At 34.4% G+C, this 70,828-nt stretch overlaps 6 protein-coding genes and 1 long non-coding RNA gene across 14 annotated transcripts; 5 read left to right on the top strand and 2 right to left on the bottom strand.

Annotated features, from left to right (window-relative positions):
* Positions 1–332: 332 nt before the first annotated feature.
* On the top strand, positions 333–1,997 carry LOC118040997 (uncharacterized). The gene is made up of 3 exons (XR_004686233.2): positions 333–870; positions 1,023–1,224; positions 1,860–1,997. It is a non-coding gene; the product is annotated as an uncharacterized lncRNA (long non-coding RNA).
* Positions 1,998–4,731: 2,734 nt separating this feature from the next.
* Positions 4,732–14,411, top strand: LOC118040994 (probable disease resistance protein At4g27220). Of its 2 annotated transcripts, XM_073406922.1 has the most exons (12): positions 4,732–4,887; positions 5,601–5,695; positions 5,813–5,939; positions 9,403–9,467; positions 9,550–9,664; positions 9,744–9,829; positions 9,952–10,002; positions 10,095–10,181; positions 10,330–10,446; positions 10,563–10,673; positions 10,844–10,964; positions 11,114–14,411. In XM_073406922.1, exons 2-12 carry the CDS (start codon positions 5,601–5,603, stop codon positions 14,312–14,314), a joined length of 4,176 nt encoding a protein of 1,391 aa, XP_073263023.1. In that variant the 5' UTR covers positions 4,732–4,887; the 3' UTR covers positions 14,315–14,411. The 2 variants fall into 2 exon arrangements, with proteins under 2 accessions (XP_073263023.1, XP_073263024.1); XM_073406923.1 differs by lacking the exon at positions 5,601–5,695 and having other exon boundaries at positions 4,762–4,887.
* A 4,992-nt stretch (positions 14,412–19,403) lies between these two features.
* LOC118040995 (probable disease resistance protein At4g27220) lies at positions 19,404–22,875 on the top strand. Its single transcript, XM_035048090.2, has one exon. The coding sequence runs from the start codon at positions 19,446–19,448 to the stop codon at positions 22,713–22,715; it is 3,270 nt and encodes a 1,089-aa protein (XP_034903981.1). The 5' UTR covers positions 19,404–19,445; the 3' UTR covers positions 22,716–22,875.
* A 2,175-nt stretch (positions 22,876–25,050) lies between these two features.
* On the bottom strand, positions 25,051–48,383 carry LOC118040996 (squalene monooxygenase SE1). Of its 3 annotated transcripts, none has more exons than XM_073406978.1 (8): positions 47,709–48,383; positions 47,451–47,562; positions 47,190–47,352; positions 46,870–47,038; positions 42,149–42,364; positions 41,654–41,929; positions 41,216–41,497; positions 25,051–25,182 (listed from the first exon to the last, which is right to left on the bottom strand). In XM_073406978.1, the coding sequence occupies exons 1-8, from the start codon at positions 47,940–47,942 to the stop codon at positions 25,066–25,068; spliced, it is 1,569 nt and encodes a 522-aa protein (XP_073263079.1). In that variant the 5' UTR covers positions 47,943–48,383; the 3' UTR covers positions 25,051–25,065. The 3 variants fall into 3 exon arrangements, with proteins under 3 accessions (XP_073263079.1, XP_034903983.1, XP_034903982.1); XM_035048092.2 differs by lacking the exon at positions 25,051–25,182 and adding an exon at positions 40,762–41,095 and having other exon boundaries at positions 46,921–47,038; positions 47,709–48,381; XM_035048091.2 differs by lacking the exon at positions 25,051–25,182 and adding an exon at positions 40,762–41,095 and having other exon boundaries at positions 47,709–48,373.
* Positions 29,465–41,094, top strand: LOC118040993 (uncharacterized). 5 transcript variants are annotated; one of them, XR_012168911.1, is made up of 9 exons: positions 29,465–29,687; positions 29,884–30,138; positions 30,251–30,371; positions 30,557–31,099; positions 31,279–31,818; positions 32,001–35,439; positions 36,392–37,537; positions 37,806–39,705; positions 40,003–41,094. XR_012168911.1 is itself a non-coding variant. In XM_073406977.1 (7 exons), the coding sequence occupies exons 3-6, from the start codon at positions 30,258–30,260 to the stop codon at positions 35,424–35,426; spliced, it is 4,623 nt and encodes a 1,540-aa protein (XP_073263078.1). In that variant the 5' UTR covers positions 29,465–29,687; positions 30,087–30,138; positions 30,251–30,257; the 3' UTR covers positions 35,427–35,439; positions 36,392–37,777. The 5 variants fall into 5 exon arrangements, 1 of the variants encoding a protein (XP_073263078.1); XR_012168909.1 differs by having other exon boundaries at positions 30,087–30,138; XR_012168912.1 differs by lacking the exon at positions 29,884–30,138.
* A 10,692-nt stretch (positions 48,384–59,075) lies between the features above and the next one.
* Positions 59,076–62,590, top strand: LOC118040992 (squalene monooxygenase SE1). Its single transcript, XM_035048085.2, has 8 exons — positions 59,076–59,803; positions 59,949–60,060; positions 60,160–60,322; positions 60,473–60,641; positions 60,978–61,193; positions 61,413–61,688; positions 61,854–62,135; positions 62,256–62,590. Exons 1-8 carry the CDS (start codon positions 59,570–59,572, stop codon positions 62,385–62,387), a joined length of 1,584 nt encoding a protein of 527 aa, XP_034903976.1. The 5' UTR covers positions 59,076–59,569; the 3' UTR covers positions 62,388–62,590.
* Positions 62,591–62,601: 11 nt separating this feature from the next.
* Positions 62,602–67,172, bottom strand: LOC118040981 (disease resistance protein RFL1-like). The gene is made up of 3 exons (XM_073406991.1): positions 66,767–67,172; positions 64,116–66,427; positions 62,602–63,944 (listed from the first exon to the last, which is right to left on the bottom strand). Exons 2-3 carry the CDS (start codon positions 66,419–66,421, stop codon positions 63,332–63,334), a joined length of 2,919 nt encoding a protein of 972 aa, XP_073263092.1. The 5' UTR covers positions 66,422–66,427; positions 66,767–67,172; the 3' UTR covers positions 62,602–63,331.
* Positions 67,173–70,828: the final 3,656 nt, after the last annotated feature.

The raw sequence follows: 70,828 nt of genomic DNA on the forward strand, positions 1-70,828 counted from the left end.
TATCTTTGTATCAATGGAAAACTTGTGTGTGGATTGGATAGCAAATCAAGCTTCATAGTAGATGTTGAAGTTCTCCACTGCACTAAATCTCCCGATCTGGTTGTTTGAAGCTAAAGCTTGATTACGTTCCTGGGGTTTTGATGAGTCTATGAAAGTGCATTCTATTCTATCATTGGAATAAAATGCTAAAATGTGAATAAAAATAATAGAAATTAAACAGACAAGTCAAGGCCCAGGAGTCGTGAAATTTCAGTAAGGATTTGGAGAATTTACTAGGGGTGAGCAAAAAAACCGATAAACCGATTTAACCGAGAAAACCGACAAAAAATTAACCGAAAAAACCGAACCGAGAAAAAAAACCGATTAAACCGATTAGAATTTTTAGAAAAACTTCCGGTTCGGTTCGGGTTTCGGTTTTGTATTGTTGAAACCGGTAAACCCAAACCGAACCGAACCGGTTCTAATAAAAACAATACTATAAATAGAAAAAAATCTTTGCCTAATGCTCAGTAACCTAACCCTAGCAGTGCGGCCGCCCCTTCTCTTTCTCTCAAACACCAGAGACACGCTCAGCTGAAATCCTAACCCTAGCACCCGCAATCGCCGCCTCTCCCTAGACTCTCAAACCCCAGAGACACGCTAAGCATCAGCTGAAATCCTAACACTAGCACCCGCGGCCGCTCCCCCCTCTCCTTAGAGTCTTAGACTCTCAAACACAGACAACCAGAGAAATGTCAAGCATCAGCTGAAATTTGAAAGTTGAAACCAATCAAGCCTCTCAAGTCTCAACAATAGATCAACGTGTTCCAGAACAGCAGAACCTATCTAGTTGACCTTTCCTTTTCATCTATACAAGATCACAGACACACGGTACTTCTCTGAATCTTTATAACATTTCACATATGCATCCTGTCAACATTCTCTCATTGTCATCTTTTTCAGCCCCTTCTACAACAAGATCATAATTTATTAATGACCTTGCTGAATTTCTTCTGGCAATTTTTTTATTTTTATGGTTGCAGATAAGATGTTGGGTCTAAAACGGACTATACTATTGTAGATTCAAGAAGAAAGTTTGATTTTATAGCAATAAGTTTTAATGATGTTTTTTCCTTTTTAATTAATTAATTAGTCTATCCTCCATTATATTTATTGTATTTGCTTTTCAATGCAGAGGTCAGAGACACAGTTGTTGTTTTGAATGCTCAAAAATCCATATCTAAGGTAACCATTTGTAGTTTTTTATTGGGTTTTTATTTTACTGTATTGCTTGCGTAAATGTTTGTGATTGCTTTAATTGGGTTTTTATTCTTGAGCAATGAAAGGAATGTTTGTAGAATTGAAAACCCATGTTTGTGCTTATTTTCGTTGATAATTGAAAACCCATGTTTAAGCACTAAAAGGAATGTATATATCTTGATCTAGTGCTTGCGGCATTGCAAATTAATAAGTCAGAATTGTAAATTAATTATTTTCTGTTTCTTCAAATTAGTCAAATTTGACAACAACAATATAAGGAAGTGCAGAATATGTAAAACTGTTTTCCAAACCAAGTAGGCAGAATTGAAAACCCATGTTTGTGCTTTATTTTCGTTGATAATTAAGGAAATGAGAGATTCCTTATATGTATTTTGATCTTCAATGTACTTGTTGGTGGAAAATCATATTGATTTTATTCTTTATATGAAAAATTATTTCTGTTTCTATTTAGATTTTTGTTTCCCTGTTCAACTTTCTATTTTCATTCTATTGCTTGGAATTTCTCTTGAAAATTGCCCAAATCTGATGTGGAATACTTTTTATTTTTATATCTTTTTAATTTAATTTATCAAGTTATAATTTTATATTTTTAATTTCAGGTTTCGATGGTGACAATTGGACTATTAGAGTGTTTTATGATAATATTATTTGTTATTTTTGTTAAGCTCTTTGAAGGCAATGCTTTGTAATTTGTATTTTAACTTGTTGGTATGTGTTATTTAAACTTATTTGCAGCAGGAGTCCTGCCCACTCAAACAAAACAAATGAAAAATTATTAGGAAGGCAACAAATGAATATTCAGTTGCAAAAAACAACCCAAAAAAAGAATTGATTTGGTTAAGAATCTTATAAGAAAAGTAGACAATATTATTATTAATTACAAGCCCATCAAAAATTTAATTGAAAGCCCATTAAAAAGCCCATTACAAACAGCCCAAAATATATTATAGGTTTTTTCGGTTTTTTAACATTAAAAACCGAACCAAACCGAACCGAAACCTGTCGGTTTGACTCGGTTTCGGTTCGGTTTCGGTTGATTTTTTTGAAAAAAATATAATTCGGTTTGGTTGGTTTTTTTTGACAAAAACCGAACCGAACCGAAAATGATCACCCCTAGAATTTACCAAAGGTGTGCAAGGATTCCCGACGCTCTACTGTTTGTAGAATTCCAGTTGTGCTTTCTCCATGAGTCACTCTGCTTTATTTATTTTAATTTGCATTTAAAATTAAATTTTATTCTCTATTAAATCATTTACTGAAGTTCAAAGCTTTAAAGTGTATGCCATGTACAATTATATAACAATTAATTTTCATTGTCTCGACATTTTTCCTTGTTTCTAATTCTTCACCTGCATTTCCCACGCAATATTTTATAATGATTAGGGGAATCACTAGGGATATATTATTAGTTATTATCTAAACTCACTTAAAAAGCTATTAGCCTGATATTTGCCTCATCAACTAGGCAGAGAGTAAACACATACACCCTTTTAATATCAAAAGTTAAATTAGTAGTCTTTGAGGTTACTTAAATTAAATATTGGTACGTAGCTTTTATTTATTTATTCATTTATTTCTAAATATTGACCTTAAAAAAATTGAATTTGTAATTGTATCAAATAAAATATTGATTTGATGAAATTTGATAAATTCAATAAAACCAATCTAGTTCATATTTGACTAGATTAATAAAAAATAACAAATAATATTATTTTAATAAAGATAATTAATTTAAATTAACTTAATAAATAACTTATAAGTTAAATATTTGATACTATATTAAAAAATTATCTTAAACCAAATAAATTAAGCAGACCTAAAAATATTATAATGTTACTTTCTAATAATTTAGTAAGGATTTGGAGAATATATATTCAGTAACAAACTTTATTAGAATATTAAGTTATTTCAACAACACGAGTCCATTAGACTTATGTTGTCAAACAGACATAAGTCTTGAATTTTACTTTTCTTTGTTTTTAAAAAAAATTGGAAAGGCAAATTTCTAATGGACTAAGATAAAATTCACTAATTTATACAAAAGTAACAAAAAAAAAATGAAAAGCAAAGAGGAAAGCATATCAAGCTAACAAAATCAACCCCACCCATTCTCAAGTATTCAGATTTTAAAAAAACACAATATTTTTTTTGGTTACTTTTGTACGCTTTACTCTGTTGCTAATATCCACCTCAGCATGTAGCATCACTCTGTTATAAACACCATGGGTATATTGGTAAAATAGAAAAATATTCACTATAATTTGTCTCCCAAAAATTTCGTGGTTAAGTAAAATCACTCTGCTCTAATATACCTAAAGTTGGGCTAAAATCACCACAAAAATCTTTATATTTTTTAACTGACAAAAAGTCACTGAAAAACTCGGAAAATGATGGAAAATTATTGGTTGATAATTTTTGGCAGAAAAAAAAAAAACACTATCATCTTTGTGTTAATGAAAAAAAAAGGAAGATTAATTTAAGTTGGCATTTGATGTGATAAAATTGTATTCAATTTAATTCATTATAAATAATTGAAACTGTGAACACCAAATATGATACTGAAATCAAAAAAGTAGCCTGGCGTGTTTTTCAAAATTCTGTTCCCTAAGTTTTTGCATTTTGCATTTTAATTTTGATTTTTAATTTTGATTCAAAATTTTATTTTATTAATTTTTTAATTTATAAATTTGAGATAAAAAAAATCATTAAAAACTCGGATAAAAATGGAAAATTATTGGCCGACAATTTTGGCAACAAAAAAACACGATCATCTTTGTATTAATTGGAAACTAGTGTGCAGATTGGCTAGCAAATCATACTTTATAGGTCGAGGGCTAAGAATATAAATCTGTAGAAGGGTGTTGGAAAAAATAATAATTTCCATTGGTGTGGAAAAGTTCAGGTATGCTATCATGGAATAAGATAATGTTTGATGGTGATAATAATTATTTTTTAAATTATTTTTTTATTTAAAAATATAATAATAATAATTTTTTTATTTTTTAAAATTTATTTTGAATATAAAATGTCAAAAAAAATCTAAAAATATTAAAATTTTTAATATAAAATAAAAAAATATCAAGTTTTTTAAAAAACATGGTTCAACTGTGAAATTATTATTATTTTTGTCTGGGTGTTGGTTGTTCTGATAACCATTACCATGACATGGCTCAAATGAGTGAGACTAATTAAAAGTCTGTAAAACTATATCAAGTGACTGTATGCAATTAATATTTTTGAATTGTTTTTACGTGGCAATATAAAAAAAAATTTAAATTATTTTAATATATTTTTAAATAAAAAATAATTTTTTTTAAAAAAAACTTCACTCAATGCAGAAATATGCTATTCTTTCTCATTTTCATGTGTTTACATTTTCTTGGCAGCTTCTTCGAAGTGTGAATATGGGGCGGGTCCACACGTTAACTTTCTATATCTTATAATGTAATATGTTTGGGTTGCTTCCTGGCAACTTCCTTCCTATCAAACAATACGTTAATTAATTATTATTATTGAGGCGACCTTACTAATAAATAGTATTATTGATCTGTGATTTCTCTTCCTTTTCTTTTGGCTGATCACTGCTCAAGCAAACCAGCTAGCACTTGAAGAACATCTTGAATCCAGGTAAATTATTTGTCATTCATCTTGTCTGAATCTTTAAAGTAATCCATGATAAATAGATAGATCTTTTTCTCAGATTTTATAATCCATGCCCTGTGGTGTTCATACTGATTAAATTAACCCTAAACGTTGAATTCATTGTTTTCGTCTTTTCAAGATTCTTTGCTGTTTTTGACTCCTTATTTTAGATTCACCCTTTTCTTTTCCAATTAATGGGACTGCCATTTATTTTTATTCAATATTTTTTCAACTTTTTTTTTCTTACAATGATTCAATGAATTAACTTGATCGGTGATTACCTTTCGTTAAACAAAATAAGAATAATTAAAAAAGAACAAATAGGAGTTGAAAGAGGTTTGTTTAACAGTAAACAATGAATCTTGCATTTGTTTTGCTCCCCAAATTATGAATAAATAGGAGTTGAAAGAGGTTTTTGTTCACCCCGTCAAAACAATCAGCTCTTCTACCTTCAACAGTTATCCTGCATCTTTCTATCTATCATAAAAAGAATTTGAGTATGATAATTTATCTTAAAAGACAAAGGATTAAATCATTAACAACAACATTTATATTTCATATTTTTCATCCGAATTTCTTTAACAAACAAGTAGTCATATATATATATATATATATATATATATTCTTTTCTGATCTGTGCTTTCTGTTCTTTTTAGACCTCAGTTTTTTTTTGTCTTTTTCTGATCTTTTCTGGTCAGATGGAAGGGTTCCAACCATCTTTTATGGAGGTTGACAACATGACATGGGATCAGCTGGGTATTCAATCACTAGAAGATATTTCTGAGCTTCTCTCGTACGTCATTCTTAAGCATATTTTATCAGAAGATGATTGCTTGCAATTTAGTTATTCTTCGGTTTATCCTATTATTGACAAAAAAAAATATAATGTCGTCACTGTCCATGGAAGCAGGCCGCCACCGGAGGTTCCAGTCAACCAAAGCTCCATATCATGCAATGATCAAGGTGGACAGAACAATGTGATCAACGATAGTATTCAACAAACAACTCCGTTTCCAACTTCATTTCCTGAAACCATGGTGAGTACTCCAATTTGCTACAATGTCCATTGAATTAGCAAGTGTTTGTATTATACAAAAAGTTTTATGTTTAGTGTATCGATCTCGAGCATCTTCAAATTGTGTACTGTTAAACAAACAGACAACAATTGGGAGATTTAGACATTTTTTATGATATTTTTTTATCATTAAGTTTTATATAAAATTGGCCTCAAACTCCATCAAGGCATCATAATTCCTTTATTCATCAACCTCAGCCGGGACATGGCTATATGACACCGAACGCACCACTTCACAACATGGTGGCTTCAATCAACCGAAATTATCTAATTATGGACTTTAGAATAGTTCTTGATTTCTTGACGGTAGAAATAACAGGACTATTATTAAAATAAAAATAATAAATAAATATGCTCAGACTCTTACCATGTACCAATAGAGAAAACAAGGTAGATGTCTCTCTGGTTTTTTTTTTATAAAGCATTTTTGTTTTTAATTTTATTTGATAATTTATTTCAATAAACTTGTTATGGAGCTCTTGTGGTCTAAGAAGAAAAAACAATTCAATGTAGAGTTGATGTTTGACTTAACAAGATTTTGTTCAATTTAATTGATTAAAAATAAGTGAAATTTTGACCGTCAAATTTTATATTAAAATTTTGAAGATAAATATTAAAGACTGAATTTGATATTAAAACTAAAAATAAGTAGAAAGTTTTTACAAACGTAAATGTTATGAAAAGAAATTGCTATCCAACTGGTGTGCAGATTGGATAGCAAATCAAGCTATGTTGAAGTTTTCTACTGCAGTGAAGCTCCCTCTGGTTGCTTGAAGCTAATGCCTGATTGTTGCGTTCGTGGGGTTTTGATAAGTATATACAAGTTTATTTTATTATTAGTTTATTTTTGTGTTTTAAAAATATTTTTTTTAAAATTAATTTTTTATTTTAAATTTATTCCAACTCTTTTGTTTTATGACTTTTATCATTCTCAAAAGTCCAAACAACAACGGTACTGTCAAGATTGTTATGCTTATGCCCGCAATCTAAACATAATTTGTTTTTGTACTCAGAGTTATGTTTATTAATAAATCTGATTATTTAAAAAAAATATTAAATTAATATTTTTTAATATATTAATATTAAAAATAAAAAAATATTTTGATTACTAAGAATAAATAGGAAGCTTACGAATAATTAAGAAACGTATTCTAAAGTTTAGTTTACTGGTTGACTCACATATTAACTGAATAACCTGAGTAAAAAACAAAACCACATCATATTATGATGGTATTTATTAAAATAAAAAACTAAAATAACAATTTTTTTTAATATTATCTTTTTAAATATTTTTATTTTAAAAAGGTTTCACATAGTTGTAGATAAAAAAAAAAAAGATGTTTTAATTTAGCAACGATAGAGCATCCGCAAGAAAGATATTATACGGTTATTAATTTTCATTAAAAGAAAAGCTAGGAGATGTGGGAGAATCACTATATATCCACACCTATTTCATTGTAAATTACAATAGTACGTAATTCAAGGTGTTTTGCCTTTTTTGTTTTGTTTTTTAAATTTGTTTTTGTTTATTTTATAATAGGCTGGTTATAATTCAGCTTTAATTTATTTATTTTTATTCTATTTTTTTTTATAAGATTAACGTGATTTACAAGTTTGTTAAAATAATTCAAATTATACTAATTTTCAGGTTTAGTGGGATATTCTTTTGTTTATTAATTAAAAAGAAAACTAAAAGGTGTAAGAGAATCATTATTCACCCACTCATTTCATTATGGATTACAATAGTAAACCATAGTGTTTTGTCTTTTCTATTTTTTTTCCTTTTCTTCCCTTTTTTTTATCATTTAAATTATTTTTTTGTCTATTTCATATTTGGGCCGAATTAGCATATATATATATATATATATATATATTTGTTATGATATTATTAAATAAAGATAATTTTAAAAAAAATTATAATCCTAGTTAAGTCCATAACCTGGTTCATAGGTTTGATGTGCTAGCCCAAATTACCCGATTTACAAGTTTGATAGGTCCATTGATCTAATATGTTTATTTGTTTTTCAATTTTGTCTTTTAATATTGGATTGATATGAAAATAGACTAAATGATTTATTTTTGTTTGCTTTCTATAGGGTTATTAAAATCTTAAATAAATATTTATTTTAGGGATGATACTCAATTTTATAAGTATCTATTTTTATCATATATTTAAATAAAAAAACTTATAGAATCCATGACCCAGGTCGCGAGGGACCAGGATCGATCAAATCTGTCATTGTTTTAATATTTTTTTTAAAAAAAAAAAGTTGTTGTCTAGAAGTTTTTTTAAAAAGCTAAGCCATGTTTTTTCTAGTTTTCTAAGTTGTATTTGGATATTGACTGATTTAAACTAAGTTAATTCCCATATAATTTAATTAAAATTTAAATTACATAAAAAGTTAAATTAGAAGATTTTAATATTAACTCCCCTGACCAGGTTAATAATATCGCCAACAAACTTTCTTCACTCTTACCATTTATTTTTATATTTAAAAAAAATTAATCCCACCACGGAAAAAACACTGGCCAAAAAAACTAGGACATATTATTGAGTGTAGGTTTTGTTTATTAAAAGTAAGGATGGAGTCTTTGACTGCACGTAATGGCATCGACTGAAAACCTTTAATCACATGCTATTAATCACATATTTAATCTGTTATTGTTAGAGCACATGCTTTTCAAAACTTTGATTTTTTTTATTTTTAAATTATTATTGTTTTATTAAAAATAAATTTTAAAAAATAATAAAAATTATTATATTAATTTTTTTAAATAAAAATATTTTAAAAAGAAAAGTATATTATTGTTTCTCATATTCATGTGTTTACATTTTCTAGGCATCTTCTTCTAAGCTTCATAATTGGGTAGGTAAAGTAGTGTTTTTAACTCCTTATTTTTTATTAACCCTTTTCTTTTCCAATTAATGGGACTGCCATTCATTTTTATTCAGTATTTTTCAGTTTTTTTTTTCCTTACAATGATTCAATGAATTAACTTGATCGGTAATTACCTTTCAATAAACAAAATAAGAATAATTAAAATATCAAATGTGTTCAAGGGATTCCGACTATCTATCAGCTGTTTGTAGAATTTAAGCACTTTTTTCATTAGTCACTTTTATTAAATCATTTAATATTTGCTTTTATTCTTTTAATTTGCTTCAATGTGGAATCGACACTCCAGAGAATGTGTAAACTAAAAAACGGCAACGGTACTGCCAGGATTGTTATGCCCGCAATCAAAATATAATTTGTTTTTTTAAATCTGTTTATTTTGAAAAAAAAATATTAAATTAATATTTTTTGATATATTAGTATTAAAAATAATACCAAGGTAACGTGTGTACCCAGTAATCCACTCAGATGTGCTTTCTGTTCTTTTTTCACCTCAGTATGTACTAATCATCTTGTACTTTTGGTCAGATGGAAGGGTTCCAACCATCTATGGATGACTTGACAGAGTTCGATCTTGAATCACTATTTCTCTTGTACGTCATTCTTAAACATATTTTATCAGAAGATGATTGCTTGCAATTTAGTTACTTCCTATATATTATTCCATGGAAGCAGGCCGGCAGACAACCAAGGCTCCATATTATGCAATGATCAAGGTGGACAGAACAATGTGATCAACGATAGTATTCAACAAACAACTCAGTTTCCAACTTCATTTCCTGAAACCATGGTCAGTACTCATGCTTACTCCAATTTGCTACAATGTCCATTGAATTAGGCATCATTATTCCTTTATTCATCAACCTCAGACGGGACATCGCTATATGACACCGAACGCAACCACATCACAACATGGTGAATTCAATCAATCTGGACCTTCTTCTCCTGCTCTCTGGTATCCAATTTTTCATGTTTAGTATTTTCTGAAAAAAAAAAAAGTTTTTCAATCATTATTTAACTTCTTCTTCTTCCTCTTGTTGTTGTACTTATCAGTGAATTCATTATGTTTGAATATAGGGATCAGCCTAATCCTAATTTATGTGATCCTCAACGTGCCAATCCTTTGAGGTAAGCTAAAATGATATCAAATACTTAGTGGATTAATAGCAAAGAATTATGCATATGTATAAAGAAATTACTAACAAGTGTTGCTAATTCAGGGACCACCAATTGACTAATTATCAGTTACCAATGAGGAATCAAGTGCCTGCGATGCTACCTGGACCTCAACCTCCAATGAATCAAAGGTATTAACCTCGAATATACACTTTTTTAATCATGAAAACAATGAACTTGACCAAAATTGACGAGGATCTTTCAAGTCTTTTTGAGCTCTCTATCTCTCTTTTTTGTGAGAATAACAGTTCTAAGTTTAACTATTTGAATATTATTCAGGCTTCAGTACTCCAATACTCATCAACCTCGGCCGGGACATGGCTATATGACACCGAACGCAACCACTTCTCAACATGGTGGCTTCAATCAACCTGGACCTTCTTTTCCTGCTCCCCGGTATCCAATTTTTCATTTTTAGTATTTTCCGTAACATCATAGCTTGAACATAAACCAAACAAGATAATCATAAGTATGTAATGCTTCATATTGCTCACGAATGGTTTTTGATTCAGGATTCAATTTCCTTCTAATCAAGGACAAGTCGATCAAGCTGCTGTAATTCCTGACATAGACAATATGCAACAAGAGAACTTCCTGCTTCGAAACTCTGGCAACTCTACGAGGTACTGATTGACTTCTAGCTGTTGTGTTCTAACACAGTATTAAAACCTTTTTGATAATTAGATACACCATTGATTTTGACTGTTTAAGAGAGACTACCAAATTTTGAATGGTTTTATAAGAACACCATTGATTTTTGGTTTTATAATATGATCACTTCATTTTTATACAGGTCACAGATGGATAACGTCCAAGTCCAAGAATTGCAAAATCAAACTGCTAGGTCAAATGCCTCAAATCCTGGCCTTGACACTTCCTTGCAAAGTCAAATTAGGGGTTTAAATACTCAACAAGTAAGAATTCTAACTGAATTATCGTCGTTTTTTTCCAATAAACTGACTGTCAATTTTAATAGCAAAATAAGGGTAATAGCACTGAAGTAGTTTCTCATCCATCCAGATGTGATTTTTATTCTATATTTTGACCCTTTTTTTTTCTATAGGTTGAATCAAATGATCGGTTTTGGAATTATGTTGAAAAGAGGGATGAAATGGTTGGATCATTAATCAAAAAAGTACTGAAGTGTAAGTTTTGTCCACATACATTTGCCATTAAAACTGCCATTACAAGGATCAAATGGCATTTATCAGGAGAGAGAGGGCATAATGTTGCCATTTGTCATGGGGTGACTAAAGAAGTTCAAGAAGCAGCCTTTCTAGCTCTGTGTGGTGCCAACAAAAGACAAAAAATCACAGCAAGTGCAGTCAATGTTAATGACTGTGGAATTTCAACTTGTCCACAAGAACAAAACAATGAGATTGAAAATTTGGGAGGAGGAATTGGAAGGGTACAAGGAGAAGTTCAGGTTGTAGAACCGGGAGTAGGGGAAGAGAGGATTTCTTCACAAGCAATAGCTGGAAACGACGAAGTAAGCATGACGGGAATGAGAGCACAAGAAGATAGAGTTTCCGAAGGGGCACTCGTGAGCAGATTGAGGACAGAACCAGTGGATCGATCGTTGGAACAAAGCAATGCAGTACTTGGCAATTTGGCAGGGGGTGCTGGAAGGATACAAGTGGGAGTTCAGGGGGTGCTGGAACAAGGTGCCGGGGAAGAGAGAATTAATCGGGTTAGAGTGAGGACAGAACCAGTGGAGGAGGATGTGGAGAATAGTCGAAGATCAGTGCAGGTTGGTGCTGGAGCTAGATCTTCTGAAAGTTTGAAATACAACAAGACTAGAGGACTTCTATTACCTCTTAGCTCTACAAAGCCAGTGGGTCAAGCATTCGAAGAGAATACGAAGGTGATATGGTCTTTGTTAATGGATGGGGATGTCTCAACCATTGGCATTTATGGGATGGGGGGAGTTGGTAAATCCACAATACTGCAACATATCCATAATGAGCTTTTACAAAAACCAGATATTTGTTATCATGTTTGGTGGGTGACTGTGTCTCAAGATTTCAGCATTAATAGGTTGCAGAATATTATTGCCAAACGTCTTGATCTAGACCTTTCAAGCGAAGATGATGATCTGCTTGGAGCTGCCAAATTATCAGAAGAACTAAGGAAGAAACAAAAATGGATTCTCATTTTAGATGATTTGTGGAACAATTTTAAGCTACACGAAGTGGGAATTCCTGAGAAATTGGAAGGATGCAAGGTGATTTTGACAACTCGATCAGAAATGGTTTGTCATGGAATTGCTTGCGATCACAAAATCAAAGTGAAGCCACTTTCTGAGGGAGAAGCTTGGACTTTGTTCAAGGAGAATCTTGGATGTGGCATAGCACTTTCATCACAAGTGGAAGGAATTGCGAAAGATATTGCAAGGGAATGTGCTGGTTTGCCATTGGGAATTATTACAGTGGCAGGAAGCTTGAGGGGAGTGAATGACCTACATGAGTGGAGACATACATTGAAGAAATTGAGAGAATCGGAATTTAGGGACAAGGAAGTATTCAAGTTATTGAGGTTTAGTTATGATCGGTTAGGTGATTTAGCACTACAACAATGTCTCTTGTACTGTGCATTATTTCCTGAAGATCGTGTGATTGAAAGGGAGGAGTTGATAGGCTATTTGATTGATGAGGGGATAATTAAAGTAAAGAGGAGCAGGGGAGATGCATTTGACGAGGGCCACACGATGCTTAATAGACTTGAAAATGTCTGCCTATTGGAAGGTGATAAATTCATGTATGGTGGTGGTAGATTTGTCAAGATGCATGACTTGATTAGGGACATGGCCATCCATATACTGCTAGAGAGCCCTCAATACATGGTTAAAGCAGGTGCGCAATTAAAAGAGTTGCCAGATGTAGAGGAGTGGACGGAGAATCTCACAAGAGTCTCACTAATGCAAAACAAGATCAAAGAAATTCCTTCCAGCTATTCACCAAGGTGTCCCTATCTATCAACTCTATTTCTATGTGATAATGACAGGTTGAGATTTGTTGCGGATTCATTTTTCAAGCAATTGCATGGGCTCAAGGTCCTCGATCTGTCTTGCACAGTTATTGAAAATTTGCCAGACTCTGTCTCTGATTTGGTGAGCCTCACAGCATTATTGCTCAATCATTGTGAGAAATTAAGACGTGTTCCATCATTAGAGAAGCTCCAGGCATTGAAGAGGTTGAGTTTCTCTCATACTGCACTTGAAAAGATACCGCAAGGAATGGAATGCCTAACCAACCTGAGGTATCTTATAATGAATGGATGTGGTGAAAAGAAGTTTCCTAGTGGGATATTACCAAAACTCTCTCACCTGCAAGTCTTTGTACTAGAAGAGTTTACGACGCATGATGATGCTCCAATAACAGTTAAAGGAAAGGAAGTAGGATCCTTGAGAAATTTGGAAACTTTGGAATGCCATTTCGAAGGTTTTTCTGACTTCGTGGAGTATCTCAGATCTCGGGATGGGATCCTATCATTAAGCACATACAAAATTTTAGTAGGAGAGGTGCGTAGATATTTAACGCAATTGATGGAACATTTTCCAAGTAAAACAGTTGGGTTGGGTAATTTGAGTATCAACAGAGATTTTCAAGTCAAGTTCTTAAATGGCATTCAAGGATTGATTTGTGAATGCATCGATGCAAGAAGTTTATGTGATGTTTTGTCATTAGAGAATGCAACTGAACTGGAGCGCATCAGCATTCGGCGATGCCATAACATGGAGAGCTTGGTTTCATCTTCTTGGTTCTGCTCTGCTCCACCACGAATGCCATCGTGTAACGGTACGTTTTCTGGTCTTAAAGTGTTTTTTTGTGTTAACTGTAAAAGTATGAAGAAGCTGTTCCCGCTTGTGTTGCTGCCAAACCTCGTAAACCTAGAAAGGATTGAAGTGAGTTTCTGTTACAAAATGGAGGAGATAATAGGAACAACAGATGAAGAAAGCAGCACCTCCAATTCCATCACGGAAGTCATTCTCCCAAAGTTAATAACTCTGGAATTGTTTGAATTACCAGAACTGAAAAGCATTTGCAGTGCAAAACTGATTTGTAATTCTCTTAAAGATATTAAAGTAATATCTTGTGAGCAGCTGAAGAGGATGCCAATTTGTCTTCCGTTGCTTGAAAATGGCCAGCCATCTCCTCCCCCATCTCTTAAAAATATCTATTTAAGTCCAAAAAGATGGTGGGAGTCAGTGGTGGAGTGGGAGCAACCTAATTTAAAGGATGTCCTTCGTCCCTTTGTAAAGTAATATAATATAGTGTGCTTACAATGACATAAATAACATTTTTCATTTTTTTTTTATTTCATTAAAGACTACTGAATTGTCATATTTTTTTTTTAATTCGATAGATAAACAATTATAATTTTTAAATTTGATTAATATTTTATTTTCATCGTATTGAGTTTCCCCAACATGAAAATCCAAAAAAATAAAAAAATACTATATTGATTTATCATTAAAGTAACCTAATAAAATAATAAATATATTCACTATTATAAATCATCACTGAAAGTATTCTTCTACACACATTTTTAAAATGTCTAAGAGAGAGTATGAATATGGCAGTTTTGGTTTCTAAACCTGAAACTGCCATATTCATAAACACATTTTTTAAATACTAAATTTAATACTAAAACTAGAAAGTAGCATATACGTGATTTTTAAAAATTCTGATCCCTATAATTATTATTTTTTTTATTTTTAATTATAATCTAAAATTTTATTGTATTTACCTTTTGGTCACGAATTTAAGATGAAAGCACACAAAAAAGGAACTGCTAAAGCAGTCGTGAAATTTCACTAATGAGGATTTAAAAAACGGAACTGCTAAAGCCTAAATTTTAGGCAATTTGTTTTTGACACAACGGGAATCATGGAGACGTGATAAAATATAATTTTAAAATTTAAAATATTTTTAAATAATTAAGATTAAATAATTTTTTAATTTAAACAATTCAACTTCAATAAAATATCAAAATATCATGAAATTAAAATATTTTAACACTAATATTTTAAATATAAAGATAGATCAATGTTATCAAGACTAATGAGATCTAAAACATCTATTTTTTTGCTTAAATTCCTACAAAGTATAAACTTGAAAAAAAATAACATGAATATAAACCATATATATTAATGATAAATCTAATTTTAAAAAATTAATATCATAGTCAATGAAAATAGTAATGAAAAAGAGTTTTTTATACTTTAATGGTTTAATTAATTAATTGAACTAGATTCAATTTGATTCAATGGCTTTTTAAGACCGGAATAGAACATGTGGAATGAAACCGGAACATTTCGAACGAAATTTAGCTAAAAAATCTGGAAGAGACCGAGATTTGAAATAAGATAAAAGTTATTTTGTTTTATTTTATTTTTTGAATTGATATGAAACCATTACAAATAAAACGAAACGAAATTAACAATTTTTATTTTAATATACTTATAAATAAAAAAATATTTTAAAAATAACAATAATTACATTTCCTGCTTCGCTGTCAAAATCACTCTAAAAGTAGTAATGTTTTTTTTTTCCTTGGAAATAGCCTGGATGTACTTTAAGTATTTTAATCACAACTTTCCACCCACATGTCAGATTGTTGTGATTCTTGATGTGTTATCTTGTTTGTGACTGCTTGTGTTTTTTAAAAATTTTGATTTTTTTAAAATAAATTTTTTTATATTTTTAAATTTTTTTAATGTAGTGATGGTAAAAATAATTTTTTAAAAATATAAATATTATTTTTATATATTTTTAGATGGCTGCCAAAGAAGTCCTAAAATTTAGGTTTTTGATGAAAACATGTGGGACACGGGACCATGGGACGTGATGAAAAAGCGGGTTTAAAAGTGGAGCTGCCCATAAAGAAGACGTGTGGGAATTCCACCAGAAAAAAAACAAACAAGAAAAACTAAGAACGAATAAGAAGCTCACGAATAGTTAAGAGACGTATTCACATCCATTTCATTGTAAATTATAATAATAATCCAATGTGTTTTGTTTTTTTTCTTTTATTTTTTTAAAATTTGTTTTTGTTTATTTCACATTGGATGATTTAAAATTTAACTTTATAATTTATTTATTTTTATTTTTATTTTTTTTATAAAGTTAACATGTTTTATACTAGTTTACTAGTTTAATGAAGTATTTTTTTGCTTATTAAATTTTTTAAAAAAGCTAAACGGTGTGGGAGAACAGCTATTCATCCACACCCATTTTATTATAGATTACAATAATAATTTATAGTGTTTTGCTTCTTCTTCTCTTTTTTTTCTTTTCCTTTCCTTGTTTTGGTTATCAATTTTTTTTAATTTTTTTTCTATTTCATATTTGGGTTGGTTTAGAATTTAGTTTCATAATTGGTTTTATTTTTCTTTGTATGATGTTATCGCGGTCTAAAAATATATATATTATTATTGGACTGGTGTTTAATTTTATAATTATCTATTTTTATTATCATATTGTTAAATAATAAATTTTTTTAAAAAAAAATATAATCCTATTGGAGTGTATAACCTTGTTTATGAGTTTGATGTGTTAGCTCAAGTTATCTAATTCACAGATTTAACAAGTTTACCCACTGATCGAATATGTTTTTTTAATTTTTTTAATTGATTTTTTTTCGATTTTGACCTTGATTGATTTAAAAATAGACTACATGATTTATTTATTTATTTTATTTTTAATACTAATACATTAAAATTAAAAAAAAACATTAAAAAAATCTATTTATCTTTTTTGAAAAAACAACTAAAAACAAAAGCAATCACCAGCTCTTAATTAATCACATATTTATTATTATTTTTTTATTAAAAAAAATTTAAAAAAATAAAAAACATTTTAAAAAGAAAAGGATGTAATTGTTTCCAATATTCACGTGTTTACATTTTCTAGGCATCTTCTTCCAAGCTTCATAATTGGGGTGGTCCACATGTTTAACTTAATATTTACACCTTTTTGATAATTAGATACACCATTGAATTTTGGTTTTATAATATGATTACGTCATGTTTATCATGATAAGTCAAAACAATTATATTGATTTAATACATATAAAAGTCATAAATATTCCATCTTAAATTAAGCAAACTTGATAGATATAACTTAAGATATGAGGCAAAGAGTTAGCAGGGAATTAATAGCGGTGATAGAAGACCTGATATTTGCCTCATCAACTAGGCAGAGAGTAACGACATACGTTCTTTTAATATCAAAAGCTAAATTAATAGTATTTGAGGTTACTTAAATTAAATATTGGTACGTAGCTTTTATTTATTTATTTCTAAATATTGACCTTAAGAATGATAAATGGGTGCACTGGTTATGTTAATCTGTAATATAAAAGATTTATAAGTATTGTTTGTTATGTCATTTCGATTTTCTTTTTAAAACCAAATTTTAAAATAGACACATAAAATTTATTGGTTTAGATAAAAAGTTTAATTATTTGATAATCTTAAATTTTTAATACTAGGAAGCTCGCAACATATATGTCACAAGCAATTATTTGGTTGAATAATATATATATATATATATATATATATATATATATATATATATATATATATATATATTAGCTGTTAAACCTGTCTAGTTTGATGATTTATTTTAAAAAACTCAAAATTTTAACCTTAATTTAGATTGGATTTGTAATTGAATCATCTAATCAAACCAAACTACTTCATATCTAGCAATGTTAATAGAAATAAATGAAATAATATTATTTTAATAAAAATAATTAATCTGAATTATTTTAATAAGTAATTAACTCGTAAGTTATTAAATATCTAATACTATATTAAAATAGTATCTTAAACCAAATAAATTAAGCAGACTTAAAAATGTTATAATGTTATTTCCTAATAATTTAGTAAGGATAGAATATATATTCAAAAACAAACTTTATTAGAAGATTAAGTTATTTCAACAATCGGAGTCAATTGAGGATGAGGTCTGATGCACACACTGACTTTAATATTTTCATTTAAGGAAGTGCAGCGTTGTGTCCCGAGGAAGCCCAGTACCAGGCAAATAAATATTTTTTTTTAAATTAAATTTTAATTTTTTTTAAAATTATTTTTTAGATATTTTTATATTGTTTTAATATGTTAATATAGAAATAAATTTTAAAATATAAAAAATTATTATTTTAATATATTTTGAAATAAAAAATACTTAAAAAAATAATTGTTATTACAATACCAAATTATTTATAACGGGTCCCTGTATAAAACTATATTATAAACAAGAGTTTCCTCGTATTAATTAAAGCATTCTGCATTTGACACAACTTTAAAACTATATTTGGATATGTTTTTTTTTAAAATCTGAATATTTGAGAATGTGATTGTTGCATTGGTATGCTTTCGTCTTTGCTATCAATCTCACACTTACTAGCATAGTCACAGCTGGTTTGTCCTTACAGTTGCAGTGATTTTTTTTTAAATTTTTATTTTTTTTTATTTTTTTTGAATTATTTGAATATGTTGATATTAAAAAAAAATTAAAATATTATTTTAATATATTTTTAAATAAAAAATATTATCAGAAACAACTTCACACATGCAGAAATATGCTGTTCTTTCTCATATTCGTGTGTTTACATGTTCACGGCAGCTCCTTCAAAGTTTGAGCATTGGGGTGGGTCCACACGTTAACTCTCTATATCTTATAATATAATGTTTGGTAGGTAAGCGGGGGGTTGCTTCCTGGCAATTTCCTTCCTGTCAAACAATACGTCAATTAATTATTATTTAGCTGACCTAATATTCTCTTCCACGTCACATCTCATCTCACAATAGAATTCCCTATTTTCCTTTCCACAGCCCATGATCAGTACGAACTAGTTTATGTTAACTGCAACTTTATTATTTTTCTAAGCCATTTATTCTTCTCTGATCTGTGATTTCTCTTCCTTTTCTTTTGGCTGATCACTGCTCAAGCAAACCAGCTAGCACTTGAAGAACTTCTTGAATCCAGGTAAATTAGTTGTACTTCATCTTGTTGGTGTTTTTGTAAAATAAATAATTTTATCAACAGTTTCCAAAAATAAATAATTTGATCTTTCTCAGTTGTAAAATCCATGCCTTATGCAGTTCATACTAAATTGACCCCAAGTTAACCTTGAATTTATTGTTTTTTCTTATTAGTTTCTTCGCTGTTTGTAACTTATTATTTTAGTTTCAACCTTCCTTTTCCAATTAATGTACTTCCATTAATTTTTATTCAATATTTTGACCCTTTTCATCTGTAGGACAAAATGGGTAGATCAGATGATCTGTTTTGGAAGGAAGTTGAAGATATGAATGATGGAAGCATGAAGTGTAAGTTTTGTGGGCATTTATTTGCCAATGGTACTTCCATTTCGAGGATCAAATGGCATTTATCAGGAGAGAGAGAGGGCATGGTGTTGGCATTTGTGGTCTAGCTATGAATGGTGGCAACAAAAGACATAAAAGCATAGCAAGTTCAAGCAATGTTAATGATTATGCCATTTCCACCTGTCCACAAGAACAAGACAGTGCAGTACTTGTTAATTTAGCAGGGGATGCTGGAAGGATGCAAGCGGGAGTTCAAGGCATGGAACAAGGTGTTGGGCCTGAGAGAATTCATTCGCGTTTAGAAGAGGCAAATGGCATGGGAAACACTGGTGAAGGATCGTTTCAGCATGTTGACAAAAGTTTCTCTCCTTGGGGACTCAGAGTTGATGCTCATGAGAATAGAGGAGAAGCAACACAAAGAACAGATTTAGTGGATCAATTTGCTGATGGTACTTGGGTTCAGATACACTCTGCCCTTTCAAAGGCGCAGAAGCTGAATGAAATCTCTACGTATTTAATGCAGGAAGATGAGGATGTGGAGCGTCTGCATGATGCATTTGAAACTGTACCGAGAACAGAGCAAGTGCAGCATCTGGAGAGAGGTAGCTCTTGTGAGAGGCCTCTAGGAGATTCATCCCAACCAACAGATCCATTGTGTCTTGATCATGGAAGATATTATGATCAACTATTTCCTCCGTCAATAAACAATGATGTCATTATGAATGATGTGCAGAACATGGTTAGAGTGAGGACAGAACCATTGGAGGAGGAGGATGTGGAGAATAGTGGAAGTTCAGTACTGCAGGCTGGCGCGGGAGCTAGATCTTCTGAAAGTCTGAAATACAACAAGACTAGAGGAGTTCCATTACCTACTAGCTCTACAAAGCCAGTGGGTCAAGCATTTGAAGAGAATATGAAGGTGATATGGTCTTTGTTAATGGATGATAAAGTCCCAATCATTGGCATTTATGGGATGGGGGGAGTTGGTAAAACGACAATACTGCAACATATTCATAATGAGCTTCAACAAAAACCAGATATTTGTAATCATGTTTTGTGGGTGACTGTGTCTCAAGATTTCAGCATTAATAGATTGCAGAATCTTATTGCTAAACGTCTTTATTTAGATCTTTCAAGTGAAGATGATGATCTGCATGGAGCTGCCAAATTGTCAGAAGAACTAAGGAAGAAACAAAAATGGATTCTCATTTTAGATGATTTGTGGAACAATTTTGAGCTACACAAAGTGGGAATTCCTGTCGCGTTGAAAGGATGCAAGCTGATTTTGACAACTCGATCAGAAACAATTTGTCATCGGATTGCTTGCCAACACAAAATCAAAGTGAAGCCACTTTCTGAGGGTGAAGCTTGGAATTTGTTCATGGAGAAACTTGGACGTGACATAGCACTTTCACCAGAAGTAGAAGGAATTGCGAGAGATATTGCAAGGGAATGTGCTGGTTTGCCATTGGGAATTATTACAGTGGCAGGAAGCTTGATGGGAGTGGATGATCTACATGAGTGGAGAAATACATTGAAGAAATTGAGAGAATCAGAATTTAGGGACACGGAAGTATTCAAGTTATTGAGGTTTAGTTACGATCAATTAGGTGATTTAGCACTACAGCAATGTCTCTTGTACTGTGCATTATTTCCCGAAGATAGTGAGATTGAAAGGGAGGAGTTGATAGGTTATTTGATCGATGAGGGAATTATTAAAGGAATGAGGAGCAGGAAAGATGCATTTGACGAGGGCCAGACGATGCTTAATAGACTTGAAAATGTTTGCCTAATGGAAAGTGCTAAAATGGAGTATGATGGTAGTAGAAGTGTCAAGATGCATGACTTGATTAGGGACATGGCCATCCATATACTGCAAGAGAACCTTCAATACATGGTTAAAGCAGGTGCACAATTAAAAGAGTTGCCAGATGCAGAGGAGTGGACGGAGAATCTGACGATAGTTTCACTAATGCAAAACGAGATCGAAGAAATTCCTTCCAGCCATTCACCAATGTGTCCAAATTTGTTATCTCTATTTCTACGTGATAATGAAGGGTTGCGATCTATTGCGGATTCATTTTTCAAGCAATTGCATGGGCTCAAGGTCCTCGATCTGTCTTGCACAGGTATTAAAAATTTGCCAGAGTCTGTTTCTGATTTGATGAGTCTCACTGCATTATTGCTCAATGGTTGTTGGAAGTTAAGATACGTTCCATCATTAAAGAAGCTGAAGGCATTGAAGAGGTTGGATCTCTCTTGGACCATGCTTGAAAAGATGCCGCAAGGAATGGAATGTCTATCCAACCTGAGGTATCTTAGAATGAATGGATGTGGTGAAAAGGAGTTTCCTAGTGGGATATTACCAAAACTCTCTCACCTGCAAGTCTTTGTACTAGAAGAGGTTTTCGAGGAATGTTATGCTCCGATAACAATTAAAGGAAAGGAAGTAGTATCCTTGAGAAATTTGGAAACTTTGGAATGCCATTTCGAAGATCTCTCAGACTTCATGGAGTTTCTCAGATGTCGGGATGGGATCCAATCATTAAGCACATACAGAATTTCAGTGGGAATTCTGAAATTCTTATATGGTGTTGAAAAGTTTCCAAGTAAAACAGTTGCGTTGGGTAATTTGAATATCAACAAAGATAGAGATTTTCAGGTCAAGTTCTTAAATGGCATTCGAGGACTGGTTTGTCAATTCATCGATGCAAGATGTTTATGTGATGTTTTGTCATTAGAGAATGCAACTGAACTGGAGGACATCAGCATTTCAAATTGCAATAGCATGGGGAGCTTGGTTTCATCTTCTTGGTTTTGCTCTGCTCCACCACCATTGCCACCATATAATGGTATGTTTTCTGGTCTTAAAAAGTTTTATTGTGGTGGATGTAACAATATGAAGATGCTGTTCCCACTTGTGTTGCTGCCAAACCTCGTAAACCTGGAAAGGATTGAAGTGATGCTTTGTGAGAAAATGGAGGAGATAATAGGAACGACAGATGAAGAAAGTAGCAATTCCAATCCCATCACGAAATTAATACTCCCAAAGTTAAGAACTCTAGAATTGTATCATTTACCAGAGCTTAAAAATATTTGCAAAGCAAAACTGATTTGCAATTCTCTTGAAGAAATTATAGTAATAAAATGTGACAAGCTGAAGAGGATGCCAATTTGTCTGCCGTTGCTTGAAAATGGCCAGCCATCCCCTCTCCCTTCTCTTAAATACATCCGAGCATATCCAGAAGAATGGTGGGAGTCAGTAATGGAGTGGGAGCATCCTGATGCAAAGGATGTCCTTGACCCCTTTGTAAAGTTTTGGTAGGAGGAGACTACTCTTCCCTTAATATAATATAATATAGAATAAAGCATCATCTTTCTCAATCTCTGTTTCTACAATTGATTCTCTTAACTTCTTTATGTTAATTAACATCTGATTTATTGGACTCGTTAAGCGTTTATTAATAGGAAATATTTCTTTTTTATATAGTGTGCTTACAATTACATAAATAACATTTTTTTATTTTTTGATTTATTTCATTATCTTTTAAGATTATTGAATTGTCATATATTTTTTTAAAACTTGATAGATAAATAATTATAATTTGAAGTTTGATTAATATTATATTTTCATCCTATTGAGTTTCTCCAAGATGAAAATCCAAAAAAGAAAAAAATAACTATATTGATTTATCATTGAAGTAACGTAATAAAATAATATATCTATTCACTAGTATAAGCCATCTAAAATCATTAACTAGCAATAAATTATTTTTTCAATATATAATACAGATTAAAAAGAATGAAAAAAGAGAGAGAGAAGACACTTTAAAAAAAGAATGACGATCAAATTACGTGTCTTGAAATTTTAAATTTTTTTTAAGGATATATTTAGAATAAAGTTTCATACCTCTATCAATTTTTCTCATATAAAAAAATATATTGAAATAATATTTTTTATTTATTAAATTTATTTTTAATATTATTAAATTCAAATAATTCAAAAACATACCGAAATGGTAATGAGCATTTTTCCAATCTGTTGGGGTGATGTTGGTGTGCTTGGTGTTCCCTCAATTAGCTTTCCAAAGTTTTGACATTACAGTTTTGCTCCAATTCTTTTGCACATTACCTATCATCTTTTAGATGAAAGCTAACACTCTTTCCTTGCAATAGGAGACCTGCTGGGCATCAGACCGTGCACCCACACTTTCATTGTTTTTTTTGCTGTTCTTCATAGAGTTCCATTGTCGGTCCTGATTCGCCAGCATCAGTCTCCTTCACTAGCCACATGCACATCTTTGCTTTTTATTTCATATGGCTCAACCATGATTTGCACTTAGGATGTTTAATCTTAGGCCCTTTACGAATTGTTCTGGCAGCGTGCTAATAGCCTACTCCATATGGTTGCTCAGTTCGATCTCAATGATGGAGGTGTATAAAAAGAAGAAAAAAGTGAAAAACAACTTAAAGGGAATTCGAACAACAACGGCACTGCTGTATTGTAAAAAAAAGAAAAAAAGTGAGAAATAACTTGCTATTATCTTAAAATACTGCAGGTTTTATTATTTGTTTCTTGTTCGGTTAGAAGAATAACCAGGGTGGAATTCAGCTGATAAGAATTGGTTACTTCACCAATAAACTAAACAACTATTTTCCTGTTACTCTATATCATCAGTGGATTGGACAGGAGGAGTTCTGTAGTAAGCAGGCATTGTTGCCGGGAAGAATGTTGCTCTAATTCCTTCTACCTTTAGTATAGGGAAGATGATGCCTGATCCAACCTGAAAATTGACAAAAATAAAAATTTAAGTTTGTCTAGGAAACTCATGGTGAGAATAACAGTTCAAACAAAAAAGCTTCTGATAGTAAGAGTAAAGAAAGCTGGAGATACAGACCAAAATTAGTTTTGCCGCAATAAACATGCGTTTTGGTGTAGGAAATGGAAGCAATAAGCGGCCAACAGCATAGGCAAGCATGGCAAAGCAGTGGAAAACCAAGCTCAACGGGGCAGGGTTTAGACCAGACAGAAGAGCCATCAGTCCATCTGAGAACACGCCTCCAAGGCTCAAATAATTGAAGAATGCTTCTTTCATTTCCTTCCTTGATGGATCCTGATCCGATGAAGAGAATTCTGTGTGTAGGCAAATGTGTTTCTTGCAAATGCCGTTGGCTGCAACCAATAATAAGTTAATAGTATCTATCAACCGCATAGAAATATGGTTATGTTGTGTTACATATAAGGAAGGAAGATGAAGACAAATCAAACGTTTAGAGAGGAACACCTCATCCATTTCTGATACAAGGTTTTCTCGATGCCTTCACACTCCATATTTTTATTTGTATCTTCTAAACCTTATAGCTTCTTCTTTTAGTTTATTGATTGCTCTGTTTATTTATTATTTGTATTAATATATATTATCTAAATGGATTCATGACCATTAAAAACAACATTTTTATATTATATATATATATATATATATATATATATATATATTATTTTAGAAAACTCAAAATACAACGGAGATACAATTTTGAGATTCATCTTATTCATTTCATGTGGTACATCATGAGGATTGTTTCATGTTTGTTCATGTTGTTCCTCATGATTCATAAATTCAGCTGATAAGAATCGATTCCTTTATCAATAAAATAAACAACTATTTCCCTGTTTCTCAATCATCAGTGGATTGGACAGGAGGAGTTCTGTAGTAAGCAGGCGTGGTTGACGGGAAGAATGTTGCTCTAATTCCTTCTGCCTTTAGTATAGGGAAGATGATGCCTGATCCAACCTCATGCTTTAGGATAGGCCTAAGAAGATCTCGCAGTAGAACAACATCAGAAAGTCCCACAGTCATTCCTCCTCCAGTTACAGCGTGGCGCATATTCAATGAATCCCCTATCATAAACGCACCAGGGGTTGGATAGGGAGATGCAGTGTAGTTTTTAGCATAATAGAGACACAAAAAACAGAGAAAACCAGCAGTATAAAGGGTTGTTTTGAGACATCAAAATCATTACTATTTTTATTGACTGAATCACTCTTTTAGACAAGAGTTTTGATAACTAATTGCAGAAAAATAATGACATGATTTAATAGAATAGAGTTGTTCTACAGCAGCTTTATTTGCTACTAACTTCCTAACTTGTGGGAGCTGATCTTGACTCAATCGATTCAGCTCCAAAAAACGCTTCTTCAGCAGCAAATGAGGTATGATTCTGTTTGGCATTGTTCTTATGTTGCCCTTATCAATTGCACATATGAAAGCATTGTATAGCTCAGATATTATTAAAACAAATCCGTGATCAAGCGTGCTCTATAAATTAATCAGAATATGCTTCAGTTCATTAACATTATAGCTTCTTCTACTTTTACTTTATTGATTGCTCTATTTACTTATTATTTGTATTAAAAATATTAATTTGTCTATCAAAGTGCTAATGAGTAATGCAACTCAAAGTCGTTTGATTTACTGTTTTCTTGAATATTGATAGCTCTTCTTTAAGGACTTGGAAAGAAAGCATATCTCCTCTTGCTGATTCGTTGCCATCAAATATTGATCCAAAACCCTCTTTAACCATGTTGGTGATTGATTAGCTAGTAGTTTTGGTATAATTCACGAGCATTTTTGTGCTATAATGGGCCCAAACCCTCGTTAATTAACCATGTTGATGATGTTTCTAATTTGCAAGTGCTGATACACGCACACCACAAAACGTAATGTTAACAGCTCACATATATTGACACATGAGCATAAACTACACATGAATTGAAGGAAATTTATCATAACAAATATAAGGAGCTCAATGTTTCTCAAAGATTGATTTGTGATTCAAGTATCACAGGTATCAATAGTTAAGAATTAGAAAATTCAGGTATCACTAGTTAAGTATTAGAAAGGATGATATTCCTAAAATTACATTTAGAACTTGTTATGGACACTACAAGTTTCTAGTGTTGTCTTTTGGGTTAACAAATATACTAGTAGCCTTTATAAAGATGATGAACAGGGTTTTTAGACCATTTATTGATAGATTTGTTATTGTATTCATTAATGACTTTTTGGTGTATTTGAGAAGTGAAGAGGAATATGAAGAGCATTTGTTACTGGTTCTTTAAACTCTAAGATATCATCAATTGTATGAAAAGTTTTTGAAAAGTGAGTTTTGGTTAGAGAATGTTGGATTTTTGGGACATGTGATGTTGAAAAATGGGATAGAGGTTGATCTGCTGAAGGCAATTAAGAAGTGGCCTAGACCAACTATAGTATCTAAGATTATGAGTTTCATAGGTTTAGTATGATACTATAAGTGGTTCAAAAAGAGCTTTTCACGAATTGTAACTTCATAGACTAAGTTTACACAGAAAAAAATCAAGTTTTAGTGGCCAAAATAATGTAAAAAGAGTTTTCTATAGTTGAAAGAAAGGTTAATTGAGACTTTGATTTTGATAGTATCTTTAGAGTCTAGTGGCTTTACTGTATATTGTGATGCATTAAGAATTGGATTAAGTTGTATTTAAATGCAAAATGATAATGTGATTGTTTATGTCTCGAGAAAGTTGAAGAAAGATAAACAAAATTACCCTATACACAATTTGGAGATGGTTATAGTAGTGTTTGCTCTTAACATTTGAAAACACTACTTGTTTGGGAAGACATGTGAGATGTTTTAAGATTATAAAAGTCTTCAATATATCTTCCAATAAAAGGATATGAATATGAAACAGAGAAGGTGGATAAAACTATTAAATGATTATGAATACATAATTCAATATTACCCGAGAAAGGTGAATGTTGTTGCCGATGCTTAAGCATAAAGTCTATGGTGGTTTGACTTATATTCAAGAGGTGAGGAGGCCATTGATTAGGGAGTTACACAAGTTGTTGTATGAGAAGGTTAGTTTTGAGATTGGGGAATTGGGAGCATTGTTGGCTCACTTTCAAACTAAGTTGAACTTGGCAGACCAAATTAAAGCAACTGATGAGAGATGAGCAATTATGTAAGATTCAAGATGAGTTAGAGTTAGGAAAGGCTATGAGTTTTGTTGTTGATGAGGATGGTTTGTTGAGATTTGCTTTTAGACTTTTGTCTTGAGGTGGATGATTTGAAAAGAGATGTCATGACTGAAGCATATCAAACCACCTATAATATATATCTTAGTTCTAACAAGATGTATAGAGACTTGAAATAGTGTTGCTAATGAAATGGCATAAAAGACATTATTGAGTTTGTATCTCAATGCTTGACCTATCAGGGGATTAAAAGCAAGCATCATAAGCAACTAGGGCTTTTAGAACCATTGTTGAATCCTTAATGGAAATGAGATAAAATCATTATGGATTTTATATGAAGTTTGTCTGGGAAAGGTTATGATTCAATTTGGGTGACAATTGATTCTACCTTTCCCATGAACTATCTGAATGAAATTATTAATTACCTAACGGAATATTGTTGGTGGTATCGGACTTGATTAAAGTTACGTAAGATGATCCATCATCACTAGTCTCTCCTCATTGCTAGTATCCGACATGATCAAGGTGTCAAAGAACCATTTCAACCCAAAAGCATAAGCTGTTAGGTGAGGTCCCAGGATATGATTTATATTATTCTCTAATACACCCTCTCAAGTGAAAGCTCTTTGGGCTTAAAACTTGTACAGACCCACATTACCTTATGCTTAATTTTTATCAATTAAATAAGGATGGTGAGATTCGAACTCGTGACCGCTTGGTCATTAAGGTTCTGATACCATATCAAAGAACCATCTCAACCCAAAAGTTTAAGCTGTTAGATAAGGTTCTAGAATATTATTTATATTATTCTATAATACAAGGTTTCCAAAGGAAGAACCTTTAATTTGCTTTTGTCAAGTTGGAAACTTTTATCTTCATCTGAAACCATTTGAGCCCATGATCTGGATTTTTGTTCTACTTTTTAAGCCTTTGTCTTTGTCTCTATGTTTAGATAGGAAATTTGAATTTTCTTTATACATTCAATATAGAATCGAAAATATTTAAAATAGCTTGTTATCTTGCAAAAGATGTCCATTTATTCTAACTATTCTCCAAATAATCATAGGATTTATGCAGTTTATGCATTCAGTCACGCTTTTTCTATTGAATGGATTAATTATTTTATTACGCTTGAATCATTTATTTTTCTGTATTGATTTAATTTTTTTGCTGTAATATTGCTCCTTGTATATATTGTTGTTGTCATTGAATTTTATTGATAAGGATAATCATTAATTTTATGAAATTTAAAATTAATGATTATATAAGTATCCAACGATCTTATTATTTATAAAACTTGAATTGATAATTTTTAAAGAATAAATTTAGGAGCTGACTCGTTGAACTACTTCCTTTATTTTTTTTTTTTTTGGCTGTAATATTATTCCTTGTATATTGTTGTTGTCATTGAATTTTATTAATAGGGATAATCATTTGCGTATTTAAAAGAAAGTGGTGAATGATTTTTCAAAAAGGGTTACATTTATGTTGATTTAATTATCTATACCTTTTAAACCTTTCAAGTGGAAATTTTGGTAATTAAACTTCAAATTGAGTTGTTCAACAAAATAAAACTAATAAAAATATTAAATGTGTGCCAGGGATTCCGACTATCTGTTCTTTGTAGAATTTAAACCTTTTTCATTAATCTGCATTGAAAATTAATTTTTATTCTTTAATATTAAATCATTTAATATTTCCTTTTATTCTTTAAATTTATTTCAATGTGAAATCGACACACAATACCTTCCTAGTTCAATCGAGAATATAGATCACGACCTTAATAATTTATTTTTGAAGATGAAGATTGTTACGATACAATCGAGATATAATTTTGTTTTTGTACTTAAAATTGTATATATTTTTAAAATATTTTTTAATAATTTTTATATAATAACATTAGAAATAAAAATACATTAGTTTGATTAATGAAATCTCCAAGCAATGCTATTCTTTCTCACTCACGTGTTTACATTTTCCAGGCAGCTTCTTCAAAGTTTGAACATTGGGGTGGTCCACACGTTAACTTTCTATATCTTATAATATAATGCTTGGTAGGTAAGCGGAGGGTTCCTTCCTAGCAACTTCCTACCTTCCTATCAAACAATACAATAATTAATTATTATTATTATTACCATTCTCTGTTTTCCTTTCCCCTCGGTACTGCAACTTTATTATTTTCTTAAATCTTATATTCTTCTCTGGTCTGTGATTTATCTTCTCTTTTTTTTGGCTGATTACTGCTCAAGCAAACCAGCCCTTGAAGAACATCTCGAATCCAGGTAAATTATTTGTACTTCATCTTCTTCATCTTGTTGGTGTTTTCGTTTTTATGTTTGTAACTGTTGTTTGAATCTTTAAAGTAATCCATGATAAATTAATCGATCTTTTTCTCAGATTTGTCATTTTTAAAAACTATATATGTATATACTCTTCTCTGATATGTGCTTTCTGTTCTTTTTTCACCTCCGGTACTAGTCATCATGTACTTGTGGTGAGATGGAAGGAGTTCCCACCATCTGTAAAAAAGTTTATTTTTTCAATCAGGAAAGAAACATCATAGCTTGAATATGAACCCATCAAACTAAACATAAGTTTGTATTGCTTCATATTGTTTGCGAATGATTTTGGATTCAGGAGTCAATATTTTTCTAATCAAGCTGCTGTAATTCCTAACATAGATAATATACAACAAGAGAACTTCGTGCCTCGGCACTTTGGCAACTCTACTAGGTACTGATTGACTTCTAGCTGTTGTGTTTTAACACAGTATTAATACCTTTTTGTTAATTAGATACACCATTGATTTTGGGTTTTATAATATGATCACTTCATTTTTATACAGGTCACAGATGGATAACCTCAAACTCAGAGGATTGCAAAATCAAACTGCTAGGCCAAATGCCTCAAATCCTGGCCTTGACACTACCCTGCAAAGTCAAATTAGGGATTTAAATACTCAACAAGTAAGAAGTCTTACTAAATTACCGTCGTCTTTTTCCTTCCTATGATTGTGCAATAAACTAATTATCAATTTTAATAGCAAAATAAGGGTAACAGCGCTGAAGCAGTTTCTCATCCATCCGGATATGGTGTAACGTCCATCAATTTTTATTCTTTATTTTAACCCACTTTTTTTTTTCTTCTATAGGTTGAAATGGTTAGATCAAAGGATCCATTTTGGAATTATACTGAAGATAGGGCAGATGGTAGCATGAAGTGTAAGTTTTGTCCACATACATTTGCCAATAAAACCTCCATTTCAAGGATCAAATGGCATTTATCAGGAGAGGAAGGGCATAATGTTGCCATTTGTCGTGGGGTGACTAAGGAAGTTCAAGAAGCAGCCTTTCTAGCTATGCGTGGTCGCAACAAAAGACTTAAAAACACAGAAAGTTCAATAAATGTTAATGATTCTGGAATTTCAACTTGTCCACATGATCAAAACATTAGGATTGAAAATATGGGAGGAGGTATTGGAAGGGTACAAAGAGAAGTTCAGGTTGTAGAACCCGGAGTAGGGGAAGAGAGGATTTCTTCACATGCAATAGCAGGAAACGACGAAGTAAGCTCCAACTCCGAGGATGACCTCCAAGTCAGAGGATTGCAAAATCAAACTGCTACGCCAAATGCCTCAAATCCTGGCCTTGAGACTTCCCTGCAAAGTCAAATTAGGGGTTTAAATATTCAACAAGTAAGAAGTATAACTGAATTACCGTCGTCTTTTCCCCCTTATGATTGTGCAGTAAACTATCAATTTTAATAGCAAAATAAGGGTAACAGCGCTGAAGTAGTTTCTCATCCATCCGGATATGGTGTAACGTCCATCAATTTTTATTCTTTATTTTAACCCACTTTTTTTTTCTTCTATAGGTTGAAATGGTTAGATCAAAGGATCCATTTTGGAATTATACTGAAGACAGGGCAGATGGTAGCATGAAGTGTAAGTTTTGTCCACATACATTTGCCAATAAAACCTCCATTTCAAGGATCAAATGGCATTTATCAGGAGAGGAAGGGCATAATGTTGCCACTTGTAGTGGGGTGACTAAAGAAGTTCAAGAAGCAGCCTTTCTAGCTATGTGTGGTGGCAACAAAAGACATAGAAGCACAGAAAGTTCAATCAATGTTAATGATTGTGGAATTTCAACTTGTCCACAAGAACAAAACATTGAGATTAGCATGGGAGGATGTTTTGGAAGGGTAAAAAGAGAAGTTCAGGTTGTAGAACCTGGAGTAGGGGAAGAGAGGATTTCTTCACATGCAATAGCAAGAAACGACGAAGTAAGCTCCAAATCTGAGGATGACCTCCAAGTCAAAGGATTGCAAAATCGAACTGCTACGCCAAATGCCTCAAATCCTGGCCTTGAGACTTCCCTGCAAAGTCAAATTAGGGGTTTAAATACTCAACAAGTAAGAAGTATAACTGAATTATTGTCGTCTTTCCCCCCTCTATGATTGTGCAATAAACTAACTATCAATTTTAATAGCAAAGTAAGGGTAAAAGTGCTGAAGTAGTTTCTCATCCATCCGGATATGGTGTAACCTCCATCAATTTTTATTCTTTATTTTCACCCACTTTTTTTTTTCTATAGGTTGAAATGGTTGCATCAAAGGATCCATTTTGGAATTATATTGAAGATAGGGCTGATGGTAGCGTGAAGTGTAAGTTTTGTCAATGTACATGGGCCAATAAAATTTCCATTTCAAGGTTCAAATGGCATTTATCAGGAGAGAGACGGCATGGTGTTGCCATTTGTAGTGGGGTGGCTAAAGAAGTTCAAGAAGCAGCCTCGAAAGCTATGAATGATGTCAGCAAGAGACATAAAATCACAGAAAGTTCAATCAATATTATAAATTATTGTGGAATTTCAACTTGTCCAGAAGAACAAAACATTGAGATAAACATGGGAGGAGGTATTGGAAGGGTACAAAGAGAAGTTCAAGTTGTAGAACCCAGAGTAGGGGGGGAGAGGATTTCTTCACATGCAATAGCAAGAAACGACGAAGTAAGCATGACCGGAATGATAGCACATGAAGATAGAGTTTCCAAAGAGGCTCTCAAGAGTAGACAGAGGACAGAACCAGTGGATCTAGCATTGGAACAAAGCAATGCAATACTTGGCAATTTGGCAGGGGGTGCTGGAAGGATACAAGTGGGAGTTCAGGGCATGGAACAAGGTCCCAGAGAAGAGAGAATTCAGTCGCATTTACAAGTAGAAAATGGCATAGAAAACACTGGTGAAGGATCTTTTCAGCATGATGCATTTGAGACTTTACCAAGAATAGAGCATGTGCAGCTTCTAGAGCCACGAGGAGATTCATCCCAATTTTGTCTTGACATTGGAAGACGATATGATCAACCTTGTGCTTCATCAGTAAACAATGAGGTAACTATGAATGATGAGCAGGACATGGTTAGAGTGAAGGAGGAGGAGGATGTGGAGAATAGTGGAAGATCAGTAGTGCAGGCTGGCGCAGGAGCTAGATCTTCTGAAAGTCTGAAATTTAACAATACTAGAGGAGTTCCATTACCTACTAGCTCTACAAAGCCAGTGGGTCAAGCATTTAAGGAGAACACAAAGGTGATATGGTCTTTGTTAATGGATAATGAAGTCTCTACTATTGGTATTTATGGGATGGGGGGAGTTGGTAAAACAACAATACTGCAACATATCCATAATAAGCTTCTACATAGACTAGATTTTTGTGATCATGTTTGGTGGGTGACTGTGTCTCAAGATTTCAGCATTAATAGATTGCAAAGTCTTATTGCTAAACATCTTGATCTAGACCTTTCAAGGGAAGTTGATGATCTGCATAGAGCTGCCAAATTATCAAAAGAACTAATGAAGAAACAAAAATGGATTCTCATTTTAGATGATTTATGGAACAATTTTGAGCTCCAAGAAGTGGGAATTCCTGTCCCGTTAAAAGGATGCAAGCTGATTATGACAACTCGATCAGAAACGGTTTGTCATCGGATGGCTTGCCACCACAAAATCAAAGTGAAGCCACTTTCTGGGGGAGAAGCTTGGACTTTGTTCATGGAGAAACTTGGACGTGACATAGCGCTTTCACCAGAAGTGGAAGGAATTGCAAAAGCTATTGCTAGGGAATGTGCTGGTTTGCCTTTGGGAATTATTACAGTGGCAGGAAGCTTGAGGGGAGTGGATGACCTACATGAGTGGAGAAATACATTGAAGAAATTGAGAGAATCAGAATTTAGGGACATGGATGAGAAGGTATTCCAAGTATTGAGGGTTAGTTATAATCGGTTAGGTGATGTAGCACTACAACAATGTCTCTTGTATTGTGCATTATTTCCTGAAGATTGTGAGATTGGAAGGGAGGAGTTGATAGGTTATTTGATCGATGAGGGAATAATTAAAGGAATGAAGAGCAGGGGAGATGCATTTGACGAGGGTCACACGATGCTTAATAGACTAGAAAATGTCTGTCTATTGGAAAGTGTTAAAATGGAGTATGATGGCAGTATAGGTGTCAAGATGCATAACTTGATTAGGGACATGGCCATCCAAATACTGCAAGAAAACTCTCAAGTCATGGTTAAAGCAGGTGCGCAATTAAAAGAGTTGCCAGATGCAGAGGAGTGGACAGAGAATCTCATAAGAGTCTCAGTAATGCTAAACGAGATCGAAGAAATTCCTTCCAGCCATTCACCAAGGTGTCCAAATTTGTCAACTTTATTTCTACGTGATAATGAAAGGTTGGGATTTATCGCGGATTCATTTTTCATTCAATTGCATGGGCTCAAGGTCCTCGATCTGGCTTGCACAGGTATTAAAAATTTGCCAGACTCTGTCTCTGATTTGGTGAGTCTCACTGCGTTATTGCTCAATAAATGTGAGAACTTGAGTCATGTTCCATCATTAAAGAGGCTCAGGGCACTGAAGAGGTTGGATCTCTCTCATACTTTTCTTGATGAGATGCCACAAGGAATGGAATGTCTGTCCAACCTGAGGTATCTTAGAATGACTGGATGTTGTAAAAATGAGTTTCCTAGTGGGATATTAACAAAACTCTCTCACCTGCAAGTCTTTGTACTAGAAGAGTGTTTTGTGGATTCTTATCGGAGGATAACAGTTGAAGTAAAGGAAGTAGGATCCTTGAGAAATTTGGAAACTCTGCGATGCCATTTCAAAGGTCTCTCTGACTTCGTGGAGTATCTCAGATCTCGGGATGGGATCCAATCATTGAGCACATACAGAATTTCAGTAGGAATGATGGATTTTTGGGAATGCATTGATGATTTTCCAAGTAAAACAGTTGCGTTGGGTAATTTGAGTATTAACAAAGATAGAGATTTTCTGGTCAAGTTCTTAAATGGCATTCAAGGACTAGTTTGTCAATTCATCGATGCAAGAAGTTTATGTGATGTTTTGTCATTAGAGAATGCAACTAAACTGAAGCGCATCAGCATTCGAGATTGCAATAGCATGGAGAGCTTGGTTTCATCTTCTTGGTTCTGCTCTGCTCCACCATCATTACCATCATATAATGATATATTTTCTGGTCTTAAAGAGTTTTATTGTGTTGGATGTAACAATATGAAGAAGTTGTTCCCACTTGTGGTGCTCCCAAACCTGGAATTGATTGATGTTATTAACTGTGAGAAAATGGAGGAGATAATAGGAACAACAGAGGAAGAAAGCAGCACCTCCAATTCCATCACGGAATTAATACTCCCAAAGTTAATATCTCTGAATTTGTGTTGGTTACCAGAATTGAAAAGCATTTGTAGTGTAAAATTGATTTGCAATTCTCTCGAAGATATTAGTGTAATCAATTGTGAGAAGCTGAAGAGGATGGCAATTTGTCTTCCGTTGCTTGAAAATGGCCAGCCATCCCCTCCCCCTTCTCTTAGAGAAATCAATGCAAGGCCAAAAGAATGGTGGGAGAGAGTAGTGGAGTGGGAGCATCCTAACACGAAGGATGTCCTTGGTCCCTTTGTAATGTTTCGGGAGGAGGAGGCTACTCAGCCCTTAAAATATATATAATATAGAACAAAGGGTAAGCATTATCTTTTATGTCATGTTAATTTCTGATTGGTTAGACTCGTTAAGCATTTATTAATATGAAATATTTCTTATTTATATTGTGTGTTTACAATTAACATAAATAACATTTTTCATTTTTTTTATATATTTCATTATCTTTTAAGACTATTGAACTGTCATATTTTTTTTTAACTAGATAGATAAATAATTATAATTTGAAGTTTAATTAATATTATATATTCATCCTATTGAGTATCTCTAAGATGAAAATCCCATAAAAAAAAATACTATATTGATTTATTAACCTAATAAAATAATAGATCTATTCATTAGTATAAATCATCTTATATCATTAACTAGCAATAAATTATTTTTAAAAAAATATATAATACAAATTAAAAATAAAAAAAGAGAGAGAGAGAAGACACTTTAAAAATAGAATGATAATACTTGAAATTTTAAAATTTTTATAAGGATATATTTAGAATAAAAATCCACACCTCTATCTATTTTTCTCTATAAAAATTCATCCTATTTTTTTTTTCTCATGATTTTTAAAATTTTATTTTTAAGTTTTTTTCGGTCTTTATGAATAATATAAGAAAACTAAAAAGATTGGTTAATTCACAATACATGAAGATACATGTTTCATTGCAAAGTATTTTTTATTTAAAAATATATTAAAATAATATTTTTTAATTTTTAAAATTTATTTTTAATATTATCATATTAAAATTTTATTTTTTCCAAAATGATTATTAGCCTTTTCCCATTCTGTAGGGGTGATGTTGGTGGGCTTTGTGTTGCCTCAAATAGCTTTTAGTCTTTTTTAGTTGCTTTCCAAAGTTTTAACATTACAACTAATTGCTCCAATTCTTTTGCACATTACCTTGCTTTCCCTAAGCGTTGGCCTGGCAATGCCTATCATCTTTTAGATGAAAGCTAACACTCTTTCCTCGCAACAGGAGACCTGCTGGGCATCAGACCTTGCATCCGCACTTTTGAGCGGCACCGTCAAAATCCCATGCTATTTTAGCTGTTCTTCATGGAGTTCCATTTGCCAGCATCAGTCTACTTCACTAGCCACATGCAAATCTTTGCTTTTTATTTCGATCTCAATGCTTTTAGATTTTGCCCAGTTCATGCTATAACCCGCGGCACCGCACGGGCAATTCACCAAATACATTCTATTTGTGTCCTCTAATTTGTCTCCAATATTTCTCACCCCTTATCAAATACTGACATGTAAACTGCTTGCATGGTTATCAATTTCTTTCAAGTGAGTGTTAGATGTATAGCTTAAGATCATATTTTTATTCTTCCTTTTTTATTGTATTTTTTCATTTTTTTTCTTACAAATTTGTGAAAACAATGAGGAAACTAATTTAAGGACTGAGAGATTAATTAGTTCATAAGGGTTTTTTTTAGTGGAAACTCAGAATCAAGAAGTAATTCTCCTTAATGTTTGAGAAAGATGCCTACAGATGGGAATGAATGGACTGATTCGAAATCTTCTTCTCTTAAAAGGGATAGCAGATAAGCTAATGTTGTTGGATTATGATGGAGAAGTTCGATTCTGAGATCTTTTGAAAGAGAGGCATAAATATATATATATAGTGTTGAACTACGAACTCCTTGACTGATTTGTGGAGCTTGAAAATGTATGTCATGTACAATTATATAAGAGCTCCAAAGCAGCTTAAATTATGATTATTTCTCAGTTGGTTTTAAGTTTCATTTCAATACATGCCAGTGCCTTTTTGCTTGTGTGCATGCGGCCTCGAATCAACTAATCAAGCTGATGAGCCTCGAGGAGATTCATCCCAACCAACAGATCCATTGTGTCTTGACCATGGAAGATATTATGATCAACTCTGTGCACCATCACTAAGCAAAGATGTCATTATGTATGATTTGCAGAACATGATTAGAGTGAGGACAGAACCAGTTGATGAGAAAAATAGTGGAAGATTAGAGCAGCCTGGCGGAGGAGCTAGCTCTTCTGGAGGGCTTACAAGCACGTGCTTTGTGGTTTTGTATTTTTTTCTTTTTTTTTCTTTTTCTGAATACTGCTTAAGCAAACCAGCACTTGGAGAACATCTGGAATCCAGGTAAATTATTTGTACTTTATCTTTTTCATTTTGCTGTTGTTTTTGTTATTTATACTGTGTAACTATTGTTTGAAGCTCAAGCAAAATACAATAGTTTCTTCATGCCTTGCGGAGTTCTTTCTGAATTGACCCTAACCTTGAATTTATTTATTTTACAATTCTTTTTCTGTTTTTAACTTATTATTTTTGTTTTAAACCTTTCCTTTTCCGATTAATATAACTTCCATTAATTTTATTCAATATCTTGATTTTTTTTTTCTTTCTGTAGGACAAATGGTTCGATCAAATGATCCATTTTGGCGACATGTTGAAGATATGAATGATGGTATTGTGAAGTGTGAGTTTTGTGGGCATCCATTTGCCAAGGATACTTCCATTTCGAGGATCAAATGGCATTTGTCAGGAGTGAAAGGGCGTGATGTTAAAATTTGTAAAAATGTTCCAGAAGAAGTTCAAAATGCAGCCCTTGCAGTAATCGATGGCCCTCTGGAAAAAAAACTGAAAACTGTAGCAGGCTCAAGCAATAACGAGGTCACTAATGCAATTTCAACTTCTTCACAAGAACAGAACAATGAAGTGATACATGTAGAAATAGCACAACAAGGAGAAGCTGTTTTCGCTGGAGAACTTGCATGGGCAAATGACTTGATTGGAGGGATTGAACTTGTGGATATTGCACCGGAGACTAGACCAATAACCGAGCAAGCAAGTCAAGAGTGCGGACGAGGAATCTGTGATCTCTGTTCTTTTTTTGTGGATGATAACGTCACTCACAATAACATAGAAAACCAAACCATGGGATTGATGCAGCATTTTGAGAGAGGAGCTCTCTTGAGAGGCTATCAGTTAGTCAAAATGAGCCTAGAGGAGATTCATCCAAACCAACTGATCTATTGTGTCTTGGACTTGGAAGACATTACGATCAACTCTGTTCTCCATCGGTAAACAATGATGTAATTATGAATGATGTGCAGAATATGGTAAGAGTGAGGACACAACCAGTGGAAGAGGATGATGATGATGTGGAGAACTATAGAGGAAGATTAGCACAGCCTGGTGGAGGAGCTAGCTCTTCTGGAGGGCTTGCATGCAACACAAATGAGATTGAAGCAGATGATGCACTGCCAACGACTAAGTTGGTGGGTCAAGCATTCGAAGACCATAAGAAGACTATCTGGTCCTGGTTGATGAAGATGAAGTTTCAAGTATTGGAATCCATGGCATGGGTGGAGTGGGTAAGACAACTTTGGTGATGCATATGTATAATCAGCTTCTATGTAGACCAGATACTTTCTCTCATGTTTACTGGATTACTGTTTCACAAGATACCAGCATTAAAAAATTGCAGGGCAGTATCGGTAGATGTATTGGTTTAAATCTTTTTAATGAAGACGAGGAGCGGCACAGAGCAGTTGAAATGAGAAAAGAATTAATGAAGAAACAGAAATGGGTTTTGATTTTAGATGATTTGTGGAACACTATTGAGTTACAGATGCAGGGATCAAAAAAGGATGCAAGCTTATTCTCACAACTCGATCAAAAAAGGTTTGTCAACAAATGGATACCCTACACATAATCAAAGTGAAGCCTATTTTGGAGGAAAAGGCTTGGACTTTGTTTATTAAGAGACTCGGACATGACATAACACTTTATCCAGAAGTGGAACAAATTGCAAAATCTATCACAAAGGAGTGTGATGGTTTGCCACTAGGAATTATAACAATGGCTGGAGCCATGAAGGGGGTGGATGACATTAATGAGCGGAGGAATGCTTTAGAGGACCTGAGGCAATCAAGAGTTAGGCAAGATGATATGGAAGAGGATGTATTCCCTAGAGAGGATTTGATAGCTTATTTGACTGATGAGGGAGTGATAAAACGGCAGAGTAGGGTGGCAGAAGTTTACAGAGGCCATTCGATGCTTAGTAAACTTGAAAATGTCTCCTTATTGGAAAGTGCTACAAGATATGGTGATCATAGCTGTGTCCCGATGCATGACTTGATTAGGGACATGGCCATCCAACTACAACAAGAGAACTCTCAAGGCATGGTTAAATCAGGTGCATAATTAAATGAATTGCCAGATACAGAGGAGTGGACAGAGAATCTTGTGAGAGTTTCACCAATACAAAACCAAATTGAAGAAATTCCTTCGAGCTATTCACCAAGGTGTCCCAGTCTTTCAACTCTACTGTCATGCACTAATAAATACTTGAAATTTATTGCCGAATCATTTTTCAAAAAATTGCATGGGCTCAAGGTCCTTGATCTATCTTGCACATTGATAATTTGCCTAATTTTGTCTTTCGATTTGGTGAGTCTCTGCATTGTTGCTCATTGCATTACTTGTGATATGTTAAGACATGTACCATCATTAAGAAAGCTTAGGGTACTAAAGAGGTTGGATCTCTATGGTACTGCACTTGAAATGATTCCTTAAGCCATGGAATGTCTATCCAACCTCAGGTATCTTGGACTCAATGCATGCGGTCAGAAGATGTTTCCTACCGGGATATTGCCTAAACTCCCTCACCTGCAAGTCCTCGTACTACAGCAACCGGGTCTCGATGGATTTGGTGTTTGGCGTGCAGCTCCAGTAACCGTTAAAGGAAAAGAAGTAGCATACTTGAGGAAGTTGGAAACTGAAGATGAAGACAAGTAAAATGTTTAGAGAGGAACACCTCATCCATTTCTGGCAATTTCAGATATAAGGTTTTCTCGATGCCTTCACACTCCATATTTTTGTTGTTATCTTCGAAACCTTATAGCTTCTTCTTCTTTTAGTTTATTGATTGCTCTGTTTATTTATTATTTTTATCAATATATATTTCATCTGGAATTGGATGACTATTTCTGGAGTCAAATCGTGAAGACAAAGCTCATTCATGTTTGTGTGCAATAACTATCAAAACCTGAAAGAAATGTTAGAGGTTGCAGAGTCCAAGAAAATAAAGAAAGAAGAAGAAGACCAGAGAATAAGAACGTTTTGGTTTAAAAGGCTTTCAAGCTTCGTGTATTATTCTTATTATGTTCTCATTTTACAAAGAGAAAGGAAGGCTTATTATATACATGCATCAGGGCTGATGAGTCAGCCTGTCCCATGCAAAAAAAGGAATGATTCCCACCCCAGCTGCATGACAGGCATAGCTGATTTCAGCTGAAAAAGGGAAAAATAATTATCAAAACCCTTTCTCAACGTTATTTAACTAAATGGATACATGACCATTAAAAACAACATTTATATATATTATTTCTATTATTATTATTTTTGGAAAACTCAAAATACAATTTAGATACAATTTTGAGATTCATCTTATTCATTTCATGAGGTACATCATGAGGATTGTTTCATGTTTGTTCATGTTGTACAGCATGCTTCGTAAATTCAGCTGATAAGATTTGGTTCCTTCACCAATAAAATAAACAACTATTTTCCTGTTTCTCTTTCGTCAGTGGATTGGACAGGAGGAGTTCTGTAGTAAGCAGGCATTGTTACCGGGAAGAATGTTGCTCTAATTCCTTCTGCCTTTAGTATAGGGAAGATGATGCCTAATCCAACCTGAAAATTGACAAAAATAAAAATAAAAATTTAAGTTTGTCTAGGAAACTCATGGTGAGAATAATAGTTCAAACAAATAAGTTTCTGATAGTAAGAGTAACGAGAGCTGGAGATACAGACCAAAATTAGTTTTGCCGCAATACACACGCGTTTTGGTGTAGGAAATGGAAGCAATAAGCGGCCAACAGCATAGGCAAGCATGGCAAAGCAGTGGAAAACCAAGCTCAACGGGGCAGGGTTTAGACCAGACAGAAGAGCCATCAGTCCTTCTGAGAACACGCCTCCAAGGCTCAAATAATTGAAGAATGCTTCTTTCATTTCCTTCCTTGATGGATCCTGGTCCGATGAAGAGAATACTGTGTGTAGGGTGCTTGCCAATGTGTTTATTGCAAATGCCGTGGGCTGCAACCAATATTAATCGAGTAATTCAAGCAAGTTATTAGTATCTACAAACCGCAAAGAAATAGGTTATTTTGTGTTAATTCCTGTTCAATAAATGTTGTGAGGAAGATTGGCCGAAGAAATATTAGATAAGCATATGCGTGCAAGTGCTGATACCTTACGCAGAATGTCAAAGGATTCAAGATATTTGCAAATGGCAGCTCCATCTCTAAGATCATTCAGAGGCCTAAGAAGATCTCGCAGTAGAACAACATCAGAAAGTCCCACAGTCATTCCTCCTCCAGTTACAGCGTGGCGCATATTCAACGAATCCCCTATCATAAACGCACCAGGGGTTGGAGAGGGAGACGCAGCCATGATTCTGTTTGGCATTGTTCTTATGTTGCCCTTTTCAATTGCACATATGAAAGCATTGTGTAGCTCAGGTGGCATCTGAAATGTGCAGATCTCTGCATTAGTTTAAACAACATATATTTATTGAATAAAAAGAACTAGCATAGATGCTAAAATGTCGCCTTAGACTGGCATTTTGAGACATTTTGCATTTTGCTTTCTGATATTATTAACAATAAATTCGCGATCAAGCATGCTCTATAAATTAATCAGAATAAGCTTCATTTAAGTAACATTATGTCAAGCAACTATACATACTTGAGGTGCCACCACTGTTTTCAAGTAGCTTGCCATTTCGCCATTGGAAATAGGTGGTTGTTTCGAGCCAGGTACATCAACGAAACAACGAATTTCATTGCTGCTAATAGGATAAGTTACGACAATTGAATCCTTCAAAATAAAGTACGCACGATTTGCATAGGGAAGATTATAATTCTCCAGGACCAAACCACCAAAGTAAGATGGGACTTCAATCTACAAGAAATGTAACGACCATGTGTTAGATAGTAATATTAAACTAATTTTAGGTTAAATTAGTTCTTTGATATAATATTAGAGTTTTAATAACTAAACATTCATAAGTTTGAGTTTTACTACTTTCATTTTAACTAATTATATTAATAATAATTAACCGAAAGTAAACATGATCCCGTACAAATTTCAAATTTAAAAAGTTTTTACTTCGATAAAAGTATTTTAGAGAGTAATATAAAATTATTATTAGAGATTCACCTAGAAGGTATATCTACTGGTCTATATCCTTATCAACAAAATAAAAAATTATAATACCTTCTCTCATTAATTGTTGGGATGTTGTCATTAATGGCAACAATATTTGCAGGCTACCCTAAAAAGAACAGATGTTATTGTCAAAAGACTACAATAATAGGTGTGTATTATCAAATAAGTTGCACCAACCATTAACAAAATGGTGCAACCCATGTACTGCCACCATTAGTGTCATAATTTATGGCTAAGTTGTATTACCATTCATGCCTATAAATAGAGGTATAAGTTAGAGAGAGAGTGAGAAAAAAAGAGAAGATAATGAGTTAGAGAGTGAGAGAGAAACACATGAGAGAGGCCAAGGGCCGCAGCCTTGCTGCCTTGTGTAGTAGAGTGTGTGAGAGAGCAATAGCAGTAGAGTTTGAGTGAAGTGACCCTCCTCCTCCATGTATCTATGTTGTTCCCTTTCTCTATCTCTAATAATAGTGGCTCTTCTCCTGTGGATGTAGGTGATTTGTTGAACCACGTTAAATAATGTGTGTTAGTGTGTTTAGCCTCTAAAGAACAACTATCAAAACATGACCGGTCCGCTCAAGGGGAGCAGAATCCCTAACAATTGGTATCAAAGCATATGGTTTATAGTGGTGTTTATTTTTTGCTCAAAAATAAAAGTTGTCAAAATTGTGTTTTGACCATACCAATGTGTAGAGGAGGAAGAGACAAGCACACTGTGAAAACGACTTCGAAATAGGACGTCGGACATGGTCGCGTGCACCAGCGAAGCGTCTTCTTCGCTTGGATAGGCTAACTCGACCTGAATACCTGACGACCTGACCCACGTGACTGACCCGGATAAGGATGACATCATCATGATGTAATCATAGCGTCAACATGCACAGTTGGCATGCCATGTCAGCAACCAGTCATCTGACATGTTAGCACAGTGTGACCCACCTGCCACGTCATCAGCTGCAAGCCGAGCCAAGTTGAAGTCGAGTCGCGAGCTGAGATATAGGATCCAGTGTGGCTGATCCTACATGCAACTGGATCTGAGATTGAATCTAAATTGCTCATTAGGCTAGAATTGTTTTGATCAAATGTTAGTCGTCTGACTGAAATGTGATTTGGATGATTTCAGATTTGTTTCCAGCTAATTTGATTGTTCTGGATGCAATGGTACGGTCCGATTGTTGAGATTTGGACTAAAAGTGGTGGTGGTGAATTAACAAAAGAGAATGCCCGATTAAGAGGCATCTGAACGTCATCATGGTGGTTGATGGAGATGATGAAAAAGAAATTGTACATGTTTGCCCAATTACATATGCTGAACTAAGTGTGGAGATTTTAATTGCCTTGAAGGAAGGCAAAGTTAAGACACTTTGAACACCTGATCATGTGGACAATTTGAGGTGAGAGTGGAAATTGATGAAGACCAATCTTGATGAATCTAAGCACTGGTAGTCTCACCAGATGTTGAGAAATCAAACCAAGATATTCCAGATCATTTGTAAAGGAAAGCCACAATAAAGTTAGCAAATGGTTATATATACGGAAAGACAATACGATGGATAGATATGGCCTAAGAAGTTCTAGTTAGGAGATTGAGTTTTAAGTAGGACTGATGTGACCCCTCAAATCTTTCCTAGGAACTTGCTTAGTTGAAGGATTATCCATACGATACTATTTTTATATATGTAACACTTTGTAATGAAACTGTTGAAGACTAGCAAGAAGATGACATAAGGGAACAGTTGGGTTCCGTATGATCAAGGATCTGATGGAGTGGTGATTTCTCCAAAGAAGATAGATTCGGTAATTGTAATTTCTCAATGGTAAAATTGATGAAGACGCTAATAATGGAAAACAAATACAGCAAGGGAATAAAGATTGACATCCTATTTTGACTTGGATAGATGTTGTGACATGATGAGTTGCTGTTAAACATAAAAGCAAAGAATAGGGAGAAATCTGGAAAACTGAAATTGCATATAGGCACACGGAGATTGTGTAGGAGTACCCGTAGGATCCAATGAGGTACTGTAATGAGACGATAGGTACAAGGAGAAGAAGTGTTCCCCGATAAAGCTCAGAATAGAGACTGTGTGAAAAGTTGTACAACAGGAAGTCCCTTGTGCTCTTGACGAAGACAATATGCGAGGACCTTTCCAATGCATGCAAGGATGGAAAGATGAGTTGTTGTAGAGGCACCTAATTAAGGGAGTGCAACCGCCTATGATGAAAGGTGAAGACACCAAAGAGAGTTGGTGTAGGTGGCACTATCAAGTGCGATGATGAAAGGTGTAGAAGCTCCAAACATAGAAAATGAGATGGAAGATTGCGATGAGTGTACTGCAACTTTCTCTTTCTATGTGATCAGTGGCAGTATGCTCTCCCAAGACCACATGGTGGTAGAGAATCTTGGAGCCAATTTGAAGCATCCCAGTTGAAAGAGGATGCAACCGCCTATGAAAGGTGAAGGCACCTTGGAGAGAAGGCATATAGACCACGATATGAGCCCATGTTCAAACTGTCTCATGACAACAAGCGAAGACACTTTATAGAAGGTGTGTGGGCTATGAAATGAGCCTAAGTACAAACCGTAGCATGATGACGGGCGGAGACACCTCGGATGGAAGGTGTGAGGACCATGACATAAGTCCAAGTTTAGACCGTCTCATGACTACAGACGGAGACACCTCTTATAAAAGGTGTGAGGGCCATGATATGAGCCCAAGTTCAAACCGTCTCATGATGACAGGCGGAGACTCCTCTTATAGAAGGTGTGAGGGCCATGATATAAGCCTAGTTAAGAACGCCTCAGAACCGATGTGATGGCTAGATATGAGTGGACAAGTGTATAGCCAATGAAGTGGCTATGATGAGTATGAACATAAATGTAGGATTAACTTTCATGGATATTACCCCTATGCTAAAGATCAATGAGCTAGAAGACATTTGCCTTGGAAAATAAATGAATGACTTGTGGAGCATTAAGACGCGACTACTATATAGGAGCAGAGGGTATGCGCAAGTTCTGGGAACAAGTTGACTCTCGTAAGGGTGGTGAGCTCAGTAACGACATTGTAAAACTTAGAGTATAAAGATAGATATGGATCAACCTTTAATGGGTTGCCCCCATGGTTAAACGTGGAGAGCTACCAGGACTCTTGAGACTAAGAGCAGGAGTCTCATGGAGAAGTAAGGCGTGGTTCCTAGGGCGGAATAAAGGGCAAGCACAACTCTTGGATGAGTAGACTCTTGGAAGAGTGGTGAGCTTATGATCATATTGACATACTTAGATAAAGACTGTCATACTTGGAAAGAGAAATTTTTGTTTGAGGGGGTGTTGTAAGCCTTGGTGTAAGGCTTGATAAATCATTCCGGACCAAGCATGGTCGATACGCTCGAAGGGGAATGTTATGTCCCAGAGACAAGTGTTAACACTCTTCAGATGAGATGTGACAAACCATTTGGTTGAAGTGATCCTTTGGAGTAAGCAAATGGGTGCTTAGGTGACTCTGGTGATTGAAAGGTTTGGCAAGTACCTGTAAACTTGGCCAAAGACGCTCTCGGAATGGTAAGCTTGGAAGAGCTGCAAAATGCAAGCATGTGTTGAAGAAGTAAGAGGACAATTGCCCATATAAATGGCAAAAAGGGTGATTGTTGGGATGTTGTCATTAGTAGGCAACAACATTTGCAACTTACCCTAAAAAGAAAGGATACCATTGTCAAAAGGCTATAATGGTAAATGTGAATTATCAAACAAGTTGCACTAATCATTGACAAAATGGTGCAACCCATATGCTGCAACCATTAGTGCCATAATTTATGGCCAAGTTGTCTCACCATTCATGCCTATAAATAAAGGCATAAGTTAGAGAGAGAGTGAGAACAAAAGAGAAGACAGAGAGTTAGAGAGTGTGAGAGAAACATGTAAGAGAGAAAGAGGAGTAGTTGCCAAGGGCAGCAGCCCTGCTGCCTTGTGCAGCAGAGTATGTGTGAGAACAATGGGAGTAGAGTTTGAGTAAAGTGATCCTCCTCTTTCATGTATCTATGTTGTTCCCTTTCTCTATCTCTAATAATATTAGCTCTTCTCCTGTAGATGTAAGCTATTTGTCGAACCACGCTAAATATTTTGTGCCAGTGTGCTTAGCCTTCAAAGTACAACTATCATAATATCACTGGTCCGCGCAAGGGGAACAAAATCCCTAACATTAATTACATCTAAATTTACTCATAATGCAAGATTTCACCTTTGGATTGCAGAGATTGCGTCGTAAATTTGAAAAACAACCATCACATACTATTGTGAGTGAAGCTGAAGCTGCTAACTCCTGGCCTGCCTTTGTTTTGTATAGCACACCTTTGATACTGCCATTTTCTTCGACAAGAGATGTTACAGTACCTTGTTCGAGTTTAACACTGCACAAAGATCAAAGAAATCTGAGAATGAAAAATTTTCACATCATGAAATGATACTGACAAACGTATATTCAGTCCATGGTTGGTTATATTGAACTCAATACTCGCAGGCTACTCTGTTCCTATAGGTTGCAGGGGAAAGGACGAATACTTCGGAAGAGATGCAGCCTTTTCACGTAGTTTTTGGATGAAGCGGCCATGGTGAAAGCTTCTGCTACACGCATTGGAGGGATATGAAATTGCAGTTCTTCTACCATCTTTGTGAACAGCAGCGAAACTGAAGACTATCTGAGAATCAATCCCATCTAGACAGTCTGCTACCACACAAAATGTTGGACATAAATAAGAGTAGTTGTTAATTAATTAACGGAAAGTATGTTCAACAAAATTTCTACAGCTAGTAACTCTTCACCTTCAAGACCTAACTCGGCCAATTTAATGCAACCCCCAGCATGCAGGAGCTCACCAACAATTCTGTCGGGCTCAGTCAAGTCTCTTTCAATAACTTGCACGCGCCATCCATCCTGCAGTTGTAGGAGAAGACAAGGTTGCTGTTGCTTAGCACACACAGAACAACAATAGCTCTGCTTACTAGGTTTTGGTCTTTGAATTAGAAGCAAGATCAGGCACTTAGAGTTAACTGTTTTACCATTGTGAAAGAGGTTATTACCTTTGCGAGAGCATAAGCAAGAGCTGAACCAGCAACACCAGCACCTACGATGATCACATCAGTATTTCCAGCAAAATTTGATCTGCATACTCCATTTCCAGAGCTTTCCAAAGTTTTCTTGCTTCGATTTTTCTCTGAAGCTTTGATATTCTCTCTCCCTCTTGAACTGTAGAGGACAACAAACCCGAACAAGAAAGCTGCTACAACTCCTCCAAATACATGCTTGGAGTCCATTTTTCTCTTTCAGTACAGGCTCTATTTCTCTCTGGATGTGCTGTCGAGAACCCTGCAGTTCTACCAAGGCACATAGTATGGTATCATTTATGGGTTGTCTGAGTTACCAAAAAGACTAATATTTATACGGCTGAGGAAACAAAGAAAACTCCGGTCAAAGGGGAAAGAGAGACGCTCACAGGGATAAAATTCATATCATTTTTTTCGTCATACTGTTTATATTATAAAAGCTAGTGATGAAGTGATAGAAAACAGAAGAGGAGGCTATGATATATGGCTACACAATTTTCAAATTGAATTTTAAGAAATATGAGCTTTAGCGGTTATCATAAGCATCTGCAGGGGAGCTTCCTATGGACGTAAGAGAGTGACTTTATTGGTAGAAGAGACATGCAAATGGATAGGTTGTTGATAGGGTTGTCTTTCCTCTGCAAGATGAGAATTTTTTTTTCTTTAAAAGCTTATGGTATAAAAAAATTGGAAATCAAATAAGAAAAATACAAGCCTCTCCATCCCTCTCAACCATAAAGTGGGGTTGCAAAGCTCATCATTCATCGAAGATCGAGAGGATCTGGTAAGCAGCTTGAATTGTTTCTTCCAAATGTTTTTGGCCTTCTATGGCTAGTTCTTGTATTGTTTTTGAGTGTTGTGGTGATATGGGATTTGAATTGCCTTCCATTTTCTCTTCTTTCGTTGGATTTTTTTTTTCTTTTATCTCTGCTTGTTTGAGTAAAAATTTGTCAAGTAAGAGACTTTTCAAGTATGATTATGATAGGGGGTTTTATCTTTGTAAGTACGTTTTCTAATTCTTTTGAGATTTTGTATTCTCTTCTCAGTAAACCATGTTCTTATTGGCAAAAACAATTGTTTAATAAATTAATCTCTCGGATTTCATTGAAAAACAAAATGCCAATTCTCCGTGAGTGACCGCGTCCACTGGAAAAGGTTGCTGCCGAATAATTGTTATTTGAAAATCACATTCTTTTTGCATTTCGCTCTAGTCGAAAAGACCATAACATGCATTGCAAATTACGAGCAAGCTAAATAACATCAGACGAGGTGTGCGCACATTCTATTAAAACATGAGATAATCCTGAGCTAATCCTCGGAACATAATTATTTGAATTCATAATTTTATAAAACAGTGCATCATGAAATCCAAATACTCAAACTCGATATCCATAATCATAACAAAACTAAAAAAGAAACCGAATACATAAATCTCAACATAAAATAAATCCATAAATAGGGAAAAACATTTATATTTGTGTAGTTAAGCTAAATTGAACAAAACTGAGTAAAAAAAATAAACTAATAGCCTTGAGAACAAGCAGGCATACCCAACTCAATGTAGTAGGAAGAAAACAACCAAAGATCTTGCAACTGAAACTAAACTAAAAACTTGAAAAATAATAAATAGAGTGATAACCATTGATAAATCAATGTATATCTGTTATAGTTTGTTATTCATTAGGACTCCATTACTGCAACAATTTGTATTCCTAAAGGATTAGTCTTCCTGCAACGTAGAGAACTCTATTAAGTTTGTATCTATATATATGTCGTCTATTAATAATATATACAAGCAATTCTCCCCCAAAGCTTCAGCTCTATCATGGTATCAGAGCGTCTCTGATCCTTTTTTTTTTTTTTCTTTTCTCAAAGCTTTTTCAATTCTGTTTCTTTCTTCTTCCCATCACCATGTCAACTTCCATTCCTTCAAACACAGAAAACCATCTTATAACCATATACACAACTGCTCAAGCTCCTCTAAAACTCACCTTTTCTAACTATGCTTCTTGGAAAATTCAATTTGAAACACTCTTTATTGGCTACGATCTCCTTGGTTGCATCGATGGCTCCAAGCCATGTCCCTCAAAAACTCTTGTAACAAATGATATCACTATTCCTAATCCTGCCTATAGTCTCTGGGTAAGGCAAGATCAACTTCTCTTGAATGCCATTGTTGGCAGCCTTTCTCCTCCGCTTATTTCTTTTGTAGCCCGCACCACTTCTTCTCGTGATGCTTGGCATGTTCTTGCCACAACATATGCCAAACCATCACATGGACGTATTCACCAGGTGAAAAACCAGTTAAAGAATCTCACAAAAGGTTCTATGAGTATCACAGATTTTGTCTACTTCATGAAAGCAAGATCTGACGAACTTGTTGTTCTTGGTGCTCCTATGGACGCTAATGATCTTACTGAACAGATCCTTGATGGTTTAGGTGAAGATTACACCGAACTTGTTCGGGCTGTCCAAGCTCACGAAGCTGCTATCTCCTTTGATGAACTACATGAGAAGCTTCTCTTGTTTGAAGCATCACTTCAAACACGGTCACAATCCTCTCATCTTGGTCCTATTACTGCCAATTCTTTTACCAAGAACTCAAGCAACAATAATTGGCGACCCTCAAGAACCAACTGGCGCCCATCTTCTTCTCCTATTGGGAACAATCTTCGTTCCTCATCTACTGCCAACTTTCGCCCTGCTATGTTTCCCAATCAGGTTCGCAATAATCGGTTGCCGGCACGTCCTTATTTGGGCCATTGTCAGATGTGTGGCACACAAGGGCACATCACTAAACGTTGTCCTTCTTTTCAATTAGTTCCTGTTCATGGTTCTAACTCTGCCATCTCCTTAAATGGTATGTCATCCCCTTGGAATCCTCAAGCCAATTTTTCTTCTTCATCACCATCCACCGCTGCATCATGGTTACTGGATAGTGGTGCTTCCCATCACGTTACTGCCGACCTCAATAATCTTTCCCTCCATACACCATATAATGGTCATGATGATGTTATGCTAGGCGATGGTACCAACCTTTCCATAAGTCACACTGGTTCAGTATCCCTTCCCACATCTAAATCTTCTTTCCACTTACAAGATGTTTTGTGTGTTCCAAAAATGCAAAAAAATTTAATATCTATTGCATTATTCTGTATCACAAATAATGTGTCGATTGAACTTTTTCCTCATTGTTTTCATGTGAAGGACCTACAAACGGGGGACATTCTTCTGCAAGGCGGCACTAAGGATGGTATTTATGAATGGCCAGTTGCAACCTCTTCTACTCCTCCCATTCTAGCCTTCTCTGCTGTCAAAACAACAATGTCCATTTGGCACCAGCGCCTTGGTCATCCAGCCTCCACAATTCTTAAACATATCATGTCCTTCTATCATTTAAATTATTCTTCTCAAAATTTTTTTTGTTGTGGTGCTTGCTTAAGTACTAAAAGTCATAAACAACCATTTTCTGTGTCTACATTGCACACTACCCGTCCTCTTCAAGTTGTATTTTCAGATGTTTGGACCTCTCCTATTCTTTCACACGATGGTTATAAATACTATGTTATTTCACGTCCCCACCACATACACCTGAACATAATGGTTATTCTGAACGGCGACATCTTCACATTGTCGAAACTGGTCTTACCCTTCTTTCTCATGCCTCAATTCCTACTACATTTTGGACTTATGCCTTCACCACCGCCGTTTACCTAATTAACAGGATGCCTACTCCCATATTAAACATGTCTTCACCATATGAGTCAATTTTTCACAAGAGTCCTAATTTTTCTAAACTTAAAGTGTTTGGTTGTTTATGTTATCCTTGGTTAGGTCCATATGCATCTCATAAACTTGATTCGAAATCTCAACCTTGTGTTTTTCTTGGATACTCCCTTTCTCAAAGTGCATATCTATGCCTTGACAAATCCAATAACAAACTACATGTTTCACGGCATGTACAATTTGTTGAGTCAGTTTTTCCTTATAAATCTTATCCTGCTGCACCTTCAAATCTTCCTTCCCCCGTTTCTGACTGGCTGCCTTCACCTATTTCTGTCTCATCTCAAACCCCACAGCAATTGGCTCGTTCTACTCCGTCCTCACAATGCCACGCAGATGTATCTCCTCCTTTGGTCTCTTCATCAAGTCCTTCAACCCATGCTGGAACAATCCCTTCCATCATATCTACTTCATAGGTAACTGCTTCATCCTCTCACCATAATCCTTAACTCAAGATTCATCTCTACCTGTTCCACCACCACCACAACATTCCCATCACCCCATGATCACTCGGTCACGGAATAATATCCACAAACCAATCCAAAAACTGAGTCTTCACACTACTAAACCAGCCATCTCTCCAACAGAACCTTCCACCTTCTCTCAGGCACTTAAAGATCCAAATTGGCGAGCTGCTATGTCTGAGGAATATGATGCTCTAGTATGCAATGGCACATGGGAACTTGTTCCTCCTAATGGTATCCCTAACGTTGTTGGTTGCAGATGGGTTTACCGCATTAAAAGACTTTCTGATGGATCCATAAACAGATTTAAAGCACGGCTTGTTGCCAAAGGTTTCCACCAGCATCCCGGTGTAGACTATCATGAGACCTTCAGCCCTGTTGTGTAGCCAACCACTGTCCACTTGGTACTCAGTCTTGCTGTCAGCCGCAGATGGTCACTTAAACAGCTGGATATCAACAATGCTTTCCTTCAAGGTCATCTATCTGAAACCGTTTACATGGTGCAACCTCCTGGATTTGTTGATCATGACAAACCATCATTTGTCTGCAAACTTCACAAGGCCATTTATGGACTCATGCAGGCCCCCCGGGCTTGGTATCATGAATTGCGCACCTTTCTCTTGGCTTCTGGTTTCCGTAATTCCCACTCTGATCCTTCTCTATTCACATTTCATAGTGCTTAGCATGTTCTGTTTTTGCTGGTTTACGTGGATGACATTATTGTTATAGGCAGCGGCGACAACATTTTAACAGATTTTGTTTCCAGCCTTGCCAAACGGTTTTCTCTTAAGGATCTTGGCAATATGTCCTACTTCTTAGGTGTTGAAGTTCTTCCTCACAAACACGGTATTCTACTCTCTCAGCACAGGTACATTACTGATCTGCTAACTCGTCTCAACATGTTGGACGCAAAACCAGTGCCCACTCCGATTCCAAGCTCTGCCTCTACTATTTCATTATTGTCTGGCTCACCATTACAGAATCCAACAGTTTATCAGTGAAGTGGTAGGAAGTCTTCAGTATCTTTCCCTTACAAGACCAATTGTTTCCTTCGCTGTGAACAAACTGTCTCAGTTCATGCACAACCCAACCGATAATCATTGGATTCTTGTTAAACGAATTCTGCGATACCTTGTTGGTACACTAAACAAAGGCCTTCTTCTGCACCATGACTCACCCTCCAATCTTCATGCATTCGTTGATCAACTTCATGCCTTTTCAGATGCCGATTGGGCTGGCAATAAAGATGATTATTCATCCACTAGTGCTTATCTAGTTTATCTTGGGAGTAATTTAATTTCTTGGAGTTCAAAGAAACAAAAGACCATTGCCAGGTCTTCAACAGAGGCAGAGTATCGCTCTGTTGCTGCCACTGCTGCTGAACTTTGTTGGGTACAATCTCTACTTCATGAACTTGGTGTTGCTCTGTCTTCCTCACCTGTGATATACTATGATAACATAGGAGCAACTCAATTAAGTTCCAATCCTATTTTTCATTCTTGCATGAAACATGTTGCAGTCGACTATCATTTCCTTTGCGATCAAGTTCAATCCGATCAGTTACGTGTAACTCACATTTCATCCGCTGATCAAATTGCGGACCTTCTGACCAAACCCCTATCAACATCTACATTTCAGTTGTTTCGTGACAAGATTGGCCTCTCCGATCGTGGTCCATCTTGAGGGGGCATGATAACCATTGATAAATCAATGTATATCTGTTATAGTTTGTTATTCATTAGGACTCCATTACTGCAACAATTTGTATTCCTAAAGGATTAGTCTTCCTGCAACGTAGAGAACTCTGTTAGGTTTGTATCTATATATATATATGTCATCTATTAATAATATATACAAGCAATTCTCCCCCAAAGCTTCAGCTCTATCATAGAGATGTGATTTTAAATATTTAGTAAGAGATAATAACTATTATGCATGGTAACATATAATATGAGATATGTGAATATGACTTTACATGAACAAAGGGTAACCTAGAAAATCCTAACTTGCAGTTGGTCTTGATTTTACCCAATCTCAACAACACATTTAGCAACATCAAAATAGTTCTAACCCACCCTAAATGGTCTAGATACATATAATAAAATATTCTAACAAGTTTTCCATAATAGATTCCATTAAAAACATCAAAATCATTTTAACCCCAAATTTATTCATCAAACCCTAGTATGCCAACTTATTGTTCATAATTCAAAACCTGAAGAGTTAGGGATGATTTTACCTAAGAAATTATATAGAAAAAACTCCAAAAATCACATTGCTTGTGTAATGTTTTGAATTAAAAGAGTAGGAAAAGGCAACCAAACCCTTGGTGGTTTAGAAGTAAGTATAATTAAATAAGGGGTGTTATAGTAATTGAATAAAGAGATAATAAATATAAATAGCAAGTAAAAAAAAATGAAAAGGAAAGAGTGATCTGAAATTTTAAGAGAGAACCGGCAAGAGTGAAGCAAGAAAGAAGAAGAAGAAGAGAAAAGAGGGAAATTAGAAGGGAAATAGAAAGGAGTTGAAGGAAATAAGTTTAAAGGTAAGATTATGTATAAATATGTGTTAATTAAGTTTAATTTTGGTTTTGATAAATGTTAGGGTTATGAAATTTGTGTTTTGGGTTTGATTAATGATTTAATTTGAATGTTATAGAGTTACTTGTTGTAGGTATTTTATTATTTGGATGATTTTGAGAGATTGAATTGAAAGATGATGATTTTGAGTTATGATTTTATTTGAATGGTGAATTTGTGTTAGAAATTTGGAGAGAACAGTAGGTTTCTGTTAAAATTCTGGGTTGGAGGTTGAAGATGATGAAAATTCAATTTGGTCCCTCAATTTGTGAAAATTACAGTTTAGTCCCCAAACTTTGGAAAATTACAAATTGGTCCCTGGAGCATATTCCGAGATTCTGAACAGAATAAATTATGAATTATGGGCAGAATTACTGTATAGTTATGAAATTTTAACACTTTCAATTTGGTCCTCCAATTTGATAAAAATTACCATTTGACCCTAAAAATTTGGTAAAATTCCAGAATGGTCCATGGAGCATAGTGAGATATTCTGGATAGAATTGAGGATTAATTATGGTCAGAATTTCAGTATATTCATGGATTTATGACAAATTTTAGTTTGGTCCTCCATTTGATAAAAATTACAATTTGACCCTAAAACAATTTGGAAAAAATTCCAGATTGGTCCCTAGAGCATAATTAGAGGTTCTGGACACAAATGAGGATGAATTATGGACATAATTCCACTATATTCATGAATTTATGATATGTTTAGTTTGGTCCTCCAATTAGACGAAAGTTACAATTTGGCCCTAAAAATATGATAAATTCCAAATTAGTCCCTAGTTGTAATATTAGCTTTTGCATATTAGTTTGATGAATAATTGAGGGTTATTTATTGAATTATTATCAAGTCTTATTATTTGTTTTATTATGGATTAGATTTCAGGAAAACCATTAATTTTTGGGTTTTTAGGAAAAATTGACTAGTTAGTTCAAAACATATAGGGTTACGGAATACACCCTTAGTTAAGTTTATTAAATAGGTTAAATGTTCTTTCGATTTGTTCTTGAATATGTCTCCTTTGTATTCAGATAATCCTAATATTCTACCGGCGGGACGTCAGTAAGATTTTCTTCGGTGTTTGCTTTTTATTACTGTTTGCTTTTGAGTCAGGTGAGTGGATAATTTTTCATATGCATTAGAAATATTAGAAATATTTGATTTGTTAATATGAATTGGATCATGCTTCTTGATAATATATATATATATATATATATATATATATATATATATGTTGAATATTATCCTTGTTATGATCAATTATTGAATCTGAATTATTGATATGAACCAGTATATATTTTGAATTGACTTCTGAATTGATAGCTTCTTATTTGATTGATGTCATGAGTTGAGCTTTGAGATATGAATATATTTGTTTGATTATGATTATGAACCTATGGTATATTAGTTAGAATACCCATGCTAACAGGGTAGTGTTAGTTTTTGTGTACATCATATCTGAACCCTAGTTAGTCGAGGGAGTCACCAACCTCTGTGGACTAATCATCCCATAGTACAGAGCCTCATGCTCATTGTATTTTGATTTTCTGACGAGTTTTACCATATGATCTTCTTGTTATGGCTTATTTAAGAAACCTTCATATAAGAACCTATAACCATAATTGTATATATATTCTCATTGTTATATTACCTCGTGTATGTATATTGAACGTTATCTACTCACTGAGTTGTTGAACTTACCCTCTTATTATTTATCTTTTCAGACTTATAGCTTGATAGCAGGTTACTTTTGTTGAACCTTCCGAACCTGCTTTTTTTTATGTAATTTGTACCTTTTTCTTTATGTCTTTGTAGCGCTCCAAAACTATGAAATTATATTAACTCTTGTATTAAGACAATTAAATTATATTATGAAGTTAGTTTTGTTATTAGTGCTGCGTTGAACTCTAATTGAGTTGTTTAAAGGATAAGATTGTATGTAAGTTTGGGTTCGCATAGGTATGGAACCTTGGAGGTAGACCTTGTCTATGTGCCAGTCATGGATCCGGGAATCGGGTCGTGACAACTTGTTTAAATATTGTTTTTCTTTTACCGTACCAGATAAGTTCCTTTAAATACTTTGGTTATGGGCTGTTTGGGCTCACCAACGGTCTTGAGCTCTTTTGGCCACTAGGCCACAACCTGAGTTTTACAACACCTAATAAATTAAAGTAAAAGATACAACAATCAAATCAATTCATTTACTTTTTATATTTATCCCTAACAACAATTACAGAGAATTATAGATTGAACAAAATTCAATAGCATAGATTTAAAACCAAGATGAACAAGTACTTGAATGTAAAAGAATTACAAAGATAAGTGCTACTTCTCACAACAACTAATGGAGATGGATTCTATTCACCTAGAATTGAACTCAAGAATTAGTTGTTTATCCTCTAGGAATTTCCAGTCGCTAAGAAGATTTTCCTCTTGCCGTAACAGAATGATCTCCCTTATTTTTATTCCAATAGATAGCTTTTATGATAAAATATCAAGGAAGAAAGTTAGGAGAATGAAAGCTATCAAGAAAATCCCTCTAATCCCATCAGATTTCTTCTTAATGATACGAATACTAAAATTGTCGGTTTCCCACCAGAGTAGGAGATAAAAGTCGTCCTCCGGCTACCTAGCTATTTTGATTGCAAAGCATGAATTTAGACCTTAGCTATTTTCAACTTATGCCTTGTTTGTTTCAAGGAAACTGAATTCCAGTTTTCTTATTTTCCCATGTTTGGCAACCATCCGGAAAGCTAGTCAAAGGAAAGTTAATTCCGGTCAACAGAGAAATTGCTTTCACCCGCAGGAAAGTGTTTTCCTTTCCTTGTCAAAAGGAAAACACTTTCCTTTATTGATAAAACATATTCCCCTCTCTGTGTCCGAAAACAATTGAAAAGCAAAGAAGATCTGCTAGAGAATCACACTTGCATTTCAGGTATTTTGTCCGGATGCAGAGATTGACGCTGAACATGTTGATCTGAAATCCAATCATGTCGTTCCCCTGTCGTGGAGTACACATCATCATCTTGTCTCTCAATTGGAACAATAAAAATGAAGCTGTTGTGAACAAAGAAGGAAAGGGAGTGGACGTTGCTTGGATGTTGGACATGATTGATGCTGAAAAACCTCTGCTGCTTCTCATGGCTAGCAGAGGAGAAGCTGGCAAGAAGACTTCTGCTCACGGTCTAAAAGACTGGTAGCTGTGAAGGAGAGAAGGCTTCTTGTTTTTATTGGAGAGAGGAAAGTCTTGTTTCTGTGATGGGTAATTTATGAGAGAAAGGGGTAATTGGGTGTGGCTTTTTCTGTGATGGGTGAAATATTTATTGGAGAGAGGAAAGTCTTGTTTTGTTTATGTGATGTTTATTTGATATATATTAAAGGGATATTAAAGATATAATTTTCTTTACCCATACAAAAAAAATATTTATCCAAAAAACCAATAAAAATATTTTTGTATGTATTTATCTTTTAAAAAATTCTTCATACAAAAAAAAAACCCAAATATATAACTCTTATCATAAACTAATTTGGCTTTTTTCATATGAAAAAAAAACTTATTTTAAGCTTTTAAAATTGAAAAAAATATATTAATATGTTTTACATAAAAAATATTTCACAAGCTTATTTCTTTATAATATGATATGACATATATAGTTATATTTTATAAAATAAGCTATGTATGAAATATAGGATATAATAAAAAAAATCATCATTATACTTTTTAGATTTTATTTTTTTTTTATTGTAAGTGATTAAATATTTTATATATATTAGATAAACTTGAAAAAAAAAATTAATTCATCAATAAATTATTTTCCAGTTCATTTTTCATAACACAACCAAACACTGAAAAGTGTTTTCCAGTTCATTTTTCATAACACTACCAAACATCGAAAAACACTTTTCTGGAATTCATTTTCCCCGAAATTTACTTTTCAAAAGAAAACAACTTTCCTGCAAACAAACGGAGCCTTAGTCCACTTGGATATGAAATTTGAAAACTCATTGGAACCGTCAAATTTGATTTCAATCTCATTTTAGCAAGATGCTTTTTTTTTCCTTGTTATAGATAGCAGTTGTTGTTTGGACTTTGAGCAGTAGCTAGACATCTCCATCATACTGTCATGTCACCTGCTGGCCGGCAAGTGGAACCCCAAGAATGCAATCAAGCGTGTCAATTGATAAGGGGAAAGTGAAAGAATGCATGTGGTTCAAAAAGACAGTTAAAACTTAAAAATACAAATTAAAATTGGATGAAAATATAATATTAAACTTCGAATTACAATTGTTTATCTATCGATTGTTTTTCTTACAGGAAAAAAGTACGACGATTCAGTCGTCTTAAACGATAATGAAACAAAAAAAGAAGCTTGAAAACGACAATTCAGTATTTTTCTTATTTGATTTCCAATTTTTCTTTTTTCCACTCCTTCAATAATTGGCCTAACCATTTAAATGACCATCATTTCCCCAAAGAACAGCTAAACTAAATTATTATGGAATATGGGGTATACCATAAACTTCCAAGGAAAACAAAAATCTCATCATGCAGAGGAAAGACAACCCTATCAACAACCTATCCATTTGCACGTCTCTTCTACCAATAAAGTCACTCTCTTGCGTCCATAGGAAGCTCCCCTGCATATGCTTATGATAACCGCTAAAGCTCATAAATCCTAAAATTCAATTTGAAAATTGTGTAGCCATATATCATAGCCTCCTCTTCTGTTTTCTATCACTTTATCACTAGCTTTTATAATATAAACAGTATGACGAAAAAAATGATATGAATTTTATCCATGTCAGCGTCTCTCTTCCCCCTTTGACCGGAGCTTTCTTTGTTTCCTCAGCCGTATAAATATTAGTCTTTTTGGTGACTCAGAAAACCCATAAATGATAACATACTATGTGCCTTGGTAGAACTGCAGGGTTCTCGATTGGTAGAACTGCAGGGTTCTCGACAGCACATCCAGAGAGAAAGAGAGCTTGTACTGAAAGAGAAAAATGGACTCCATGCATGTATTTGGAGGAGTTGTAGCAGCTTTCTTGTTCGGGTTTGTTATACTCTACAGTTCAAGAGGGAGAGAGAATACCAAAGCTTCAGAGAAAAGTCGAAGCAAGAAAACTTTGAAAAGCTCTGGAAATGGAGCGTGCAGATCAAATTTTGCTGGAAATACTGATGGGATCATCGTAGGTGCTGGTGTTGCTGGTTCTGCTCTTGCTTATGCTCTCGCAAAGGTAATAACCTCTTTCACAATGGTAAATAGTTAACTCTAAGTACCTGATCTTGCTTCTAACTCAAAGATCAAAACCTAGTAAGCAGAGCTATTGTTGTTTTGTGTGCGCTAAGCAACAGCAACCTTGTCTTCTCCTCCAACTGCAGGATGGATGGCGCGTGCAAGTTATTGAAAGAGACTTGACTGAGCCCGACAGAATTGTTGGTGAGCTCCTGCATGCCGGGGGGTGCATTAAATTGGCCGAGTTAGGTCTTGAAGGTGAAGAATTACTAGCTGTAGAAATTTTGTTGAACATACTTTCCGTTCAATTAATCAACAACTACTCTTATTTATGTCCAACATGTTGTGTGGTAGCAGACTGTCTAGATGGGACTGATTCTCAGATAGTCTTCAGTTTTGCTGCTGTTCACAAAGATGGGAAAAGAACCGCAATTTCATATCCCTCCAATACGAGTGGCAGAGGTTTTTACAATGGCCGCTTCATCCAGAAACTGCGTGAAAAAGCTGCATCTCTTCCCAAGTATTCGCCCTTTCCCTGCACCCTATATGAACAGAGTAGCCTGCGAGTATTGAGTTCAATATAACCAGCCATAGACTGAATATACGTTTGTCAGTATCATTTCATGATGTGAAGATTTTTCTTTCTCATATTTCTTTGATCTTTGTCCAGTGTTAAACTCGATCAAGGAACTGTAACATCTCTTGTCGAAGAAAATGGAACTATCAAAGGTGTGCTATACAAAACTAAGGCAGGCCAGGAGTTAGCAGCTTCAGCTTCACTCACAATAGTATGTGATGGTTGTTTTTCAAATTTACGACGCAATCTCTGCAATCCAAAGGTGAAAATCTTGCATTATGAGTAAATTTAGATGTAATTAATGAGAGAAGGCACTATAATTTTTTATTTTGTTGATAAGAATATAGACCAGTAGATATACCTTCCAGGTGAATCTGAAATAATAATTTTATATTACTCTTTAAAATACTTTCTTTGAAAACTTGAAACTTGTTTACACCATGATTACTTTCAGCTTAATTATTACTAATATAATTAGTTAGAATGAGTTGTAAGATTCAAACCTCTGAATATTTTCTGATATTATATCAAAAAAACTAATTTAACCTAAAATTAGTTTAATATTACTCTCTAACACGTGGTGTTACATTTCTTGTAGATTGAAGTCCCATCTTACTTTGTTGGTTTGGTCCTGGAGAACTATAATCTTCCATATGCAAATCGTGCATACTTTATTTTGAAGGATACAATTGTCATAGCTTATCCTATTAGCAGCAATGAAATTCGTTGTTTAATTGATGTACCTGGCTTGAAGCAACCACCTATTGCCAATGGTGAAATGGCAAGCTACTTGAAAACAGTGGTGGCACCTCAAGTATGTATAGTTGCTTGACATAATGTTACTGAATTGAAGCTTATTCTGATTAATTTATAGAGCATGCTTGATCGCGAATTTACTGTTAATAATATCAGAAAGCAAAATGCAAAATGTCTCAAAATGCCAGTCTAAGGCGACATTTTAGCATCTTTGCTAGTTCTTTTTATTCAATATATACATGTTGTTTAAACTAATCCAGAGATCTGCACATTTCAGATGCCACCTGAGCTACACAATGCTTTCATATGTGCAATTGAAAAGGGCAACATAAGAACAATGCCAAACAGAATCATGGCTGCGTCTCCCTCTCCAACCCCTGGTGCGTTTATGATAGGGGATTCCTTGAATATGCGCCACGCTGTAACTGGTGGAGGAATGACTGTGGGACTTTCTGATGTTGTTCTACTGCGAGATCTTCTTAGGCCTCTGAATGATCTTAGTGATGGAGCTGCCATTTGCAAATATCTTGAATCCTTTTACATTCTGCGTAAGGTATCAGCACTTGCATGCATATGCTTATCTAATATTTCTTCTGGCAATCTTCCTCACAACATTTATTGAACAGGAATTGCTTAAAGAAACACAAAATAACCTATTTCTTTGCGGTTTGTAGATACTAATAACTTGCTTGAATTACTCGATTACTATTGGTTGCAGCCAACGGCATTTGCAATAAACACATTGGCAAGCACCCTACACACAGTATTCTCTTCATCGGATCAGGATCCATCAAGGAAGGAAATGAAAGAAGCATTCTTCAATTATTTGAGCCTTGGAGGGGTGTTCTCAGAAGGACTGATGGCTCTTCTGTCTGGTCTAAACCCTGACCCGTTGAGTTTGGTTTTCCACTGCTTTGCCATGCTTGCCTATGCTGTTGGCCGCTTATTGCTTCCATTTCCTACACCAAAACGCATGTTTATTGCGGCAAAACTAATTTTGGTCTGTATCTCCAGCTCTCATTACTCTTACTATCAGAAACTTATTTGTTTGAACTATTATTCTCAACATGAGTTTCCTTGACAAAATTAAATTTTTATTTTTATTTTTGTCATCTTTCAGGTTGGATCAGGCATCATCTTCCCTATGCTAAAGGCAGAAGGAATTAGAGCAACATTCTTCCCGGCAACAATGCCAGCTTACTACAGAACTCCTCCTGTCCAATCCACTGATGATAGAGAAACAGGGAAATAGTTGTTTATTTTATTGGTAAAGGAACCGAATCTTATCAGCAGAATTCCACCTGGTTATTGTTTAATCATACAAGAAACAAATTATAAAACCTGCAGTATTTTAAGATATAGCTAGTTGTTTTTCACTTTTTTTTCTTCTTTTTATAATATAGCAGTACCGTTGTTGTTCGAATTCCCTATAAGCTTTTGAATTCCCGCTAACCATCTTTTGACTATTTCTTTTCTTTTCTTTTTTGCTTCAAAAGAAAAGGGTCCATAAGTCTAATCATGACAGATACCATTTTTTGTTCCATTTTCCAAAGAGGAAAGGGTGCAGAAAGCGATCACATACCAACCAGATGCAAGCAGACTAACTTAACCTGTATAAAACAAAACAACCGAACCATGAAATAGCCAGCTACCCTTCTACACAAAGCTTGCATAACATAATCTGCTTGACATGTACTGGAATGAAACTTAAAACCAACTCAGAAATAATATATTTATTTCATATTAATCGACGTCAATCAGATGTTAATTACATGTTAGTTAGCGTAAAGACATGAGAAGAATCTATAGAAATGAAGACTTGTGCCACTTTACACACATAATTCTATCACCACATTCAATAGCACCATGAATTAAAACAAGATGCCTACCCGTAATTCAATAATATATCGTCATTGAACAAAGGGACTAAGGACGTCCTTAGCGTTAGGATGCTCCCACTCTACCACTGACTCCCACCATTCTTTTGGATATACTTCAATTTTTTGAAGAGAAGACGGAAGAAGATGAATTGGCAACCTTCTCAACTTTTGACAATTGTCTACTATAATTTCTTCGAGGGAATCGCAAATCAGTTTTGCACTGCAAATGCTTTTCAGTTCTGGTAGATTTTTCAATCTCAGAATTCTTAACTTTGGGAGTATGAATTCCACGATGGAATTGGAGCTGCTGCTTTCTTCATCTGTTGTTCCTATTATCTCCTCCATTTTTCTCACAGTGTAGAACTTGAATCCTTTCTAGGTTTACAAGGTTTGACAGCAACACAAGAGGGAACAACTTCTTCATACTCTTACATTTATAGCAATAAAGTTCTTTAAGACCAGAAAATATACCATTATAAGATGGCAACGGTAGTGGAGCAGAGCTGAACCAAGAAGATGAAACCAAGCTCTTCATGCTGTTGCAACCCTTAATGTCGATGCGCTGCAGATCAGTTGCATTCTCTAATGACAAAACATCGCCTAAACCTCTTGCATCGATACATTTACAATACAGTATTTGAATGTTATTTAAGAACATGACCTGAAAATCTCTATCTCTACTGATATTCAAATTACCCAACCCAACTATTCTACATGGATAACAATAATTATTTATTTCGGAATAAAAATCATCGCCCAGTAGTCCCACAAAAATCTTGTACGTGGATAATGAAAGGTTCTTATCCCGAGAGTTCATATACTCCACCAAGTCAGAGTGTTCTTCAAAATGACATTCCAAAATCTCCAACTTCCTCAAGCATCCTACTTCCTTTCCTTTAGCTGTTACTAGAGCATACATTCTTAAATCCCTGAAAGACATAAAGTCCTCTAGTATAAAAACTTGCAGGTGAAATAGTTTAGGTAATATCCCACTAGGAAACTCCTTTTCACCACATCCATTCATTCTAAGATACCTAAGTTTAGATAAACATTCCATGCCTTGAGGCATCTTTTTAAGTGAAGTATGATAGAGATCTAACCTTTTTAGTTCCCTGAGCTTCTTTAATGATGGTACATGCCTTAAGTTCTCACAATTATTCAGCAATAATGCAGTGAGACTCGCCAAATCTGAGACAGAGTTTGGTAAATTCTCAATTTCTGTAGAAGACAGATCAAGAACCTTGAGCCCATTCAATTGCTTGAAAAATGAATCTGCAATGAATTGCAACCAACGATTTTGACATAGCAATAGAGTTGATAGATAGGGACACCTTGGTGAATAGCTGGAAGGAATTTTTTTGATCTTGTTTCGCATTAGTGAGATTCTTGTAAGATTCTCTGTCCACTCCTCTGCATCTGGCAACTCTTCTAATTGCGCACCTGCTTTAACCATGACTTGATATTCGTCTTGCAGTATATGGATGGCCATGTCCCTAATCAAGTCATGCATCTTGACACATCTAATATCATTATGATCCAATTGAGCACTTTCCAATAGGCAGACATATTCAAGTCTATTAAGCATCGCGTTGCCCTCATCAAATGCATCTCCCCTGCTCCTCTTTCCTTTAATAATTCCCTCATCGATCAAATAATCTATCAACTCCTCCCTTGCAATCATATCATCTTCAGGAAATAATGCACAGTACAAGAGACATTGCTTTAGTGCTAAATCACCTAACCGATTATAACTAAACCTCAATAACCTGAATACTTTATCATCTATGTCCCTAAATTCTGATGCTCTCAATTTGTTCAATGTATTTCTCCACTCATGTGGGTCATCCACTCCCCTCAAGCTTCCTGCCACTGCAATAATTCCCAATGGCAAACCAGCACATTCCCCAGCAATATCTTTCGCAATTCCTTCCACTTGTGGTAAGAGTGCTATGTCACGTCCAAGTTTTTCAATGAACAAAGTCCAAGCTTCTCCCTCTGAAAGTAGCTTCACTTTGATTTTGTTGTGGCAAGCCATCCGATTACAAACCGTTTCTGATCTAGTTGTCATAATCAGCTTGCATCCTTTCAACAGCACAGGAATTCCCACTTCATCAAGCTCAAAATTGTGCCACAAATCATCTAAAATGAGAATCCATTTTTGTTTCTTCATTAGTTCTTCTGACAATTTGGCAGCTCTATGCACATCATCATCTTCGTTTGCAAGGTCTAGATGAAGACATTTAGCTATGAGATTCTGCAATCTAGTAATGCTAAAATCTTGAGACACAATCACCCACCAAACATGATCACAAATATCTGGTCTTTGTAGAAGCTCATTATAGATATGTTTGAGTATTGTCGTTTTACCAATCCCCCCCATCCCATAAATGCCAATGGTTGGGACTTTATCATCCATTAACAAAGACCATATCTCCTTCGTATTCTCTTCAAATGCTTGACCCACTGGCTTTGTGGAGCTAGTAGGTAATGGAACTCCTCTAGTCTCACTTGTGTTGTTTTTAAGGCTTGTAGAAGATCTAGCTCCAGCGTCAGGCTGCACTAATCTTCCACTATTCTCCACGCCCTCCTCCTCCACTGGTTCTGTCCTCACTCTAACCATGTTCTGCACATCATACATAACGACATCATTGTTCACTGATGGAGCAAATAGGTGGTCATAATATCTTCCATGATCAAGACACAAAGGATCTGTTGGTTGGGATGAATCTCCTCGAGGCTCATCAGCTTGATTAATTGATGGCCTCTCACAAGAGCTACCTCTCTCCAGATGCTGCACTTGTTCTGTTCTCGCTACAGTTTCAAATGCATCATGCAGACGCTCCACATCCTCATCTTCCTGCATTAAATACGTAGAGATTTCATTCAGCTTCGCCTTTGAAAGGGCAGAGTGTATCTGAACCCAAGTACCATCAGCAAATTGATCCGCTAAATCTGTTCCTTGTGTTGCTTCTCCTCTGTTCTCATGAGCATCAACTCTGAGTCTCCAAGGAGAGACACTTCTGTCAACATGCTGAAAAGATCCTTCACCAGTGTATTCCATGTCATTTTCCGCTTCTAAACGCGAATGAATTCTCTCAGGCCCAACACCTTGTTCCATGCCTTGAACTCCCGCTTGCATCCTTCCAGCATCATTAACATTGCTTAAATTTGCTATGCCTTTATGCCTTTTGTTGCCACCATGCATAGCTAGAAAGGCTGCTTCTTGAACTTCTTGAGGCACCTGACCACAAATGCCAACACCACGCCCTCTATCTCCTGATAAATGCCATTTGATCCTCGAAATGGAAGTACCATTGGCAAATAAATGCCCACAAAACTTACACTTCATGCTTCCATCATTCATATCTTCAACATGATTCCAAAACGGATCATTTGGTCTAACCATTTTGTCCTATAGATAAAAAGGGTCAAAATATTGAATAAAAATTAACGGAAGTACATTAATTGGAAAAGGAAGGTTGAAACTAAAATAATAAGTTACAAACAGCAAAGAAACTATGAAGAAAAGACAATGAATTCAAGGTTAACTTGGGGTCAATTTATTATGAACTCCAGAAGGCATGGAGTGTTACAACTGAGAAAGATCAAATTATCATTTCTGGAAACTGTTGATGATCCTTTCTTCAAAGTTTCTCATTAGAATTTCTACAACTTGTGTTTTACTTGAAAGATTCAAACCATAGTTACATGTGAAAAGCAAAATGAAGAAGATGTATTATAAATAATCTACCTGGATTCAAATTGTTCTTCAAGTGCTTGTTTGCTTAAGTAGTATTCAGGAAGAAAAACAAGAACAGAGAAGAATATATGGTTTAAAAATAACAAGGAATTTGCAAGATGTTTAGCTCCAGATGATTCGATTCAATCAGAAAAGGAAGCACTGATCATCACAAAGGTTTAAGAAATTTGATGAGGGAAATTGGGAAATCAATGGTATAATGAGATGAATGTTACAGTAGCAAAGATTATTGTATAGTTTGACAAGGAAGTTGCTAGGAAGGAAGCCGTAACTTTACCTAGCAAAGTTATATGACAAGATACACCGAAAGAATCAAAGCTAATTGCTGACTAAGTTAACGTGTGGACCCACCCCATTGTTGAAACTTTGAAAAAGCTGACCTGAAAATGTAAGAGCCTGGAGCTTAGCTTGAAGAGCTGAAAGAGCATCTCCGAGAAGCTAAATGAAAAGTTAAAAATAAAAAATTAATATTTTAATTTTTTATTTTATTTTTTCTATTTTAAGGAAAAAGTTAAATAAAATATTAAAATGTTTTTTTTCTTTCATAAATGTTAAGGATTGTAGCAAAGTATTGACAGTCATTATCTGATCCACTCCAACTTCCATTCCCTAAAAATTTAACGAAGAACAGCATTAGCAATAAAAAGAGTTTTATATATAACTTAAAGAAATTCTAGTTATGAATACCTGCTTAGTTCACACCCTGACCTTGAGATATCAGGCAGCAACACAAGTTTAATCGCTCCTAGCTAGGTTCAAAAACTGCCTTTCCTAGTTAGCATTTCCATAATGATTCCTGAGCAGTAAGCATCCTATTCCTTTTAGTTTTACAACTAGTTTCGTCGTCCAAGCTTTGTTATGGGTTCGGATTTGAGGTGTCAGCAACGTTCTTATGAGCATAATTTATATATATATATATATATATATATATATATATATATATATATATATATATAATAAAAAAAAAAAAAAACAGAAGGCGTATATGGTTATTATAAAGCATAATCTTGCAAAGTGTGAGTGCTTTTTTGCCTCTGTGACATGGATATGGCGTAGAAATTATAGAGAATCTGTGAGTTCCGGTTGGGTATATAACTTGGTGTGCCTCTCATTAGTGATAAAGTTAAATGCTGTTTATTGCACGCTGCTTGGGAAATACAACACCATTTCACAGCAGTGGAGTTCCACAACCTTGAAACGAAACCATCATTACAGTGATGTAATTTTGTTTCCAGCAAAAAGCAACACTCAACATCATTTTTCAAAAGGGTTGAAGACAACAACTGACGCTGTGAAATGGAATAAGTTGATGAGTGACCTCAAATATTCATAGAAATAAATGGAATATTCCAGGCTGTAATCTTCATAGAAAGAAATACAAAAGCTTGAAAAACATCAGAGCACGTCAAGTTACTGAGAGGCCCTCCATTCCTCTCTTTCCCTATCAATCTGTTCTTGCAGATCATTTGTGTATGTCCCAAGTTCATGTTTGTTCCCAAGACTTAACTTAATTCCCCACTAGAATCATATTACTGATTTCCTCAGAATCAGCCAGTCTCTCTTGTGCTGCGTGATCATAATTGGCAAGGAGTCTGTGGTTAAATCTTTCAATAGCTGAGGTCATTGAGTCTTCTGAAGCAACATCAATTGACCCGTGAAGGCTTCCACCATTAACAAATCTTTTCATTTTTCTCCTTCCACGGCGAACAGTCATGGTTCGGCTCTGTTTCCCTTGTAACACCAACATTACTGCTGCTGAACTAATAGAAAGGCCTGGGCTGAATTGCTTAGTTGGAATATTTGGAAGGAAGCCCATCGGAGTTAGTGGCCCAAATGTACAAGGTCCGTTCCACCCTATACAAACGGGGGAGATGTTGAACGTTGGGCTTGTAACGGTGAGTCCAGATTCACATTTATTAAGAACAGCCCTGCTTGAATGGACAGAAGTGATTCAGGGACAATAACGTCTTTGGGGACGTAGGCAGCTGAAGCTACAATAGAGTCAGCCGCAATTTCAGGGTTGAAATCTTGATTTCTTCCATCTAATTGAATCTTTACACATAATTCCAGATTTTTTTTTATTTCCTCTCAAATTTTTCTGTACTTCCTTTCTCATATTTTATTAACTTAAGTGAGCAAAAGAATGATTTAAAGATTTGGAGAATTTTTTCTGCATCCAAAAATTTTAATGAATTGTTTTATCTTATAAGAAAAGCGCGTATTAGATATAAAATTATTCTTGTATAAAGGGGTCGTTTTTTTTTCTTTCTTAGAATAGCACTGCTGCATGCCACACATCATCAGAGTTCTCCTAAACCATTTAAAATTATCGTAGGTGATCCAATCATTTATGAGTTAAATGGTTTTCTAGGAAAGTGTCTGGCTGGTCTTTGGAGGTAATTGGACGTTTTATGAGTGCTTATATAAAGAACTTTTAGACCGATGGATTCTCAATGCAATGCCCAATTGAGTCTGGAGATAACAGTGAATTAAGCTGAAAAGAGTCATGGTTTGGCTGTGTCTTGTGACTGGGGGCTTGCTCTGTTTCCTTCAATTCATTTTTTCCTCTTGTTCAAAAACTTAAATCTCTCTCGGTTTTTTTTTTCCTCTCTATTCAAGCGATTTTGCTTCAATTTCTAGTTCTATTTTCATCTTCAAAGTTTAAAAGGTATATATTATGAATCAACTTAATGATTTTCTATTTTTCATTTTTTCTTTGATTTATTAACCATGTATTTTCGTTTTTTTTTGTTTTTTTGTTTGTATGTAGATAAAGTTTAAAAGTAGACACACTATTAAGGTAAGCTTTTTTCATTCCTATAGTCTATAGTTTTTTTTATTAATTTGTTGTCTTTTTTATTGTTTTTATTGCAATAATAATTGATTGTTTTGTTGAATTTTAATTTTTATTGTTGAACTTGCATTTAAATGTTGATTGGATATATAGGATTAAATTTAATTGTTTTATCTCGATTTTATTGTATATATTGCATAATAGAGTGTTTGATTATTTTGTTGAATTATAATTGTTATTGTGAAATTTATATAGATGTTAGTTGAATATATAGAAATAATTTTTTTCTATATTTTATTTTTAAATTTGTGTAGATGCTTTGAACAAAATCAACTGCACGTCCTGAGCACATGGTCACGGCTAATTCTTCTAACAGCAATGATGACATGTCATTAGGTGCCGACTAAGAAGAAGCACTTGCGGCAACTCATAACATTGTCTTTTCCAGTGCAGTTCCACAACGTAGAAGCAATGTCCCTTCATAGTTGGGTCAATGCTCCTACAAGTACAAGACACATTGAAAGGATAACCTTTTAATGCAAGTGTGTTTTGATTTGATTTTTTTTTTACTTATAATGTAATTTGTGAACAACTAGTTAACATTTCATTAATTTTATTGATTTTTAGGTTCACAAATATTAAAGCCACTCGAATAATAACATTGATGTTTAAATCATTGATAGAGATTTCATTGTTTCAATGGAATGAGGTTTCAGACATCCTAATTGCAAACCTTACATCAATACATGGTTTAAAAGATTTGAGGTTAGTGTTAACTTCAAATTTTAACTATTTTTAATGTTATATTGAAATTATTGATTTATTTTAATAAAATATTTATACATAGAACAAATTCAAGTAGGATAACATAGATAATAATGTTGAGAGGAGTGTGTGGGAGAATTACACTGCAACCAGGTAACATAAAAAAACAATACGATATTTTTTAAAAAACAAATTATATATTAAAATCTAATTTGTTATTAACTCATATAAAATACTTTTGTATCATGTAGGTTTTCGTAACTTTTGGTGTGAAGCGCAAAAAAAAGCAAAAATATACTATAGGGATAATGCTTTACCAGGTGGGAATGACGTGTTGGTTTGAAGGGATTTCAGGCTACCATACATCCCAAAGGCTATATAGGCGCAATATATTCAACACGTGACATCTGAACGTTCACACAACAGTTTGGTGCCGAGAATTGGAAACTTCAAATTCATGGTTCGGTTATCACGCACATCAGCAGCTCATTTTC

The sequence above is a fragment of the Populus alba genome, chromosome 19 (genome assembly GCF_005239225.2).
Source record: "Populus alba chromosome 19, ASM523922v2, whole genome shotgun sequence".
Classification (NCBI taxonomy): Eukaryota; Viridiplantae; Streptophyta; class Magnoliopsida; order Malpighiales; family Salicaceae; genus Populus; species Populus alba.

Bases quoted from the DNA above. Each gene is read 5' to 3' on its own strand.
- LOC118040981 (XM_073406991.1), bottom strand. From the start codon at position 66,421: ATGGTTAGACCAAATGATCCGTTTTGGAATCATGTTGAAGATATGAAT. The intron at 63,945-64,115 runs GTTAGATCTCTA...TATGTCTTTCAG, and splicing joins AAGCTCAGGGAACTAAAAAG to GGATTTAAGAATGTATGCTC.
- LOC118040995 (XM_035048090.2), top strand. From the start codon at position 19,446: ATGGCATTTATCAGGAGAGAGAGAGGGCATGGTGTTGGCATTTGTGGT.
- LOC118040992 (XM_035048085.2), top strand. From the start codon at position 59,570: ATGGACTCCATGCATGTATTTGGAGGAGTTGTAGCAGCTTTCTTGTTC. The intron at 60,323-60,472 runs GTATTCGCCCTT...ATCTTTGTCCAG, and splicing joins AAAGCTGCATCTCTTCCCAA to TGTTAAACTCGATCAAGGAA. The intron at 61,194-61,412 runs GTATGTATAGTT...TGCACATTTCAG, and splicing joins AAACAGTGGTGGCACCTCAA to ATGCCACCTGAGCTACACAA.
- LOC118040994 (XM_073406922.1), top strand. From the start codon at position 5,601: ATGGAAGGGTTCCAACCATCTTTTATGGAGGTTGACAACATGACATGG. The intron at 10,182-10,329 runs GTATTAACCTCG...AATATTATTCAG, and splicing joins CAACCTCCAATGAATCAAAG to GCTTCAGTACTCCAATACTC. The intron at 10,965-11,113 runs GTAAGAATTCTA...TTTTTTCTATAG, and splicing joins GGGGTTTAAATACTCAACAA to GTTGAATCAAATGATCGGTT.
- LOC118040993 (XM_073406977.1), top strand. From the start codon at position 30,258: ATGGATAACCTCAAACTCAGAGGATTGCAAAATCAAACTGCTAGGCCA. The intron at 30,372-30,556 runs GTAAGAAGTCTT...TTTCTTCTATAG, and splicing joins GGGATTTAAATACTCAACAA to GTTGAAATGGTTAGATCAAA. The intron at 31,100-31,278 runs GTAAGAAGTATA...TTTCTTCTATAG, and splicing joins GGGGTTTAAATATTCAACAA to GTTGAAATGGTTAGATCAAA.
- LOC118040996 (XM_035048091.2), bottom strand. From the start codon at position 47,942: ATGGACTCCAAGCATGTATTTGGAGGAGTTGTAGCAGCTTTCTTGTTC. The intron at 41,930-42,148 runs GTATGTATAGTT...TGCACATTTCAG, and splicing joins AAACAGTGGTGGCACCTCAA to ATGCCACCTGAGCTACACAA. The intron at 41,498-41,653 runs GTATCAGCACTT...TATTGGTTGCAG, and splicing joins CCTTTGACATTCTGCGTAAG to CCCACGGCATTTGCAATAAA.